Source organism: Anolis sagrei, chromosome 12, assembly GCF_037176765.1.
Source record: "Anolis sagrei isolate rAnoSag1 chromosome 12, rAnoSag1.mat, whole genome shotgun sequence".
NCBI classification, from domain to species: domain Eukaryota; kingdom Metazoa; phylum Chordata; class Lepidosauria; order Squamata; family Dactyloidae; genus Anolis; species Anolis sagrei.
Window position 1 is genome coordinate 17,929,462 of NC_090032.1, and position 72,089 is coordinate 18,001,550.

Below are 72,089 nucleotides of genomic sequence, written 5' to 3' on the forward strand. Positions count from 1 at the left end.
TGAAACTAAATCCAGACAAGACAGAGGTACTCCTGGTCAGTCGTAAGACCGAACAGGGTACGGGGTTACAGCCTGTGCTGGACGGGGTCACACTCCCCCTGAAAGCTCAGGTACGCAGTCTGGGAGTTCTCCTGGATTCATCGCTGAGCCTGGAACCCCAGGTCTCAGCGGTGGTCAGGGGAGCTTTCGCACAATTAAAACTTGTGCGCCAGCTGCATCCGTACCTAGGGAGGGCTGACTTGGCCAAGGTAGTACACACTTTGGTTACATCCCGCTTAGATTACTGCAACGCTCTCTACGTGGGGTTGCCTTTGAAGACTGCCCGGGAAGCTGCAGCAAGTCCAACGCACGGCAGCCAGATTACTAACGGGGGCTGGGTACAGGGAGCACACCACTCCGCTGTTACGCCAGCTCCACTGGCTGCCAATTAGCTTCCGAGCACAATTCAAAGTGCTGGTGTTGACCTATAAAGCCCTAAACGACTCCAGCCCTGTTTACCTCTCCGAACGTATTCTCCCCTACGAACCACCAAGATTACTAAGATCATCTGGAGAGGCCCTGCTCTCGGTCCCACCAGCCTCGCAAGCGCGGCTGGTGGGGACGAGGGACAGGGCCTTCTCGGTGGTGGCCCCACGACTCTGGAACTCTCTCCCTCTGGAGGCCAGAACCGCCCCATCCATCCTAACATTTAGGAAACGGGTGAAGACGTGGCTGTGGAGTCAGGCCTTTGAGGAATGAGACAACACCATAGGACTCTGGATGGAAGTGGATATCGATCCATCTTATTAGGACGACTGACCATTGTAGTTTTATATTTAGTGTTTTTAAAGTTGTTTTGTAATTTGTGATATATGATATTTTAATGAAGGTATATGCTTTTATGGCTGTAAACCAGGCTGAGTCCCTCGACGAGGTTGAGAATCATAGAATCATAGAATCATAGAGTTGGAAGAGACCTCCTGGGCCATCCAGTCCAACCCCATTCTGCCAAGAAGCAGGAATATTGCATTCAAATCACTCCTGACAGATGGCCATCCAGCCTCTGTTTAAAAGCTTCCAAAGAAGGAGCCTCCACCATACTCCGGGGCAGAGAGTTCCACTGCTGAACGGCTCTCACAGTCAGGAAGTTCTTCCTCATGTTCAGATGAAATCTCCTTTCTTGTAGTTTGAAGCCATTGTTCCATTGCGTCCTAGTCTCCAAGTTCGCTCCCTCCTCCCTGTGGCTTCCTCTCACATATTTATACATGGCCCTCATCATATCTCCTCTCAGCCTTCTCTTCTTCAGGCTAAACATGCCTAGCTCTTTAAGCCTCTCTTCATAGGGCTTGTTCTCCAGACCCTTGATTATTTTAGTCACCCTCCTCTGGACACATTCCAGCTTGTCAACATCTCTCTTCAGTTGTGGTGCCCAGAATTAGACACAATATTCCAGGTGTGGTCTAACCAAAGCAGAATAGAGTATGGGGAGCATGACTTCCCTAGATCTAGACACTATGCTATTGACTCCCATTAACTTCTGCACCTGACAAATCATCTTCAGAGAGTTGCTCTGAGAAAGACTGTGAAGGGCCTCTCTCAGGAATGTGACCTTGTGAATCCTCCAGAGACATCTCGGGCGTCTCGTTTGAGCTTAACTCAGACCCATTGGCAACAGACGCAGGCCCACCATCAAGGAAATCATCCCCATTCCCAGCATGAACATCAGACACAATCTCAGGCTGAACTGATATCTTACACAGAGGAAGGGGCAGGCTTGTTTTGTTTCTCTCACAAATATTATTATTGTCCCGTCTCTGAGTCGTCTCTTTGCCTTTTCTTCCCCTCCGGCATCCGGCAGAAAGTGATCACAGTGGCAGGTAGCACTGAAGATGATCCTACCTCCAAATTAGCAGGTAAACAATAGTTTGCACAGAGCCGAAGAGGGGCTGAGCGAGCATAACCAACGGTGGGGCAGTGCCAAAGATTTCAGGGACTTTGGGCATATCTACACAGTAGAATTGATGCAGTTTGATACCCCTTTTGAAAGGGTCTTTGAGTGAAATCTGCAAATGCTAAGCAAGGGGCTTTAAATGAAATTAGCAGCACGGAAGAAAATGTTTTTAAGAAACAAGATGTGACATGTAGAGGTCATACAAAGTTTGAACTTACATAGGAAGCTGTGTTGTGGTTAAGCCAAAGGTTGTTGTTAAGCCAAAGGTTGTGGTTAAGCCAAAGGTTGTGGTTAAGTGCAGAGTCTGCAGATACAAGAAGGTACTTTCCATCAAAAGGTCAAGGGAGGGGGGCTGGAAAGAGAGTACTTTCCATGACCTATTACTTGAGTATAAAGGTCAGCAGAAACAGAGGAGGGGGGCGGCAGTCACTTGAAGGGTAGCATCTGCGTATGCTGCCAGACTGTCCGTCTTGCAAATGCTAAGCAAGGGTCTTTAAATGAAATTAGCAGCACGGAAGAAAATGTTTTTAAGAAACAAGATGTGACATGTAGAGGTCATACAAAGTTTGAACTGACATAGGAAGTTGTGTTGTGGTTAAGTCAAAGGTTGTGGTTAAGCCAAAGGTTGTGGTTAAGCCAAAGGTTGTGGTTAAGTGCAGAGTCTGCAGGTACAAGAAGGTACTTTCCATCAAAAGGTCAAGGGAGGGGGGCTGGAAAGAGAGTACTTTCCATGACCTATTACTTGCGTATAAAGGTCAGCAGAAACAGAGGAGGGGGGCAGCAGTCACTTGAAGGGTAGCATCTGCGTATGCTGCCAGGCTGTCCGCCTTGCAAATGCTAAGCAAGGGTCTTTAAATGAAATTAGCAGCACGGAAGAAAATGTGTTTAAGAAACAAGATGTGACATGTAGAGGTCATACAAAGTTTGAACTTACATAGGAAGTTGTGTTGTGGTTAAGCCAAAGGTTGTTGTTAAGCCAAAGGTTGTGGTTAAGCCAAAGGTTGTGGTTAAGTGCAGAGTCTGCAGGTACAAGAAGGTACTTTCCATCAAAAGGGAGGGGGGCTGGAAAGAGAGTACTTTCCATGACCTATTACTTGAGTATAAAGGTCAGCAGAAACAGAGGAGGGGGGGCGGCAGTCACTTGAAGGGTAGCATCTGCGTATGCTGCCAGGCTGTCCATCTTCTTCATGAAGAAACTAAAATAAACCTTGTTTTTTGATCTTTTTTTGGGACTGTTTCCTTCCTTACGTGCTCCCATGATGTGGACCTAAGAAGACCCAATTCAGGGTCTCTAACACTTTGACTCAACAAAAAGACTCCAAAGGTTTCTGGTCCCGAGCATTTTCAACCAGGGAGGGGTGTTTATGAAATGCACTTTCCCAATAGACCTGCTTGGATTAGTTAAATCTCATATTGTTATATGGCCGTCCATACTTCTTTAAATATGCGACTCAAACGGCAAAGTTTCACAAGTCTTATTTTCCCGCTGCAGCAGAAAAAGCCAAAATGAAAGAGGAAGAGGAGGAAGAGTTCTTCAGGCGGATGGTGATGGAGAAATATGGCAGCCTTGAGCTGGTTGACAAGTAAGAAGGACCAGAGGGTTTTTCGATATTGTGAAAATATTTATCTATTAATGTGTTTATAGTCTGAATATATACCCTTATCCAAAATGCTTGGGGCTAGAAGTACTGTATATACTCGAGTATAAGCCCCTTTTTTAGGCTGAAAAAGCCCCCATCGGCTTATACTCGAGTCAAAGTTATTTATTATTTTACTCTGTTATTACTATTATTTTTATTACATTGATTATTTTACTCTATTATTGGTATTATTACATTTACATTATTTTACTCTATTATTATTTTATTACATTTATTTTACTCTATTTATTATTATTATTGCATTTATTATTTTACTTTATTATTATTATTATTATTATTATTACATTGATTATTTTACTCTATTATTGGCATTATTACATTGACATTATTTTACTCTATTATTATTTTATTACATTTATTATTTTACTTTATTATTGTTGTTATTACATTTATTATTTTACTCTATTATTGGAATTATTACATTTACATTATTTTACTCTATTATTATTTTATTATATTTATTTTACTCCATTTATTATTATTATTACATTTATTATTTTACTTAATTATTATTGTTATTACATTAATTATTTTACTCTATTATTGGCATTATTACATTGACATTATTTTACTCTATTATTTTATTACATTTATTTTACTCTATTTATTATTATTATTATTATTATTATTATTACATTTATTATTTTCCTCGATTATTGGCATTATTACATTTACATTATTTTACTCTATTATTATTTTATTACATTTATTTTACTCTATTTATTATTATTATTGCATTTATTATTTTACTTTATTATTATTATTATTACATTTATTATTTTACTCTATTATTGGCATTATTACATTGACATTATTTTACTCTATTATTATTTTATTACATTTATTATTTTACTTTATTATTACTGTTATTACATTGATTATTTTACTCTATTATTGGCATTATTACATTTACATTATTTTACTCTATTATTATTTTATTACATTTATTTTACTCTATTTATTATTATTATTATTATTATTATTACATTTATTATTTTACTCTATTATTGGCATTATTACATTTACATTATTTTACTCTATTATTATTTTATTACATTTATTTTACTCTATTTATTATTATTATTATTACATTTATTATTTTACTTTATTATTGTTGTTATTTATTATTTTACTCTATTATTGGCATTATTACATTTACATTATTTTACTCTATTATTATTTTATTATATTTATTTTACTCCATTTATTATTATTATTATTATTACATTTATTATTTTACTTTATTATTATTATTATTACATTTATTACTTTACTCTATTATTGGCATTATTACATTTACATTATTTTACTCTATTATTATTTTATTACATTTATTTTACTCTATTATTAGCATAGTACAATATCAGTATTGAATATTACTATATTGTACTATACCGTTATATTGTAATATTATTAGCAATATTACTAGTAATATAAATATATAATTATAATGTCATATTATTATTATTAGTATTGATTATTATTAGTATTAATTATTATTAGTATGTGAACCACCGCCTCCTCCTGAGAAAAATGTATAATATCACAAAGGACGACCACCTCACCCGCCTCATAGGAAACCTGCTACCAAACAGGAGCTTTTTTGTTGAGTTCCAGGGCCAGAGAAGCAGATGGCGGAAACAGAAGAACGGCCTGCCTCAGGGGAGCGTGCTTGCTCCATCCATGTTCAACATCTACACAAATGACCAGCCACTGCCAGAAGGGACAGAGAGCTTCATCTATGCTGATGATCATGCCATCACCGCTCAAGCAGGGAGCTTTGAGATGGTAGAACAGAAGCTCTCCGAAGCTCTAGGTGCTCTTACTGCCTATTTCAGGGAAAACCAGCTGATTCCTAATCCATCTAAAACACAGACATGTGCCTTTCACCTTAAGAACAGACAAGCATCCCGAGCTCTGAGGATGATCTTGCTTGTTTGCATGCTGCAAGTCGTCTCTGGTTGCTTCTGGATCGAGAGAATCGGCCATCTCCGAAGACGTTGCCCAGGGGACACCCGGATGTCTTGCAATCCTGCGAGGAGGCTTCTCTCATGTCCCCCAGTTCATGATATTTATTTATTATTTATTTGGTTTACTTTTACCCCGCCCTTCTCAGGGCAGCTTACACAACCAAGGCACAATTCGATGCCCGTAACATACAACAGCAGTAAAACAAATAACGCAAATCAACAGTCAGCAACAATACATTACATCTATACTCGGTAAAACCAATAAAACCAATAAAAATTTCATACAAACCAATATAAACCAATTACTCCTTATTGCTGGTCAATGTTCGCTATCTCTTAGTACAGAGTTTCCTTATTTATTTATTTATTTATTTACTATTCTTGTATACCGCTTCTATCTCAAGCCCGAGGGCAACTCACAGCGGTTTCCAGAAAGCAAACAACAAAGTCAGTAAAAACAGCAGTAATCAATATATCATAACAGTTAAACTACATAATTCCATTTCTAGCAATAAACAAACATCAATACACAGTTATCACAAAAAACCCACCCCGGATCGCCTCATCATCCAAACGTGATCCAAATTCGTCGTCCATTGTTCCGTTCCTATGTTCAAATTGCCAGAATTGCACTGAATTACTCAAACGCCTGCACAAACATCCAGGTCTTCAACTTTCTACGGAATGTCATGAGAGATGGTGCCAGCCTAACATCTACAGGAAGGGCGTTCCACAGCCGAGGAGCCACCACCGAGAAGGCCCTATCTCTCGTCCCCGCCAACCGTGCTTGAGAGGCTGGCGGGATCGAGAGCAGGGCCTCCCCGGAAGATCTCAAAGTTCGGGTGGGTTCATAGGCCGAGATGCGGTCAGATAGGTATCTTGGGCCGGAACCGTTTAGGGCTTTATAGGCCAGTACCAACACCTTGAATTGAGCCCGGTAGCAAATCGGCAGCCAGTGGAGCTGGTGCAACAGGGGGGTTGCGTGCTCCCTGCGCTCCGCTCCCGTTAGAATCATGGCTGCCGCACGTTGGACTAGTTGTAGCTTCCGGGCCGTCTTCAGGGGCAGCCCCACGTAGAGAGCGTTGCAGTAGTCTAGGCGGGATGTGACAAGAGCGTGTACCACCTTGGCCAAGTCAGACTTCCCAAGATACGGGCACAGCTGGCGCACGAGCCTGAGCTGTGCAAATGCTCCCCTGGTCACCGCTGAAACCTGGGGCTCCAGGCTCAGCGACGAGTCCAGGGTCACACCCAAGCTGCGAACCTGTGTCTTCAGAGGGAGTGCGACCCCATCCAACACAGGCTGAAACCCTATGCCCTGTTCGGCCTTGCGACTGACCAGGAGTACCTCTGTCTTGTCTGGATTCAACTTCAATTTGTTCGCCCTCATCCAGACCGTCACAGCAGCCAGGCACCGGTTCAGGACCTGGACAGCCTCCTTAGTAGCAGGTGGGAAGGAGTGACAGAGTTGGACATCATCTGCGTACAGGTGACACCGTACCCCGAAACTCCGGATGATCTCACCCAGCGGCTTCATGTAGATGTTAAACAGCATGGGAGACAGGATAGAACCCTTCCACATTTATCCTTCCACATTTATCAGTCCTACCGGTCCTATTTGTCTGGTTGTCCTTACCTAGTTAGCAGATTGCCCAAAAGGTTGGTCCCACAACCACGTCTTTACCTTCCTCCTGAAGGACAGGAGTGATGTCGACAGCCTGATATCCGCCGCATTATCACGGGGTGTCTGCGCCCAACACCACTGGAGAAATTACACTGCTTAGCCGGTATTGCACCACCTGACATCCGCCGGGAAGTTGCAGCCAATAGTGAAAGGACCAAGGCAGAGACATCTCCAGCCCATCCCCTGTTTGGGTATCAGCCAGCACGTCAATGACTTAAATCTAGAAATAGTTTTCTAAGATGTTCAAAGTTTCTTATACGTATAGCCATGATACTTGTCTGTTCTTAAGTTGAAAAGCACATGTCTGCCTTTTAGATAGATTAGGAATCAGCTGGTTTTCCCTATAATAAGCAGTGAGAGCACTGAAAGCTTCAGAGAGTTTCTGTTTAACTATTTCAAAGCTCTCTGCTTGAGTGGTGATGGCGTGATCGTCCGCATAGATGAAAGTCTCTGTCCCTTTTGGCAGTGGCTGGTGGAGACAAAATGATCAAGGTGTTGTGGCTCAGTCTGAGACTGAACTGTTTGGGCCTGTTGGGCCTTCTGATCCTGACTTTCTGCAGGATGACAAGGAGGCTGATGGGTTACAAATTCCTGTACATGTTCCAGACGGGGCTGATAGTGTGGCTTATGAGGAAGAAACAGAAACAGAGAAAGGCATGAGCCTTTTGACAGAGACAGTGAAATCCCACAAGTGCAGGTGGAGACTCCTTTCAGTTCCCAGAGTGATCCGGCCCAGCTGGGCCGAGATAAGGAGTTGTATAGCCTTGAAGATAGTGGTGAATTAATGAGCAGACAGGATCGTTTGCAATTAAGCGTTCGCAGAAGCACACGCCTCGCTAGCAAGAAGGAAGCCAAAGGTCAACGCAATGCTTTCATGTCAGGGAAACTTATTTAATGATGTAGCTGACAGGCATTTCTTGTCAGTCCAATGTTGCTTCCTACCCGTTAACTTCGGTGGAATTACCTTGGCTTTTGTGGAACGCTTCTGGCTTCTTGAAGACTGTGATTTTGACCCTGATTTTACCTGTTTCCCATGGACTCTTGTTTGACCATTGCTAAGGGATTATGCTTCATGTTATTTGCCAGTGGATCTTGGGAACCTTGCCTTTGCATTTAAGACTCTGTTTTGCCTATACATATATTAAGCCTGGGTAACAACGGAAAAATTTGTTTCTAAAATCGATTTGTATTTGGGGGTTTTTTTTTGTTTCGATATTTAAAATAATTACAAAATTTTCCTTTTAAAAAGTTCGATATTTATGAAATTTCGTAAATGTGAAAAAAATTACAAAACATTAACGAATCGATTTCCGAAACAATAACGAATCGATTCGTTAATGGCGGATGCGACCGCGAAATACGCTAAAAAAACCTCCAAAAACTTCTGAAGCTTCCCTCTCCCTCTGTTGTTGACTGTTGGTGTGATATTATAATTTTTTTTCACTAATTAAACAAAAAACTTGCCCCAGACATGCGGAAATAATAACGAAACGACCTCAGAACAATAACGAAACGAATACAATAACGAAATACGAAGCATTTACAAAACGTGTTTAAAAATTCGTTTTTAAAAAAAATTGCTCCAGAATGGTTCGTTATCGTTTTGTAATTGAAAAAATTAACGAATTATTAACGAATTACGAATTAACGAAACGAAACCGCCCAGCCCTAACATATATACATAGCCTGAAGGTAAATACATGCACATTACTTCTTATGGAGGAGAACCAAGGCAGGCAACAGAAAGATACTAGGGCTGGGCGGTTTCGTTTCGTAATTTCGTAATTCGTTAAAAATTCGTTATTTTTTTTTTGATAACGAAGCAATATTGAACCATTCAGGAGCAACTAAAAAACGAAACTAATTTTTCCAATTCGTTTCGTAATTGTTTCGGAATTGTTTCGTTATTGTTTCGTTATTGATTCGTAAATGTTTCGTTATTATTTCCGCATGTCTGGTGCAAGTTTTAGGGTTGCTGTTTGTTTTCTCAGTGAAAAAATATATAATTATCACACCAACAGTCAACAACAGAGGGAGAAGGAAGCTTCAGAAGTTTTTTTAGCGTATTGCATGATCGCGGCTGCCATTAACGAATTGATTCGTAATCGATTCGTAATCGATTCGTAATTGTTTTATGATTTCCGAAATTTCGTAAATATCGAACTTTTTTAAAGGAAAATTTCGGAATTCTTTTAAATAACGAAACGCAAAAAAAACCCTAAAAACGAATCGAGTTTAGAAACAAATTTTTCCGTGTTTGGACAGCCCTAAAAGATACACACAGAAGTCAGATGTCAAAACCCTCGATCCATATTTCCCTTTTTTCCCTTTCAGAGAATGGCAGCTCCTCTACAGCTACTTCCAGTTGATGACCGCCATTGAGACCAACCAGCAGCAGTTCAGGTCTCAGGCGTGTACAACTGACAAGATCCTGGACACTTTCTTTGAGGTAATTCATCCTCTATTGAATTATTAATGTGAAGAAAGCCTCAAATGCCTCGTTAATTTGTAGGCATGGGCAATCCATGGTTCTAAATGGTTCTAAAGGACTTACAAAACTAAAGTTCCAGTGGTGAAAACTAGGGGGCGCTTGTGCTTTGTTTCTACAGTGTTGCTAAAGTTCTGGTGGTGAAAATTTCAGAACTCTAACAAAACTTTCAAAATTTAATTATTATTTCGCTATCGGCGAATTTTAAGACAGAACCAATTAGGAACTGCCATTTACAACAAAATTTTGAAAGTTTTGTTAGAGTTCTGAAATTTTCACCACCATAACTTTTGCAACACTGTAGAAGCAAAGCCTCAGCGCCCCCTAGTTTTCACCACCAGAACTTTACTTTTGAACAAGCAGGATTACTTTTAATATATGTGTTATGGCGACAATTTTTATGCTTATATTTTGTTTTAATAATCTTATGGTTATGTTGTTTTTACTTTACCTGGGAAGCGCTCTGAGTCCCCTCGGGGAGATGGAGCGGTATATAAATAAAGTTTTAATTTTTATTATTATTTTATTAAGTACTTTAGAAACATTTAGAACCATGGATCGCCCATGCCTATTAATTTGGTCTAAAAAAGCTTCCAAAGGACATCCATGAAAGAGAAAAATAAAACACCAAATTGATTTGGGTCATCTACATTGAATCCAGGGCCACTTAAATGTCCCACGTCATTGCGGATATTTGGTGAGAATATGCGAAAACAATATTCTGTCCCTTATGTTTAAATTTTCTTGTGGGTGAAAAGTCTTTTCTAAATTATTTTTTCCATTAAAAATGGACTTATCTATTAAAGTAATAATTGTGTTTTGGATTTTTCTCACAGATTTCTTGCTGCATTCCTATGCAGAACAAAAAGACATTTATATATATATATATATATATATATATATATTAGGCCTGGGCGGTTTCGTTTCGTTAATTCGTAATTCGTTAATAATTCGTTAATTTTTCCAATTACAAAACGATAATGAACCATTCTGGAGCAATTATTAAAAAAAACAAATTTTTAAATACGTTTTGTAAATGCTTCGTATTTCGTTATTGTGTTCGTTTCGTTATTGTTTTGAGGTCGTTTCGTTATTATTTCCGCATGTCTGGGCCAGTTTTATGGTTTAATTAGTGAAAAAAAATTATAATATCACACCAACAGTCAAGAACAGAGGGAGAGGGAAGCTTCAGAAGTTTTTGGAGGTTTTTTAGCGTATTTCGCGGTCGCGTCCGCCATTAACGAATCGATTCGTTATTGTTTCGGAAATCGATTCGTTAATTTTTTACCATTTACGAAATTTCGTAAATATCGAACTTTTTAAAAGGAAAATTTTGTAATTATTTTAAATATCGAAACAAAAAAAAACCCCAAATACAAATCGATTTTAGAAACAAATTTTTCCGTTGTTACCCAGGCCTAATATATATATATATAATAGGGCTGGGCAACCACGGAAAAATTTGTTTCTAAACTTGATTCGTTTTTTGGGGTTTTTTGCGTTTCGATATTTAAAAGAATTCTGAAATTTTTCTTTAAAAAAGTTCGATATTTACGAAATTTCGTAAAATTACGAAACAATACGAAACGAATACGAATCGATTCGTTAATAGCGGACGCGACCGCACAATACGCTAAAAAACCTCCAAATGGGACAGGGGGAACTTTTGAAGCTTCCCTCTCCCTCTGTTGTTGACTGTTGGTGTGATATTTATTTATTTTTTTCACTGATTAAACAAACAACAGCTATAAAACTTGCCCCAGACATGCGGAAATAATAACGAAACGATTTCGAAACGATTTCGAAACGAATACGAAGCAATTACGAAACGAATTGAAAAATTCGTTTCGTTTTTAAGATGCTCCTGAATGGTTAAATATCGCTTCATTATCAAAAAAAATAACGAATTTTTAACGAATTACGAAAATACGAAACCGCCCAGCCCTAATATATATATATATATATATATATATACACACACATACTAGCTTGGGGACCCAGGGGTGCACGGGTTATTTGAGAAAGTCATTATTTGCCTGTGCTCCAAGTGTAGTCTAGGTCCATTGTCAGCTGGGTTCAGTGGGTGCAGGTGAACTACAGGTTCCATACACAAGTGCCACTGTCCATGGTCCATCCTCCTCCAAATTGCACCAGGACGTAGAGTGGGTCATGGGGGCTCTGTGTGCCAAGTGCGGTCCTGATCCGTCATTACTGTGGGTCACAGTGGTCTCAGGAAGTGAGTGAAGGTACTGCATCTCCCATCATCCATTGCCCATCCTCCCCCTAACTGCACTAGGACATAAAGCGAGTCATCAGGGGTCTGTGTGCCAAGTTTGGTCCAGGTCTATGATTTGTCGGAGCCACAGTGTTCTGTGGGAAGTGTATCGGGTAAAGGTACTGTAAATCCCATCGTCCATGGTCCATCCTCTCCCAAACCGCACCAGGATGTAAAGTGGGTCATGTGGACTCTGTGTGCCAAGTTTGTTCTTGTTCCGTCATTGGTGTAGGTTGCAGCGGTCTCCGGAAGTAAGTAAAGGTGCTGAAAGTCCCATCATCCATGATCCATTCTCCTTCAGACTGCACCAGGATGTAGAGTGGCTCATGGGAGCTCCGTGTGCCAAGTTTGTTTAAGCTTGGGGACCCGGCATTTTTTATTGTGTGAAGTTTGGTAATATTGTAATGCTATTTATTAAAAAAATGATGAACTATGACTCCCATAAATCAAGGTCCATTTCCCCCAAATGCCTCCTGTATGTTCTCTTGATCATGGGGAGTCTGTGTGCCAAGTTTGGTCCAGGTCCTTCATTTGTGCTGGTCGCAGTGTTCTCTGGAAGTGGGTGAAGGTACTGCAAATCCCATTGTCCATAGTTCACCCCTCTGAAAGAAGGCCAAATAAATAAGAATGAGACTAACCTGTTGCATTTATTTTTCTCTCTCTGCTTACAGACATCCGAAGATGATTTCATTCCTAGGTGAAGAACGGAAAGACATTTTCATCAGGCTTGACTGCTGCTTCTCTCCTTCCTCCCAAACACTGCTGCACAACATTTAATTCGTTGCTTTCATATTGTTATGTAGAATGTTATTTATTTTTTAATTAAATAAGGTACGTTTTCCCAACACAGTTTGTCAGCTGGGTTTAGCTCTGTCGGGGCCACTACAAATGGGTTTTGAATGCATGCAGGTGATGTTCAGCTCTATAACTCTTTTCCACCTGCTACTATGGTCTTGAACTGGTGCTTGGCAGCTGCGATGGTCTGGATGAGGGTGAACAAATTGAAATCGAATCCAGACAAGACAGAGGTCCTCCTGGTCAGTCGCAAGGCCGAAGAGGGCATAGGGTTACAGCTTGTGTGCCAGGCATGTAGCCGGGGGGGGGGGGGCCTTTGGGGGCTTCAGCCCCCCCCCCCCGAAATTCTCATGATGGTCTGCGAAAAGGCCTTACTGGTACATTATTTAAACTGTTATGTTTATTCATATCATGATCTGATCACCATGCTCAATATACAGAGGCGGCCCTATTATTTTTTTATTATTTATTTTATTTGCTTTACTTCTATACCGCCTTTCTCAGCCGAAATGGCGACTCAAGGCGGTTTACATAGTAAAGGTCAACACAACAACAACAAGAAGGCAGTTAAAACACATTATACAAAACATCAGGTCAAAAACAATCATAATCCTAGATATATGCCTCAGCAAACAAATCAGAATCAGAATCCGTAATCATAATCCTTTATACCAATTCCTGTGATCAATTGAACCGTATTACTGTATTTCATTGCATTTTTTAGCCAAACGCTTGTTCGTAAAGCCAAGTCTTGACTTTCCTCCGGAATGCCAGAAGTGAAGGGGCCTGTCTGATGTCCACAGGTAGGGCGTTCCATAGCCGAGGGGCCACCACCGAGAAGGCCCTGTCTCTCGTCCCCGCCAACCGCACCTGCGATGCAGGCGGGACCGAGAGCAGGGCCTCCCCAGACGATCTTAATGTCCTGGGTAATTTTCAACAGTAAGCAAACAGTATTTTGGCACCCCCCCCCCCCCCCCGCCAACCAATCATTGATATATATTTTCTATTTGTCGTGGGAGTTCTGTGTGTCATATTTGGTTCAATTCCATCATTGGTGGAGTTCAGAATGCTCTTTGATTGTAGGTGAACTATACATCCCAGTAACTACACTTGCCACACTTGCTCCCTTGCCTGGCCCGCTTTGGGTCCGGAGGTGTGCCTGAAGACTCCGGCGTGTGCACCAAAAGTCACCTCTTCTCCTGACTTTCTCCTCAGCCATTGGAACCGAGAGAGAGAGAGAGAGAGAGAGAGGTGGAGATGCCCACCTTTCCTAAAGATGCAAAAACAAAGGAGGGAGCGGAGGTGGGAGATACCTCCAGCCGGAGGGGCTCGCTCTCTCTCTCTCTCTCTCTCTTGGTCCCAATGCACGCTGGGGTCTTCAGACACGCCTCCGGACCTGAAGCGGGCCAGGTGCAGCGGCTCCGCCCCTTGGCCCACCCACGGATTGGGAAGAGGAGAGGAAGCGGGTGGAGCGCCGGGGGATCGGGAAAGAGGGCCGGTCATGGGGAAGGGATCAAACGCGGAGAATGACTGAGCGCCGGTTCTGTTCGCGCACCGAGTGGCCGGGTGGAGCAGGAACAAGAGGGATAGGCGAGGCTCAAGGGCCCAGCCCCTTTGGGAAGAGGATCGCCCAGCAGTGAGGCAAGAAAGCCAAGGCTCCCCCAGACTGCTAGGGCTGTTGTGAGCTGAAGGGGCGCTCCTCAAGTGGCAGTCGAGGGGCACTTACAGAGGTGCCTCTGCGCCCCTGGCAAAAAAAAGTGTTCTGCGACCGCTTACTTCGCGTAATGGACGAGCCGCCCCTGCCAATATATCTCATATGCATGGGGGTATTGGGGTAACGATACAAAAGGTTTGCTAGGGTAGACCCTCTTTCACTCAGACCCCCCCCCCCCAATCAAACTCAGCCCCCCCCCCAATCAAAATCCTGGCTACGGGCCTGTTGTGTGCGATACAAGAAGCTCGGCCTGTCATTGAACATCGAGAAAATCAAAGTGCTTTTCCAGCAGTCACCAGGCAATCCCTCTCCAATGCCAGAGATACAGCTTAATGGTGTAACATTAGAAAATGTGGACCATTTCCGCTACCTTGGCAGCCACCCCTCCACAGAGGGCCTTTTCAGTGGTGGTTCCTCGACTCTGGAACTCACTCCTTAAAGACATCAGACAGGCTCCAACTTTGGCAATCTTCAGGAGGAACTTGAAGACGTGACTGTTCCAGTGTGCCTTCCCGGAATAATGATCCCATAGCACTTTGTCCTCCAAAGCACTTTACATTTTCTAAGTCTGCTCGTATGCCCTTTCATAAACACCAGTATCACCTTCCGTTCATGTCCCAGCATATTTCCAATTTTAACTTTACATTTGGCTTCCCCTCTGTTTTTAATTGTGTGTTGTTTTATTGATAATGTTGTTTATTTTATTGTCTATGTTTTTAAATTGCTTTATTGTTGTTTTATTGCTTGTATTGTTGTGTTTGGGCTCGGCCTCATGTAAGTCGCACCGAGTCCCTTGGGGAGATGGTAGCGGGGTACAAATAAAGTTAATAAATAAAAAATAATAAATAAAAAAGCCAATAGGATTTTGACCTGCATCAATAGTATAGTGTTTAGAACCAGGGAAGTCATGTTCCTCATGCTCTATTCTGCCTTGCTTAGACCACACCTGGAATATTGTGTCCAATTCTGGGCACCACAATTGAAGAGAGATGTTGACAAGCTGGAATGTGTCCAGAGGGTGACTCAAATGATCAGGGGTCTGGAGAACAAGCCCTATGAGGAGCGGCTTGAAGGCTGGGCATGTTTAGGCTGAACAAGAGAAGGCAGAAAGGAGACATGATAGCGATATATAGATATGTGAGAGGAAGTCATAGGGAGGAGGGAGCAAACTTGTTTTCTGCTTCCTTGGAGACTAGGACGAGGAACAATGGCTTCAAACTACAAGAAAGGAGATTCCATCTGAACATTAGGAAGAACTTCCTGTGAGAGCCGTTCAACAGTGGAACTCTCTGCCCCGGAGTGTGGTGGAGGCTCCTTCTTTGGAAGCTTTTAAACAGAGGCTGGATGGCCATCTGTCAGGGGTGATTTGAATGCAATATTCCTGCTTCTTGGCAGGGGGTTGGACTGGATGGCCCATGAGGTCTCTTCCAACATGAGGAAGAACTTCCTGACTGTGAGCGCCGTTCAGCAGTGGAACTCTCTGCCCCGGAGTGTGGTGGAGGCTCCTTCTTTGGAAGCTTTTAAACAGAGGCTGGATGGCTATCTGTCAGGGGTGATTTGAATGCAATATTCCTGCTTCTTGGCAGAATGGGGTTGGACTGGATGGCCCATGAGGTCTCTTCCAACATGAGGAAGAACTTCCTGACTGTGAGCGCCGTTCAGCAGTGGAACTCTCTGCCCCGGAGTGTGGTGGCTCCTTCTTTGGAAGCTTTGAAACAGAGGCTGGATGGCCATCTGTCAGGGGTGATTTGAATGCAATATTCCTGCTTCTTGGCAGAATGGGGTTGGACTGGATGGCCCATGAGGTCTCTTCCAACATGAGGAAGAACTTCCTGACTGTGAGCGCCGTTCAGCAGTGGAACTCTCTGCCCCGGAGTGTGGTGGCGGCTCCTTCTTTGGAAGCTTTTAAGCAGAGGTTGGATGGCCATCTGTCAGGGGTGCTTTGTCCTCCTGTTCAAGCAGCTGAGGGGGAAAAGGATGAGGTCTGAGGCTGTTAGGAATGATGGGAGTTGAAGTCCAAAACACTTGGAGGGCCCAACTTGGCCCAGGCCTGGTATAGGCCTAGACCTACTCCTAGGCCCCAATCCTTGATCTTTCCCTGCCCTTCTTTTTCTCCCAACCCCAATTCGACTTTGTTATTCCATTGCAATCCTATCCCAAAATCCCAAAGACCAACACACCCTAAGGCAGCTTCCCTCAACTTCTGTTTACCTATTAGTCTCTACTGCGCATGCGCAGAGTTGAGTTTCCCTCCCCACGGTTTACAAACTCCTCCCGCTCCGTCATTGGCTACGCGGGTTTTGACGTTGTGGCTCCTGATTGGTTCAGAGGAGCGCATCGCGTCATTCTACGGTGGCCGCGCGGTCTCAAGCGGGGAAGGAAAAGCAAGATGGCGTCGGAGGTGCACTCTGAGCCTCCCAAGGCCGGGGAGCTCCCGTTGCCAGGCTACGCGGCTTGGTCGCCCAACGAGCTGCAGGCCAAGCTGGCTGAGATCGGGGCGCCGACGCAGGGTGAGAGGGAGGGCTTTCGGTTGGGCCTCGGGGACTGGAGAGCGGGCGGTGGGGGGTGTAGGCCTTGAATGAGGCCTAGCAGCAGGGGCTTTGGTTGATTTAGTTGTCGTGTCAGGGCAACCAGTCCATTAATTCACCATTATCTTCAAGGCTATACAACTCCTTATCTCGGCCCAGCTGGGCCGGATCAGTCTGGGAACCGAAAGGAGTCTCCACCAGCCACTGCCAAAAGGGACAGAGAGTTTCATCTATGCGGACGATCATGCCATCACCGCTCAAGCAGGGAGCTTTGAAATAGTTAATCAGAAGCTCTCTGAAGCTTTCAGTGCTCTCACTGCTTATTATAGGGAAAACCAGCTGATTCCTAATCTATCTAAAAGGCAGATGTGCTTTTCAACTTAAGAACAGACAAGCATCTCGGCTATATGTATAACTTAACAACTTATACGCATGTTTAGACTTCAGCCCCATTTCCAGTATATTTTATTACGCATATATATGCTGCAACAGGTAGACCAAAATCGTAAAAATATACAAAATACTTCTTATCTCAGCATTTTGAATAAGGTATTGGCAAACTGAATCTATTATATAAGATAATGTATTAATATAATATAATGTATATACATGTCATATTTATAATATTATAATGTAATGCAATATAAGACTAATAATTTATTTATTTGTCGTGTCAGGGCAAACAGACGAAATACAAAATTTGCGGGTTTGGTAGTTGATTAAATGTCCTTTGAGCAGTATCTGGCCCCTTGGAGTGCCTCTGGTGTTGCTGCAAGAAGGTCCTCCATTGTGCATGTGGCAGGGCTCACATTGCATTGCAGCAGGTGGTCAGTGGTTTGCTCCTCTCCACACTCGCATGTCGAGGATTCCACTTTGTGGCCCCATTTCTTGAGGTTGGCTCTGCATCTGGTGGTGCCAGAGCGCAGACTGTTCAGCGCCTTCCAAGACGCCCAGTCTTCTGTGTGCCCGGGGGGGAGTCTCTCATTTGGTATCAGCCATTGGTTTGAGCCTGCCACTTTTGGACTCTCGCTTGCTGAGGTGTTCCAGCGAGTGTCTCTGTAGATCTAAGAAAACTATTTCTTGATTTAAGACGTTGAAGTGTTGGCTGATACCCAAACAAGGGATGAGCTGGAGATGTCACTGCCTTGGTCTTTTCACTATTGGCTGCTACTTCAGGTGGTGCAATACCAGCTAAGCAGTGTAATTTCTCCAGTGGTGTAGGGCGCAGACACCCCGTGATAATGCAGCATGTCTCATTAAGAGCCACATCCACTGTTTTAGTATGGTGAGATGTGTTCCACACTGGGCATGCATAGTCAGCAGCAGAGCAGCACAGCGTAAGGGCAGATGTCTTCACTGTATCTGGTTGTGATCCCCAGGTCGTGCCAGTCAGCTTTCGTATGATGTTGTTTCTAGCACCCACTTTTTGCTTGATGTTCAGGCAGTGCTTCTTGTAGGTCAGAGCACGGTCCAGAGTGACTCCCAGGTATTTGGGTGCGCTGCAATGCTCCAGTGGGATTCCTTCCCAGGTGATCTTCAGAGCTCGGGATGCTTCTCTGTTCTTGAGATGAAAGGCACATGTCTATGTTTTGGATGGGTTGGGGATCAGCTGGTTTTCCCTGTAATAGGCAGTAAGGGCACCTAGAGCTTCGGAAAGCTTCTGTTCTACCATCCCAAAGCTCCCTGCTTAAGCAGTAATGGCATGATCATCAGCATAGATGAAGCTCTCTGTCCCTTCTGGCAGTGGCTGATCATTTGTGTAGATGTTGAACATGGATGGAGCAAGCACGCTCCCCTGAGGCAGGCCGTTCTTCTGTTTCCACCATCTGCTTCTCTGGCCCTGGAACTCAACAAAGAAGCTCCTGTTTTGTAGCAGGTTTCCTATGAGGCGGGAGAGGTGGTCATCCTTTGTGATATTATACATTTTTCTCAGGAGGAGTCAGTGGTGGTTCACAGTATCATAAGCTGCTGACAGGTCTATGAAGACAGCTCCTTTGATCTGCTGCCTTTCAAAGCCATCTTCGATGTGCTGAGTCAAGTTCAGCACTTGCGATGTGCAACTTGCTGAGGTGTTCCTGCAAATATCTCTTTAGATCTTAGGAAGCTATTTCTTGATTTAGGCCTTGCCATGCTGATAGTATGGTATGGGGGTAGTGCAGTCCCTGGGTCCAGCACCTGCCATGCAGGAATGCACACTCCTGGGAGGAAGCCATTGATCCTCAGTTTAGATGAGCCAGATGACTTCTTTGTTTTCTTCTAGGGAGTCGTGAGGAGTTGCTGGATCGGCTGAAGACATACACGCTTCAAGTAAGTCCTTATTTGTTATGGCCAAAAAATTGATGCCTTAGACCTTATTATAATTCTTAATTTGCCCACCATTGTGCTTGGGAATAAGAAAGAGTTACACAATTGATAATATAATGTAATACAATATGTTACTAATAATATTACAGTATAATGTTATAGTACAATGTAATATATAATAATTATATAATATATAATGTAATATAATAATAATAATAACAATATGATATTATAATTATATATTTATATTACAAGTAATATTACTAATAATATTACGATATATTGATATGGTACAATATAGCAGTGTTTAATGCTTATATTGTACTATGCTAATAATGTAATATAATGTATGTAATATATACCTTGTAAGCCGCTCTGAGTCCCCTTTGGGGTAAGAAAGGCGGCTTATAAATGTCATAAATAAATAAATAAATGCACTGACCTTTTTTGAGGTGAGATGGAATCTCCTTGTCTCCTGTGCTATTCTAATAATATAATATATATATACATATAATATTTATAATATTGTAATGTAATGCAATATAATACTAATATGATATTATAAGTATATTACAAATAATATTACAGTATAATGTTATAGTACAATGTAATATATAATAATTATATAATATATAATGCAATATAATAATAATAATAATAATAACAAGAATATAAGTATATATTTCTATTACATGTAATTTTACTAACGAGAGAGAAACGTGCCAGGAGGAAGGCGCGTCAAGCCAACCCCGACCGGGACCGCCTTCCACCTGGAAACCAATGCCCTCACTGCGGAAGAAGATGCAGAGCAAGAATAGGGCTCCACAGCCACATACGGACCCACAAGGAAACCCACGATGGAAGACCATCTTACTCGTCCAACGAGGGATCACCTAAGAAGAAAGAAAGAAGAAGAATTTTACTAATAATATGACAATATATGTTGAACATATATTACATTATTTTTTGAACGTTATTTTACTAATAATATGACAATATAAGGGAGCCCCCAGTGGCGCAGTGGGTTAAAGCACTGAGCTGCTGAGCTTGTTGATCGAAAGGTCGCAGGTTCGATTCTGGGGAGCAGCGTGAGCTTCCGCTGTCAGCCCTAGCTTCTGCCAACCTAGCAGTTCGAAAACATGCAAATGTGAGTAGATCAATAGGTACCGCTCCGGCGGGAAGGTAAGGGCGCTCCATGCAGTCATGCTGGCCACATGACCTTGGAGGTGTCTACGGACAACGCTGGCTCTTCGGCTTAGAAATGGAGATGAGCACCACACCCCAGAGTTAGACATGACTGGACTTAATGTCAGGAGACTACCTTTACCTTTACCTATGACAATATAATGGTATAGTACAATATAGTAATATAGTAATATTTAATACTGTATTTATATCAGGTAAGCCGCTCTGAGTCCCCTTCGGGGTGAGAAGGGCAGCATATAAATGTCGTAAATAAATAAATAAAATCTATAAGCTCTGTGTAACATAGATGGTCCATGTTCAGTAGGTCCAATTCTGGGTACCACAATTGAAGAGAGATATTGACAAGCTGGAATGTGTCCAGAGGAGGGCGACTAAAATGATCAAGGGTCTGGAAAACAAGTCCTATGAGGAGCGGCTTAAAGAGCTGGGCATGTTTAGCTTGATGAAGAGAAGGCTGAGAAGAGACATGATAGCCATGTATAAATACGTGAGAGGGGGGAGCAAGCTTGTTTTCTTTTGCCCTGGAGACTAGGATGTGGAAAAATGGCTTCAAACTACAAGAAAGGAGATTCCACCTCAACATGAGGAAGAACTTCCTGACTGTGAGAGCCATTCAGCAGTGGAACTCTCTGCCCTGTAGTGTAGTGGCGACTCCTTCTTTGGATGCTTTTAAACAGAGGCTGGATGGCCATCTGTTGGGGGTGCTTTGAATGCAATTTTCCTGCTTCTTGGCAGAATGGGGTTGGACTGGATGGCCCAGGAGGTCTCTTCCAACTCTAGGATTCTATGAAATTTAGCTGTTCACCTAGTAATGTATCATGTGCTGATGTTCACTTCCACTTGAACTATATACCAACATACATAGTGCCTTTTATTTCAGACTGGGATAGTGCTCAACAGGCCAGTTTTGCGGGGAGATGATGGAGACAAGCCGGTCCCTCCTCCTATGCCAGTACAGGTGAGTAACTAGTACCCGAAGGGCTCTTTTACCCCAATTGTATGACTAAATGTCTTTGGGATAGACCATAGTTGCATTGGGAAAGTGCCAGTGTCAGACTCCCGCAGTTCTTTTATGTCAGGCATGGGCAAACTTGGTCTCTCCCGGTGTTTTGGACTTCATCTCCCACAAGTCCTAGCAGCGGCTGTTAGGAATTGTGGGAGTTGAAGTCCAAAACACCTAGAGAGCCGAAGTTTGCCCAGACCTGTTTAAAACATTGCAGTTTTTCTGCCTGCATTGCAGTTGCTTCCAGAGTGAAGAAAGGGGACCAGGAAAACAGTTCCATCTTGTTTCCTATGTTATGCTAATAATATAATGTAATGTAATGTAATCTACATAAATAAAAATGTGATGTTCGTTTGTGGGATTGACATAACTCAGAAACCACTGGGTGAATTGACACCAGATTTGGACACAAGACACCTACCAGGCCAACGAGTGACCATCACCCCTAAAAACACAAAAAACCCCAGCAGAACGGACTTTAAACCCCCAAAATAAACCATATATACATATGCATTCATATACACATATACACAGAAATACACACATATATATACACACAAACACACATATATACACATTCATATACTCATACATATAGATACAAACTTATATATATGCAAGCACACACAAATATACACATATACACACCTACATATACACCTACACACATATATACATACATACACACTTATATGCATATACACAAGCACACACATATGCACAATATATACACATATAAACACAGAAATATACATACACATATGCACATATATATACACTAGGCTTGGGCGGTTTCGTTCGTTAATTTCGTAATTCGTTATTAATTCGTATTTAAATTAGCTTACAATCCGATATTGAGCCATGCAGAAATAGTGTGAGGAGTTAATTAGATTCGAAACAATTTTTTCAATTTATTTCGTAATTATTTCGTTATTATTTCGAAATTGTTTCGTAATTTTTTCGAAATTGTTTCGTAATTATTTTCGCATGTCTGGTGCAAGTTTTATAGTTGTTGTTTGTTTTATCACACCAACAGTCAACAACAGAGGGAGAGGGAAGCTTCAGACGTTCTCCCTGTCCCTTTTGGAGGGTTTTTTTAGCATATTGCGCAATCGCATCCGCCATTAACGGATCAATTCGAAATTTACGAAATTTCATAAATTTCGAAATTTTTTAAAGAAAAAATTCGGAATTCTTTAAAAAAACAAAACACAATGGACCCCTAAAAACGAAACGAGTTTAGAAACAAATTTTTCCGTTGTTACCCAAGCCTAATATACACATATATGTACGCAAGCACACACAAATATACACATATATATACACACTTATATGCAAACACACATATACACAATATATATATACACTTATAAACACAGAAATACACAAATAGATGCACACAGAAATACACACACACATATATATATACACACAAACACACATATATACACATATACACAAATATATACACAGATATAAACACATATATGCACACACAAAACACATATACACAGACTGGGCCACAGCAACATGTGGTAGGGGACGGCTAGTATATTGTATATACATATAATATTATAATGTAATACAATATAATAATAATAATATATTATAATTATATATTTTATATTATATGTAATATTACTAATAATATTACAGTACAATGGTATAGTACAATATTGTAATATATAATACTGTCGTGGGCTGGTCCACGAGGCCACGAAGAGTCTGAACGAATGAACAGCAACAAATACTGATATTGTGCTATGCTAATAATATATATTGCATGTATATGTATCTTGTGAGCCGCTCTGAGTCGCCTTCGGGGTGAGAAGGGCGGCATATAAATGCCATAAATAAATAATGTCTTAAGTGAAGTTTTCCTGAGATGCGTCTCTCATCTGCTGCCTTTTCTGCCTTCCCTTTCGCAGCACCCTGGCATGCCTATGCCGCCGCCTCCAATGGGCATGCCACCCCCACCACCCCCTCCCCCTGGCATGGCCCTCAACTTCCCCATGGGAGTGGGGCCCCCTCCTCCGCTTCCTGGCATGCCCCCTCCCCTCCGTATGCAGGCGGTGGATCCCTCTGCGCTGCCCGAGGAAGAGCGACTGAAGCTGGCCCAGCAGCAAGCGGCCATGTTGATACAACAGGAAGAGCGCGTCAAGCAGGTAAGGGCTGATTTCATTCTGAGAAATAGTTCGTATTATTATTATTATTATTGACACAAAAACACAGTATGTCACAGCAAACGAGATCTCTTTCATTTGTGTTCATTTTCCACTACCTTTGCAGTTTTATGATCCCACCAATTCTTTACTACTGGTCCTTGTGACATAAGTTCCAGTGAATCATTCGAAAATACATCACATAGTCCTAGACGCTTGGGAAGGGTTCGACTTGTGATTTTGTGATACGAAATCCAGCATATAGATCTCGTTTGCTGTGACATACTGTGCTTTTGTGTCAATAATAATAATAATAATAATACATCACACAGTCCTAGCTCTGCTATGGCTGACTTCTCTGGTTGAAGTAGTCTGCAGTGCCTTCCATGTTCCTTGATTCGTGTCTGGGCAATGCTGCTGCGTTTGGTGGTCCCTCTGTAGACTTGTCCACAGCTGCATGGTACACGGTAGACTCCTGCAGAGGTGAGAGGGTCCCTCTTGTCCTTTGCTGAACGGAGCATTTGTTGGATTTTCTTGGTGGGTTTGTAGATTGTTTGTATGTTGTGTTTCCTCATCAGCTTCCCTCTGTGGTCAGTGGTTCCCTTGATGTATGGCAGGCACACTTTTCCTCTGGGTGGGTCTTCATCTTTAAAAGTGTTCCTGCCATACATCAAGAGAAGTCAGCCATAGCAGAGCACCTGATGAACCAGCCTGGACACAGCATATTATTTGAGAACACAGAAATGCTGGACCACGCCAACAACCACCATGTCAGACTACACAGAGAAGCCATTGAAATCCACAAGAAGCATGTGGACAATTTCAACAGAAAGGAAGAGACCATGAAAATGAACAAAATCTGGCTACCAGTATTAAAAAACTCTAAAATTACAACAGCAAAACAGCAGAGAGGAAACAACCAGGCACATCTTAACACCTCTCAACAAAAGATTTTCCCAGGCTCAGCCAGGCCTTCAAATGCTAATGAAGGTGGTCAGTTGAAACATTCACACCTAGCTCCAGCAGGGAAGAGCTCTTTGCCCCACCCCAGCCATTCCACAGATATATAAACCCATTTTTCCTACTTCCAACAGACCTCACTACCTCTGAGGATGCTTGCCATAGATGCAGGCGAAACGTCAGGAGAAATGCCTCTAGAACATGGCCATATAGCCCAAAAAAACCCACAAGAACCTAATCTAAGTCTGGTTTCTTCAGCAGGGGAGAGACCACCGCCTCTTTTAAACCCTCTGGAAAAACTCCTTGCTCAAGGGAGCCGTTTATAATCTTCAACAGAGGGTCACGTAATCCCTCCAGGCAGGATTTCACCAACCAAGAGGGACACGGATCGAGGGAGCAAGTGGTCGATCTAGCTGCAGCTAAGAGCCTATTGACAGCCTCTGCGTCCAGCAGGGTGACGGGCCCAGCAAGTGGCCGTGGAGTCTCTTGTTGCCACAATATAGCAACAAACAAGCAAGCAAATAAAACAATATAAATAATACAGTTGAACATATAAACAATAACACACTAAAGATTTGTAAACATGGTCGGGCCAGATGTAGATTAAAATTTTAAAACCCTGGGCGTGTACAGAGTAGGGTATGTCTAGGCATGGAGGTTTTAAATAGTGATACGGGGGGATCAATTCCAAAGTCTGATCTGGCCACGGTGGTCCACGCTCTTGTTACATCCCGAATAGACTACTGCAATGCGCTCTACGTGGGGTTGCCCTTGAAGACTGTTCGGAAACTTCAACTAGTCCAGCGAGCGGCAGCCAGATTGCTTACCGGAGCGACATACAGGGAGCATACCACCTCCCTGCTGTGCCAGCTCCACTGGCTGCCGATTCAGTTCCGAGCACAATTCAAGGTGCTGGTTTTGACCTACAAAACCCTGTACGGTTCCGGTCCAGTGTATCTGTCCGAACGTATCTCCCTCTACGTCCCACCTCGGAGTCTGAGATCATCTGGGGAGGCCTTGCTATCGACCTCACCACTGTCACAAGTGAGGCTGGTGGGGACGAGGAGCAGGGCTTTCTCAGTGGTGGCCCCTCACCTGTGGAACTCACTCCCGGGGGAAATCAGGGCATCATCATCCCTCCTCGCCTTTAGGAGAAGGGTGAAGACTTGGTTATGGGACCAGGCCTTTGGGCACTCCGGCAATTAAATCAGACAACCAGGCGAGTAAGACCATCAGGATTGATGAAGTGGAACGTAAAACTAGATCTATGAGTGGCGAACGCTGACCATATAAGAGGAGAAACTGGGTTTGTATTTGGTTTTTTATTGATTTTATTGATTTTATGGTTATAATGTATAATTGGTGTATTGATGTAATTTTGTGTTTGATTGTTTTTATGATGCAGGCATCAAATTGTGCCTTGCTTTTGTAAGCCGCCCTGAGTCCCCTTCGGGGTGAGAAGGGCGGGGTAAAAGAACCCCAAATAAATAAATAAATTCGGCCCTGATATCATCAGGTTGGGATGGCAAGATTCCTGTCTAATTTTCTCCCTCCAGATCCACTACCCCTAAGTTAAAAGCAGCAGAGTCCTGACCCCGTGGGTGAGGGCTTTCCTCTTACTTTGCCACCCCCTTTTGTTTACTGGGGTTAGTGACTCGTGAAAATGGGGAAAATGGGAAGTGTTCTGGAATCCGTGTTGTTTCTCTTCCTTCTCAGGCTGCTGCTCTAATGGAACAGGAGCGTCAAGAGATGTCCAAGATGTCCCCTTCAGTTCCAAGAGCTACTCCAGACTTGGGGCCCAGGCCTCCGGGGCTAACAAGAGGTATTTATTTATCGTGTCAGGAGCAATCCAAACCAGTTGTATTGCATTAAAAAACAGACAAACAAACAAACAAAACACAAAATTTGCACACTTGGTATTCTACTAAATGTCCTTTGACCAGTATCTGGCCACTTGGAGTGCCTCTGGTGTTGCCGCAAGAAGGTCCTCCATTGTGCATGTGGCAGGGATCAGGGTGCATTGCAGTAGGTGGTCAGTGGTTTGCTCTTCTCCACACTCGTATGTTGTGGATTCCACTTTGTGGCCCCATTTCCGAGGGTTTGCTCTGCATCTCGTGGTGCCAGTGCGTAGTCTGTTCAACGCCTTCCAAGTCGCCCAGTCTTCTGTGTGCCCAGGGGCAGTCTCCCATTTGGTATCAGCCATTGGTTAAGGTTCTGGATTTGAGCCTGCCACTTTTGGACTCTTGCTTGCTGAGGTGTTCCAGCTAGTGTCTCTGTAGATCAGTGGTTCTCAACCTTCCTATTGCCGCGACCCCTTAATCCAGTTCCTCATGTTGTGGTGACCCCCAACCATAACATTATTTTTGTTGCTACTTCACATCTATAATCTTGCTCCTGTTACGAATTCTAATGTAAATACCTGATATGCAGGATATTACAGTTACAGAAAATGAATATGGCAAACCACTCTGGCACAAATACACAATACGTCCAAATTTGAATACTGGTGGAGTTGGATGGGGGATTGATTTTGTCATTGGGAAGTTGAGGTTGCTGGGATTTATAGTTCACTTATAATCAAAGAACATTCTGAACTCCACCAATGATGGAATTGAACCAATCTTGGCACACTGAACTCCCAGCAGAAAATACTGGAAGGGTTTGGTGGGCACTGACCTTGAGTTTTGGAGTTGTAGTTCACCTACATCCAGAGAGCACTGTGGACTCAAACAATGATGGATCTGGACCAAACTCTACACGAATACTCAATATGCCCAAATAAGAACACTGGTGGAGTTTGGGTAAAATAGATCTTGACATTTGGGAGTTGTAGTTACTGGGATTTATAGTTCACCTACAATCAAAGAGCATTCTAAATCGCACGATAGAATTGGGCCAAACTTCCCAAACAGAACCCTCATGACCAACATAAAATACAGTGTTTTTTTATGGTCTTTGGCGACCCCCCCTGACACCTGCTCGCGACCCCCCTAGGGGTCCCGACCCCCAGGTTGAGAAACACTGCTGTAGATCTCAGGAAACTATTTCTTGATTTAAGTCGTTGACGTGCTGGCTGATACCCAAACAGTGAATGGGCTGGAGATGTCTCTACCTTGGTCCTTTCAGTATTGGCTGCTACTTCAGGTGGTGCAATACCGGCTAAACAGTGTAATTTCTCTAGTGGTGTAGGGCGCAGACACCCCGTGATAATGCGGCATGTCTCATTAAGAGCCACATCCACTGTTTTAGTGTGGTGAGATGTGTTCCACACTGGGCATGTGTACTCAGCAGCAGAGTAGCAAAGCGCAAGGGCAGATGTCTTCACTGTGTCTAGTTGTGATCCCCAGGTTGTGCCAGTCAGTTTTCGTATGGTATTATTTCTAGCGCCCAGGTATTTGGGTGTGCTCCAGTGGTAAGTCTCCTTGAACTGGTGAAAAGGAGGCAGGGATTGTCAGACAGTGCTGCAAACATTGTGTTCTTTGCTGCTTTAAAAGGCCAGCTGTCAGTTCAGCTAGTAAGAAGCAAACTTAATTTGGAAGAACCTCAGAGTCATAGAATCATCATAGTGTTAGAAAGCAATGCAATGGCCATTTTGTCTTGCGATGGAAGAATATGCATCTAAAGCATTTCTGAAAAACGATCCATCCAATCTGTTTTCTTTTGGGAATTTTTCTAGGAACGCCTCCCATGAGCTCGCCTATTGGACTGCCGGGCCCAAGACCCCGCGGCCCTCCTCCTCCTCCTGGAGAAGACAGTCGAGAGGTAAGTCTGTTTTTTGGGCACTTTTTTTTTCATATCAGGAGCGACTTTAGAAACTGCAAGTTGCTTCTGGTGTGAGAGAATTGGCCGTCTGCAAGTAGGTTGCCCAGAGGACGCTCAGATCTGTTATCATGCTGTGGGAGGCTTCTCTCATGTCCCCACAAGGGAAGCTGAAGCTGTCAGATGGAAGCTCACCCCACTCCCCAGATTCGAATCGCCATCCTTTCGGTCAGCAGTCCTGCCGGCACAAGGGTTTAACCCATTGTGCCACCAGGGGCTCGTTTTTGTACAGATGATTAATAATCTATATATAAATAAAAATGTAATGTTTGTTTGTGGGATTAACAGAACTCAAAAACCACTGGGGAATTGACACCAAATTTGGACACAAAACACCTAACAATCCAATGTATTGTTATAAAAAACACTGAAAAACACAGCAGAAGGGACTTTAAAAGCCTCAAAAAGCTAAATGACAATACAGAAAAAAGAGAAGAAAGAGGGGAGAAAAAAAGAAAAGAAAGAAGGAAAGGGAGAAGGAAGCATGGAAGCAAAGAGAGAAGGAATGAAAGAGGTAGAAAAGGAAGAAAGGAGAGAAAGAGGGAGGGAAAGAAAAAGGGGGCAGGAAGGAAAATTAGAGAAGGAAGGAAGGGGGGAAGATGTAGAGAAAGGGAGGGAAGGAAAGAAGGAAAGAGAAGGAAGAAAAGAGATAGCAGAAGAGAAAGAAAAGGAAGGAAAGAGATAAGGAAGGAAGAAAAGAGGGAGTGAAGGAAGGAAGGAAAGAAGGAGAAAGAGGGAAGGTTGGCCACAGCAACGTGTACAGCTAATAATAATAATAATAATAATAATAATAATAATAATAATAATGGCTAATAATAATACTATAATAATAATCTGTATATACATATACTATTTATAATATTATAATGTAATACAATATAATACCAAAAAATAATACTATATATATATATATAGGTAAGGTAAAGGTAGTCCCCTGACATTAAGTCCAGTCGTGTCCGACTCTGGAGTGTGGTGCTCATCTCCATTCCTAAGCCAAAGAGCCGGCTTGTCCGTAGACACCTCCAAGGTCATGTGGCCGGCATGACTGCATGGAGCACCTTTACCTTCCTGCCGGAGCAGTATCTATTGATCTACTCACATATGTATGTTTTCGAACTGCTAGGTTGGCAGAAGCTGGGGCTGACAGCGGAAGCTCACGCCGCTCCCCGGAATCAAACCTGCAACCTTTCGGTCAGCAGCTCAGTGCTTTAACCCACTGTGCCACCGGGGCCTCCATTTATAATATTATAATGTAATAAAATATAATAATAATACTGTATTATTAGTAGTGGTATAATGTGTTATGTGTTCAATGTTTTGATACGACCGATAGGCCAATCAATAAAACGTATCTATCTATCTAGTAGTGGTATACAATATAATATGAATAATACAATATTATAATTATATTATGATCTATGTATATATAATATAAATATTACATGTAATACTACTAATATTACAAAATAATGGTATAGTACAATATAGTAGTATTTAATACTGATATTGTACTATGCTAATAATTTAATATATTGTATGAATATATATATATATATATATATATATATATATATATATATATATTTGTTAGGGGCATCCAACGAGGAAACAAAACTCAAAAACCCCCCAACGAAACTTAACCAAAATTCCCATGCCCATAACACAACCCACAAGGTACAAACATATCTACTCAAAATGAAAAACAACACAACAACACACTCACAAAACGGCAAAACAACAAAACTCAAAAATCCCCCAACAAAACTTAACCAAAATCCCCGTGCCCATAACACAACCCACAAGGTACAAACATATCTACTCAAAATGAAAAACAACACAACAACACACTTACAAAACGGCAAAACAACTGAGCATGCGCATTGGCGCCCAGCCGCAAGTTCCCTGGCACGCGCACATGGCCTTCCGGCCAAAGTTCCCTCTGCGGAAACCATGCCCACTCCAAGCCCCGCCGCGCCGCTTCCCACACACACACACTCCCTGCCGCACACACACACGCAACCCCACTCCCCCCGCCGCCACACACACACACGCAACCCCACGCTCCATCACTCCCCCCACCGCCGCACACACACGCAACCCCACTCCCCCCGCCGCCGCACACACACACGGAACCCCACGCTCCATGACTCCCCTCGCTGCCGCACACACACACGCAACCCCACGCTCCATCACTCCCCTGCCCCAATCTTACCTTCTTTTACTTCACGCCACCTCCAAACCCCACCCCGCCCCTTCCCGCCCTGTCAAAATCTAGGAAAGACAGGAAGGAAGGAAAGAAGGAAGAAAGAGAAAGGGAGGTAAAGAAAAAGGGGGAAGGAAGGAAAGTTAGAGGAAGAAGAAAAGGAAAGAAAAGGAAAGATGGAAGGAAAGAAAAGAGAGACAGCAGAAGAGAACGAAAAAAGGGGAAGGAAGGAAGGAAAGAGATAGAGAAAGAAGAGGAGAAGGAAAGATGGGAAGGAAGGAAGGAAGGAAGGAAGGAGGGAGGGAGGGAAAGAAGGAGGGAAAGAGGGAAGATTGGCCACAGCAATGCGTGGCGGGTAAAGGTTGTTATTTCTATGATTATTATGATGCTATTCTTCCTCTGAGACCCTTTGAGGGGGAATGGGAGAGGTGTCAGGTCCCAGAGGCAATGCATTGCATTATTGTTATTGTTATGATGGTGGTGAAATAAAAGGAAATAAAAAGAGAAAGAAGGAAGCAAACAGGGAGGGAAGAAAGGCAAAGGAAGAAAGGGGGAGGGGATGAAGGAAAGAGAGAAGGATGAAACCAAGTAGTGAAAGAAGGAAAGAAAGAAAGAAAGAAAGAGGGAGAGAAGGAAGAAAGGAGAGAAAGGGGGAGGAAAAGGGGGAAGGAATAGGTAGGGACCTCTCTTTCATAATAGTCCAGATATCTACCTCAACTTTGCTAAGTTTTACTATAGGCCACAGCAACGCGTGGCAGGGCACAGCTAGTATATATATATATCTTGTAAGCCGCTCTGAGTCCCCTTCGGGTGAGAAGGGAGGCATATAAATGTCGTAAATAAATAAATAGACAGATAAATAAACTCCACCCACTGGTGTGGAGGGCCATTGTATTGGCATAAATAAATAAAAATCCAAGCCAGAATGCTTTGTGTAGTAAAAACAACTGTCTATTACTGATCTGGGCCTCTCTTGAAGCCAGCAGATCAATAATACTGGACGGATGAACTACGTTTTCCGCTACAATTCCTTTGCTATACCCTCACCTCCGTTGACTCCCTATAGTTTTGCTGACTGTTGTTTTGTGCTCCAGATGGATGACTCCGGGGTAGGACCCAAAATCCCTCAAGCCCTGGAGAAGATCCTTCAGCTCAAGGAGATCCGCCAGGAGGAGCTGACCGCAGTGCCCAGCGCCACAGGTAAGCATGGACATCTGGCAAGGCAGGATATATATGTGCCGTATATACCTGAGTATAAGCCGATCCGAATATAAGCCAAGGCATTTATGTTTACCACGAAAAAACTGGGAAAACGTATTGTTGTGGGTATAAGCCAAAGGTGGGAATCGCAGCAGCTACTGGTCAATTTCAAAATAAAAATAGATACCAATAAAATGACATTAATTGAGGGATCAGGAGGTTCAGTGTTTTTGAATATTTACCGTATTTCAAAGAAAAACAGGAGACTAGCTCTGCAAGTGAAAATGGAAGGTCAACAAAAACAATATGGTATAAACAATAACTTTATTATTGTTGTTATTATTATTATTATTATTATTATAAGGAAGGAGGGAGAGAAGGAGGGAAGGAAAGAAAGGTAGAGAAGGAGGGAGAGAATAAGGGAAAGAAGGAGAGAAGGAAGGAAAAAAGAAGGGTAGAGAAGGAAGGAAAGAGAAGGGTAGAGAAGGAAGGAAGGAGGGAAGGAAAGAAAGATGGGTAGAGAAGAAAGGAAGGAGAAGAGGAGGGAGAGAAAGAGGGAAGGAGAGAAGGAAAGAAAGAAAGGTAGAGAAGGAAGGAAGGGGAGAAGGAGGGAGAGAAAGAGGGAAAGAAGGAGAGAAGGAAGGAAAAAAGGGCAGAGAAGGAAGGAGGGAAAGAAGGAGGGAAGGAGATAAAGAAGGGTAGAGAAGGAAGGAAGGAGAGAACGAGGGAGGGAAAGAGGGAGAGAAGGAAGGAAAAAAGAAGGGTAGAGAAGGAAGGAGGGAGGGAAAGAGAGACGGAGAGAAGGAAAGAAAGAAGGGTAGAGAAGGAAGGAAGGAGAGAAGGAGGGAGAAAAATAGGGAGAGAAAGGGAAGAGGAGAAGGAAAGAAAGAAAGGGAGAGAAGGAAGGAAGGGGAGAAGGAGGGAGAGGAAGAAGGGAAAGAAGGAGAGAAGGAAGGAGGGAAAGAAGGAGAGAAGGAGATAAAGAAGGGTAGAGAAGGAAGGAAGGAGGGAGAAAAAGAGGGAAAGAAAGGGAAGGAGAGAAGGAAAGAAAGGCAGAGAAGGAGGGAGAGAACGAGGAAAGAAGAAGGGAAAGAAGGAAGGAAGGAGATAAAGAAGGAAAGAAAGAAGGGTAGAGAAGAAGGGAGAGGAAGAGGGAAAAGAAAGGGAAGGAAAGAAGGAAGGAAGGAAAGAAAGGTAGAGAAGGAGGGAGAGGAAGAAGGGAAAGAAGGAGAGAAGGAAGGAAAGAAAGAAGGGTAGAGAAGGAAGGAAGGAGGGAAAGAAAGAGAGAAGGAGATAAAGAAGGAAAGGAGAGAAGGAAGGAAGGAGAGAAGGGGGAGAAAAAGAGGGAAAGAAAGGGAAGGAGAGAAGGAAAGAACGAAAGGTAGAGAAGGAAGGAAGGAGAGAAAGAGGGAAAGAAGAAGGAAAAGAAGGAAGGAAAGAAGGAGGGAGAGAAGGAAATAAAAAAGTGAAAGAAGGAAGGAAGAAGAGAAGGAACGAAAGAGAGATGGAGGGAAGGAAGGAAAGAGACAAGGAAGGATGGAACCAAAGAGCAAAGGAAGCAAGGAAAGAATCAGGTAGAGAAGGAAGGAAGAAGAAGGGAAAGAAAAAGAGGGAAGGAAGGAAAGAAGGAGAGGAAGAGGGAGGGAAGGTTGGCCACAGCAACGTGTGGCAGGTACAGCTAGTAGATCTGTAATTATATATACTGATTTCACATATGCATTTCCCCCTGAGATGTTTGCAAATCCTCTCTCTCTTTCTATGTGCATTTCCCTCCTGCAATATTTGCAAGTCTTCCTCTTCCTCTTTCCTGTAGATGACGACATGGAGACGGAATTGAGGGCATTAGCCGGCATCACTGCGTCGGACACGGAGGAGGACTCTTTGGGTCTCTCAAAGAAGGAGGTGAGACGGCAGGGATTTCAACCTCCAACACTGTGTCCTTTGGGCTCCTTACAACTATTATCCTGCCATTGTTGCATGTTAAGAGAGACTGAAACTTACTGGTGGAAATTGCTCTGAATTTGGCTTTCCCTGATTGTGTCGAATTGCAAATCCATTCCTGGCCACGGTCAGTACATCCGTAGGTTAAATATTTTTTAGATATTTACATGAAACTGTAATTTAAGATAAGTCTGTCCAACTCTGATCAAACCATTATCCTAACCTTCTTCAATGTAAATGTGCGTATGCATCCTTCCGATAATAATAGAGAAAAATAATAAATGTAATAATAATAGTAATAGATAATAATATATGTAACAATAATAATAAATGTAATATAATAATATTATATATTATATAATAAATGTAACAAAATAATAAATGTAACAATAATAACTAATGTAAAATAATAATAGTAATAGAATAAAATAATGTAAATATAATAATAATAAAAATAGAGTAAAATAATACATGTGATAAAAATAATAATAGATTAAAATAATGTAATAATAACAATAAAATAGAGTAAAATAATACATGTAATAATAATAATAAATAGAGTAAAATAATGAATGTAATAACAATAATACTAGTAAAATAATACATGTAATAATAGTTGAGTAGAGTAAAATAGTTGAGTAGAGTAAAATAATAAATGTAATAATAATAATAGAGTAAAATAACCAATGTAATAATAATAATAATAGTAAAATAGTACATTGTAATAATAGTTGAGTAAAGTAAAATAATAAATGAAATAATAATAATAAATAGAGTAAAATAACCAATGTAATAACAATAATAATAGTAAAATAGTACATGTAAAATACTATGAGTAGAGTAAAATAATAAATGTAATAATAATAATAAATAGAGTAAAATAACCAGTGTAATAACAATAACTCGTAATAGTAAAATAGTACATGTAATAATAGTTGAGTAGAGTAAAATAGTTGAGTAGAGTAAAATAATAAATGTAACAATAATAAATAGAGTAAAATAATAATAGTAATAGAATAAAATAATGTAAATATAATAATAAAAATAAAGTAAAATAATAAATGTGATAAAAATAATAATAGATTAAAATAATGTAATAACAACAATAAAATAGAGTAAAATAATAAATGTAACAATAATAAATAATGTAAAATAATAAATGTAATAGTAATAGAATAAAATAATGTAAATGTAATAATAATAATAGAGTAAAATAAGAAATGTAATAATAACAATAATAGTAAAGTAATACATGTAATAATAATTGAGTAAAGTAGTTGAATAGAGTAAAATAATAATAATAATAGAGTAAAATAAGAAATGTAATAATAACAATAATAATAGTAAAATAATACATGTAATAATAGTTGAGTAGAGTAAAATAATAAATGTAATAATAATAATAAATAAAGTAACCAGTGTAATAACAATAATAATAGTACATGTAATAATAGTTGAGTAGAGTAAAATAGTTGAGTAGAGTAGAGTAAAATAATAAATGTAATAATAATAATAAATAGAGTAAAATAACCAGTGTAATAATAATAGAGTAAAAGAATACATGTAATAATAATAAATGGATTAAAATAATAAATGTAATAATAACAATAATAGAGTAAAATCGAGTAAAATAATAAATGGAATAAAAATAATAAATAAGTAAAACAATACATGTCAGAAAAATTACAATAGAGTAAAATAATTTAAATATAATAATAAATAAGGAAAATAATACATGTAAGAAAAATTACAATAGAGTACAATATTTTGACTATAATAGTAATAATAATAATAATAATAAATTCAGTAAAATAATAAATGTAATGATAACAATAATAGAGGAAAATCGAGTAAAATAATAAATGGAATAAAAATAATAAATAAGTAAAACAATACATGTCAGAAAAATTCTAATAGAGTAAAATAATTTAAATATAATAATAAATAAGGAAAATAATACATGTAAGAAAAATTACAGTAGAGTACAATAATTTGAATATAATAATAATAATCATAAATTCAGTAAAATAATAAATGTAATAATAATAATAGTAATAAAACAGTAAAATAATAAATAACCTTGACTTGAGTATAAGCTGAAGAGGGCTTTTTCAGCCCAAAAAACTCCGCTTATACTCGTGTATATACGGATATCTTTTTGGCCTAGGGTTTCAAGACTAGATCTCTGGAATGTGAGATCCTTTAAGCATTTGGAATTGTAATTCCCATCATTCCTTGTTAGTGTTTGTGGCAACAAAGGCTCATGGGAGTTGTAGTTCAAATCAACTTGGGAGAGGGCCATTCTGCTTCCCTGTAAATACTTCCATTAATAAAACACGTGGTTATTGAAATTCTTTTTTTTTAATCACTGGACAGAAAAACCGCAAGCGGCGGAATCGGAAGAAGAAGAAGAAGCCGCAAAACGCATCGGCCCCGAAAGGGAGCCCGGCTACCAAGGATGCCAAGGGACACGGGGACGAGTCCGGAAGTGACGCCGCTGTGGAAATCGAGTACGTCACGGAGGAGCCGGAGATCTATGACCCCAATTTCATTTTCTTCAAGAGGATCTTTGAGGCGTTCAAGGTACGACAGAACTTTGTGGACTTGGCTTTACTTTGGACGAATGGGAGGCCAGAATGTTTCACTGAATGGGTTGGAAATCTTCCTGTTTATTTATTTCTTGTCAGAAATAAATAAATAAGTATGCATAAATAAATAAGTATAAAACTGATTTTAAAAAGCAGCGAAATATTATCATAATGTTATAATGTAATACAATATAATACTAATAATAATACAATATAATAATTGTATATTATATATTACATATGATAGCTATATACATAAAAATGTAATGTTCGTTTGTGGGATTAATCGAACTCAAAAACCACTGGACGAATAGACGCCAAATTTGGACACAAGACACCTAACAACCCAATGTATGTCCTTCACTCAAAAAAAATGATGTTGTCATTTGGGAGTTGTAGTTGCTGGGATTTATAGTTCACCTCCAATCAAAGAGCATTCTGAACCCCACCAATGATGGAATTGAATGAAACTTGGCACACAGAACTCTCACAACCAACAGAAAATGCTGGAAGGGTTTGGTGGGCATTGACCTTGAGTTTTGGAGTTGTAGTTCACCTACATCCAGAGAGCACTGTGGACTCAAACAATGGTGGATCTGGACCAAACTCTACACGAAGACTCAATATGCCCAAATGTGAACACTGATGGAGTTTGGGGAAAATAGAATCATGACATTTGGGAGTTGTAGTTGCTGGGATTTATAGTTTACCTACAATCAAAGAGCATTCTGAACCCTACCAACGATAGAATTGGGCCAAACCTCCCACACAAAACACACAACCAACAGAAAATACTGAGTTTTCTGATGGTCAAGGTCTATTTTCCCCAAAGTCCACCAGTATTCACATTTGGGTATATTGAGTATCAGTGCCAAATTTGGTCCAGATCCATCATTGTTTCAGTTTGGATGTAGGTGAACTACAACTCCCAAACTCAAGGACAAGGCCCACCAAACCCTTCCAGTATTTTCTGTTAGTTCATGAGAGTTCTGTGTACCAAGTTTGGCCCAATTCCATTGTTGGTGGAGTTCAGAATGCTCTTTGATTGTAGCTGAACTATATATCCCAGCAACTACGACTCCCAAATGACAAAAATCAACCCCACCAGGATTCAAATTTGGGCGTATTGGGTGTCAATTTGTGTCAAATTTGGTCCAGTGAATGAAAATACATCCTGTATATCAGATATTTACATGACAATTCAGAACCTTAGCAAAATGACAGTTGTGAAGTAGCAACAGAAATGATGTTATGGTTGGGGATCACCACAACATGAGGAGGTGTATTAAAGGGTCGCGGCATTAGGAAAGGTGAGAACCACTGTTCTAGGGAGTGCCATTTCGCCAGGTTGTCTTTTTGATCTTGGCCTGGAATAGGAATAGACAACCAATGATGAGATCTTTTGACCTCCTTCTCTGCAGCTGACCGACGATGTCAAAAAGGACAAAGAGAAGGAACCGGAAAAGGCAGACAAAGTGGCCAGTTCGGCCGTTCCCAAGAAGAAAGGCTTTGAGGAAGAGCGGAAGGACAGCGATGATGACAGCTCAGATGACGAACAGGTGAGGGTTTGTAGGGAGGCATGGAGCATTGTTTTGGAAATGGGCATATTATTATTATTATTATTATTATTATTATTATTATTTTACTGACACAAAAGCACAGTATGTCACAGCAAACGAGGTCTGTATGCTCGATTTCGTATCATAAAATCACAAGTCGAACCCTTCCCAAGCGTCTACTAGGACTGTGATGTATTATTATTATTATTATTATTGACACAAAAACACAGTATGTCACAGCAAACGAGATCTATATGCTGGATTTCATATCACAGAATCACAAATCGAACACTTCCCAACCATCTAGGAGTGTACGATGTTGTATTATTATTATTATTATTATTATTATTATTATTATTATTATTATTATGATTTTACTGACACAAAAGTACACGACTATGTGATTTATTATTATTATTATTATTATTATTGGCACAAAAGCACAGTATGTCACAGCAAACGGGATCTCTATGCTGGATTTCATATCACAAAATCACAAGTCGAACACTTCCCAAGCGTCTAGGACTGTGTGATGTATTATTATTATTATTATTATTATTATTATTGACACAAAACCACAGTATGTCACAGCAAATGAGATCTATATGCTGGATTTCGTATCACAAAATCACAAATCGAACACTTCCCAAGCGTCTAGGACTGTGTGATGTATTATTATTATTATTATTATTATTATTTTACTGACACAAAAGCACAGTATGTCACAGAAAACGAGACCTATATGCTGGATTTCGTATCACAAAATCACAAGTCGAACACTTCCCAAGTGTCTAGGACTGTGTGATGTATTATTATTATTATTATTATTATTATTATTATTATTATTTTACTGACTCAACAACACAGTATGTCACAGCAAACGAGATCTATATGCTGGATTTCGTATCACAAAATCACAAATCGAACACTTCCCAAGCGTCTAGGACTGTGTGATGTATTATTATTATTATTATTATTATTATTATTATTATTATTTTACTGACATCAAAGCCAACCTAGCAGTTAGAAAACATTCAAATGTGAGTAGATCAATAGGTACTGCTCCGGTGGGAAGGTAACGGTGTTCCATACAGTCATGCCGTCCATATGACCTTGGAGGTGTCTACGGACAATGCCAGCTCTTCGGATTATTTATTTATTTACTGTATTTATATACCGCCCTTCTCAGCCCAAAGGCAACTCAAGGAGGTTTACAGTAGACACAATTTGATGCCCCCACAAGATAAATACAATTAAAAGCATCTAACATATAATATAATAACCATACAAGCCAGTAAAACACAATAAAAACAGAAATGGAGATGAGCACCAACCCCCAGAGTCAAACACAACTGGACTTACCTTTGCCTTACCGATCTCCCAGAACAATATAACAGGGATTGTGCTTTCTGGCATCTTTTCAGGAGAAGAAACCAGAAGTTCCCAAACTCTCCAAGAAGAAACTGAGGCGAATGAACCGCTTTACTGTGGCTGAGCTCAAACAGGTACTATTGATCTCTTGGTGGAGATGTATAGGGAGCAGACTTTCAATTAATGGATTTAATTACAATGTCTGGACTTTGTTTTATTTTATACTATCTTGCGTCCCCGGCGTTGCCCTGGTTATTAGAAGAAGTCAAATTTTAATTGTACAAAATGCATAAGCTTGGGGGTCAACTACAACTCCCATCATGCGAGGTTAACCTCGAGAAACTCCACCAGTAGTTAAAGTTTGTCATGTTGGGCAAGTTTGCTCTAGGTTCATCATTGGTGGGGTTCAGTGTAATCTCTGGCTGGTGGATAAACTACAGCTCTCATCATGGTGGGTCAGTCCCCTCAAATTCCTCCAGTAGGTTCAGGTAGTCATGGGGTTCTGTGTGCCAAGTCCGTCATTGGTGATGACGGACTTGGCACACAGAACCCCATGACCACCTGAACCTACTGGAGGTTCAGGTGATGGTCACAGTGTCTCTGGATGTAAGTGAACTACAACTTCCAGAAATGAAGGTCATTCCCCCCACCAACGTTGGATAACTTGAATTTGGAAGATAGCTTCTATGTGGAAGAGTTGGATGTCTTGAATTTGGAAGGGTTGGATAATTTGAATGTGGAAGGGTTGGATATCTTGTATTTGGAAGAGTTTAACATCTTGCATTTGGACGAGTTGGATAGCTTGAATTTGGAAGATATCTTGTATTGGTTAGGTTGAATTTGGAAGAGTTGGCTATCTTTTATATGGAAGAGTTTGATATCTTGCATTTGGACGAGTTGGATAACGTGAATTTGGAAGAGTTGGATAGCTTGAATGTGGAAGAATTGGTGGATATCTTGAATTTGGAAGAATTTGAGGTCTTGAATTTGGAAGAGTTGGATAGCTTGAATGGGGAAGATATATTGTATGTGGAAGTGTTGGATAGCTTGAATTTGGAAGAGTTGGATAGCTTAAATGTGGAAGAGTTGGAGAGCTTGAATTTGAACAGGTGGGATATCTTGAATTTGGAAGAGTTGGGTAACTTGAGTGTGGAAGAGTTGGAGAGCTTGAATTTGGAAGAATTGGAGAGCTTGAATGGAAGAGTTGGAGAGCTTGAATTTGGAAGAATTGGAGAGCTTGAATGGAAGAGTTGGAGAGCTTGAATTTGGAAGAATTGGAGAGCTTGAATGGAAGAGTTGGAGAGCTTGAATTTGGAAGAATTGGAGAGCTTGAATGGAAGAGTTGGAGAGCTTGAATTTGAACAGGTGGGATATCTTGAATTTGGAAGAGTTGGATGGCTTGAATGTGGAAGAGTTGGAGAGCTTCAATTTGGAAGAGTTGGATAGGTTGAATCTGGAAAATGGAAGAGTTGGATAGCTTAAATGTGCAAGAGTTGGAGATCTTGAATTTGAACAGGTGGGATATCTTGAATTTGGAAGAGTTGGATAGCTTGAATGTGGAAGAGTTGGAGAACTTGAATTTGGAAGAGTTGGAGAACTTGAATGTGGAAGAGTTGGAGAGCTTGAATTTGGAAGAGTTGGAGAGCTTTAATTTGGATGATGAAAGAGTTGAATAGCTTAAATGTGGAAGTGTTGGGTAGCTTGAATTTGAACAGGTGGGATGTCTTGAATTTGGAAGAGTTGGATGGCTTGAATGTTGGAGAGCTTGAATTTGGAAGAGTTGGATAGGTTGAATTTGGAAGATGGAAGAGTTGGATAGGTTAAATTTGGAAGAGTTGGAGATCTTGAATTTGAACAGGTGGGATATCTTGAATTTGGAAGAGTTGGATAGCTTGAATGTGGAAGAGTTGGATAGCTTGAACATGGAAGAGTTGGAGAGCTTGAATTTGGAAGAGTTGGATAGGTTGAATTTGGAAGAGTTGGAGAGCTTGAATTTGGAAGATGAAAGAGTTGGATAGCTTAAATGTGGAAGAGTTGGAGAGCTTGAATTTGGAAGATATCTTGAATGTGGAAGAGTTTGATATCTTGCATTTGGGAAGGTTGGATATCAAATGTGGAAGAGTTGGATGGCTTGAATGTGGAAGAGTTGGATGGCTTGAATGTGGAAGAGCTGGATAGCTTGAATTTGGAAGATATCTTCGATGTCTTGTATTTGGAAGAGTTGGATATCTTTGAGTTTGGAAGAGTTGGATGTCTTGCGTTTGGAAGAGCTGGACATCTTGAATGTGAAAGGGTTGGATATCTTGAATGTGGAAGAGTTGGATAACTTGAATTTGGAAATTATCTTATATGTGGAAGAGTTGGATAGCTTGAATTTGGAAGATATTGTACTTTTGGAAGAGTTGGATATCTTGAACGTGGAAGTGGTAGATACCTTGGATTTTGGAAGAGTTGGATAGCTTGAATTTGGATACAAAGCGGATTAGAGTAGAGCGGAAGAACCCCCTCCATGTTGTAGGCAGAACCGACCCAGTTCCATCCCTCTGTTTTCCTTGCAGCTGGTGGCCCGTCCGGACGTGGTGGAGATGCACGACGTGACCGCCCAGGACCCCAAGCTCTTGGTCCACTTGAAGGCCACTCGCAATTCGGTCCCGGTCCCTCGGCACTGGTGCTTCAAGCGCAAATACCTGCAGGGCAAGCGGGGCATTGAGAAGCCGCCCTTCGAGCTCCCGGAGTTCATCAAGCGGACGGGGATCCAGGAGATGCGGGAGGCCCTGCAGGAAAAGGTGAGATGGGTGTTGATGCTCAAAAGTAAAATAAAACAAGCTTCTTGATTATCCTTCCGGTGCATTGAAGGATCCCTTCTGGCTTCGATCCCAGAATCAGTTTTGAAACACTTTGTAGAACAGGCTTGGGCAAGCTTTAGTCCTCCATGTTTTTTGGACTTCAACTCCCACAATTCCTAACAATCCAAGTTTGTATTGTGGCTCAGGCTGAGCCTGAGTCTGAGACTGAACTGTGGGCCTTATGCTGGACCTGCTGGACCTTCTGAGCCTGACTTTCTGCAGGATGACGATGAGGCTGATGGGTTACAGATTTCTGTACATGTTCCAAAAGGGGCTGATGGTGTGGCTTCTGAGGAAGAAACAGAGAAAGGAATGTGCCTTTAGATAAAGATAGTGAAACTCCACAACTGCAGGTGGAGACTCCTTTTGGTTCCCAGGGTGATCAGGCCCAGCTGGGCCGAGATAATGAGTTGTCTAGCTTTGAAGATAATTAATTAATGAGTAGACAGGATCGTTTACAGTTAAGAGTTCGCAGAAACACACGCCTTGCCAGCAAACGTGAAGCCAAAGGTCAACGCAATGCGTTCATGTCAGGGAAACTTATTTCATGATGAAACCGACAGGCATTTTTCTGTCAGTCCAATGTTGCTCTTTCCTGGTTAACTTCTGTGGAATCACCTTGGCTTTTGCGGAACGCTTCTGGCTTCTTTGAGACTTGGATATTGATCCTGATGTTACCTGTCTACCATGGACTCTTGTTTGACCATTGCTAAAGGATTATGCTTCATGTTATTTGCCTGTGGATCTTGGGAACTTTGCCTTTGCATTTAAGACTATTGAACTTTTGCATCTTTATTTTTCTGTTTTGATTTTGCTTTTTCTCAATAAACTACAAAACCTACAGCCTTGGTATGTGGTGGTGTCTTGGGCAAGGTGAAAACTACCTTGAGTTGCGACAGTTTGCCCTAGACTGTGTATAGCATCATGAGGGCATCTTTGAAGTGGCTATTGTATCTTTCCCGTTTCTAGGAAGAGCAGAAGACGATGAAGTCCAAGATGAGGGAGAAGGTCCGCCCCAAGATGGGCAAAATCGACATCGACTACCAGAAGCTGCACGACGCCTTCTTCAAATGGCAGACGAAGCCCAAGCTGACCATACATGGGGACTTGTACTACGAGGTAACATGGAGGCACCTGACCTGACCCGGGAGGGGTGGAAGCGATCTCGCGGTCGCTTTGCTGATTCCTTTCCCTTCCTCTCTCTTTCCTTCAGGGGAAGGAGTTTGAAACGCGGCTGAAGGAGAAAAAGCCCGGTGACCTCTCGGACGAGTTGCGCATCGCACTGGGCATGCCGGTGGGGCCGGTGAGTGGTGCTGGTTTTCGTAGTAACACTTGAAAGTCATTCAGGAACACATCTCCTGACATTTTTTTTTTATTTAATGATTTTTATTAGAGGATTTTTTTCCATAATTACACACTTACAAACATTCAAGTCAGGTATTGTTTACAATAAGTTGATGTTAGTTACTCATTCCGTAAACAGGGGGGGGGGAGGACAACGGGGTAGGGAAAGGGGAGTGTGAGGGGTAGTGAGGGGAAAGATGATTGTGAGAACATTAAATCAGACATACCTACATACATTTAGACTTCCCAACAATAATTCAGGTGGTAATTACATCCTTGTTCATTCGGTATTGCTAGTCTTATTGCAGTCGACAATAATCCAAAAAAAAACTCATACATATAAATTTTTCTTTTCTTTAAGAAATCTTCTAAGTGGATACCAATCTATTTTTCTCTTTACGCTTATATCATCTAACATATTAGATAATGTGTCTAGCTCCATAAGATCCCTTATTTTAAGTAGCCAAACGTCCAATGATGGCAATTCTTTCAGTTTCCATTTGCTCGCCATTGCTATTCGCGCTGCAGCTGAGAGATGAAATAATAAACTCTCGTTATTTTTCCCCATTTCAAAGTCCAGTAGATGTAAAAGATAATATTCTGCCTTCATTTCAAACTTTATTTGCAGGATCCCCTGCACATTTCAATGGACTTCCTTCCAGAATTCTTTTACTTTTTTGCAATCCCACCAACAGTGTAAAAATGTACCCACTTTTATACCGCATTTCCAGCATAAGTTACTACCACCATGGCGGAATTTTGCTACCCTTACCGGTGTTAGGTACCATCGTGTATACATCTTGTACCAGCTTTCTTTGATAAGTACAGATTTTGTAAGCCTTATTTTGTGTTTCCAAATTGCTTCCCAGTCCCTCAACAAGATGGTGTGTTTCACATCCAATGCCCATGCAATCATGTTTTCTTTAATAAGTTCCTTTTCCGTCCTCCATTCCAACAGTTTTTGGTAAAGAGTTTTTATCACCTTCCTCTCCTTCTCCATAACTCTATCCCAAAAGGAGTCTGTTGTTGCAAAACCTACTCTATTGTCCTCCTTAAAGCTGTCCCTAGCCTGATGATAGTGGAACCAGGAAAAATTGACATCTAGGGACTTCATTTCTTCTCTTGACTTCATTCTATACTGGTTTTGTTCCTTTTTCAGTAGTACTTTATATGTGTGCCAGCTACTGCTAGGTATTTCCCTTTTATGAAAGGCCTCCATAGGGGAGAACCATAGTGGCGTTTTAGTGTAGAACATTATTTTGTACCTTTCCCACACCTTCAGGAGCGCGGCTCTGATGATATGGCTGCTAAAACTCTTTTCTATTTTGGCCTTTCCATGCCATAAATAGGCATGCCAGCCTCTCCTTAGCTCGGCACCTTCTAGATTCAGGAGTTTTTTCCTTTTAAGAGTTGCCCACTCCCTTACCCATACCAATGCAGCGGCCTCAAAATATAGCTGGAAATCTGGTAGGGTCAGGCCGCCCCTCTCCCTTGCATCAATCTGCGTCGAATATTTAATCCTGCTATTTTTCCCTTGCCAAATAAATTGCTGCAATTCTCTTTTCCATCTTACAAAGTAATGGTTGGTTCTAAGTATCGGCAGCATTTGGAACATGTAGATCATCTTCGGTAAGATCTTCATCTTTATTAAAGCAACCCTCCCCAGTAAACTTAGCTTGAGTTGCTTCCATTTTTGCAATTTCCTAGAGATCTCTTTCCAAATCTGTTCATAATTATTCTTAACTAGCTGTATATTACTTGCTGTTAGAGTAATCCCTAGGTATTTCACTTTACTGGTTAAAGTAAAATGTGTAGACTTCTCTAGTTCTAACAGCTTCTCCTGACATTTTTAAAGGAGAGAAGGTGGGCCTTTAGGACGGAGAGAAGCATTGAAGATCTCGAGCCTATGGAGCTAATGGTGACGGCTCTTCTTCTTTTCCCAGAATGCACACAAAGTTCCTCCGCCTTGGCTGATCGCTATGCAGCGTTATGGGCCCCCGCCTTCTTATCCCAACCTCAAGATTCCAGGCTTGAATTCTCCCATTCCAGAGGTGAGTAGCAGCCGTGTTTTGCATTATTCCGAATCAGTCTGCACAAAGCACCTGTTTCCCAAATGTTTCCGACTTCTTGCTCAATGCAGTAGTAACTCATTCCTGGATTTATTTATAACTAGCTTGCGTTGAAAAAGTCAGTTTTTTAATTGTACAAAATGCATAAGGTTGTATAATCTATATAAATAAAAATGTAATATCAGTTTGTGGGATTAGCATAACTCAAAAACCACTGGACGAATTGACACCCAATTTAGACACAAGGCACCTTTCAGGCCAGCGAGTGACCATCACTCATAAAAACACTGAAAAACACAGCAGAAAGGACTTAAAAGCCAAAAAATAAAAAATACATTACAACACATGCGCAAAACCACATATATTCACAAACACACATATATACACATATACACACACATATACGCATATATACACACACAAAACACATATACATAGAATATATACACACATATATACTCATATACACAAATATATACACACATATATGCATATATAAACACACAAAACACGTACACAAAATATACACAAACACATATATACACAAATATATACACAAACACATATTCACAAATATATACACGCACATATACACACACAAAACGCATACACAGAATATACACAAACACACATATATACTCATATACACAAATATATACGTACACATATATGCATATATAAACACAAAACACATACACAGAATATACACAAACACACATATATTCACAAATATATACACACATATACACACTCAAAACAAACGCATATATACACAAATATATAAGCGCACATACGCATATATACACACACAAAACACACATACACAGAATATACACGAACACACATATATACTCATACACAAGTATACATACACACATATGCATATATCAACACACAAAACATGTACACAGAATATACACAAACACATAGATACACAAATATATACATGCACATATACGCATATATACACACACAAAACACATATACACAAATATACACAAACACACATATATACTCATACACAAATATATACACACACATATATGCATATATAAACACACAAATCACATAGAATATACACAAACACATATATATTCACAAATATATACACACACATATACACACACAAAACACAAACACATATATACACAAATATATACACGCATATATACACACACAGAATATACACAAACACACATATATTCACAAATATATACACACACATACACACACACAAAACACAAGTGATCTCTGGATGTAGGTGAACTACAACTCCAAAACCAATGTCACTGCCCACCAAACCCTTCCAGTATTTTCTGTTGGTCATGGGAGAACTGTGTGCCAAGTTTGGTTCAATTCCATCGTTGGTGGGGTTCGGAATGCTCTTTGATTGTAGGTGAACTATAAATCCCAGCAACTACAACTCCCAAATGACAAAATCAATTTTTTTGAGTGAAGGACATACATTGGGTTGTTAGGTGTCTTGTGTCCAAATTTGGTGTCAATTCGTCCAGTGGGTTTTGAGTTCTGTGAATACCACAAACCAACATTACATTTTTATTTATATCGATAATATAATAATAATAACAATAGTCTATATAAATAGAAATGTAATGTTGGTTTGTGGGATTAACATAACTCACTGGGCGAATTGACACCAAATTTGGACACAAGACACCTAACAACCTAATGTATGTCCTCCACTCAAAAAAATTGATTTTGTCATTTGGGAATTGGCGATGCTGGGATTTATAGTTTACCTACAATCAAAGAGCATTCTGAACTCCACCAATGATGGAATTGGGCGAAACTTAGCACACAGGGCTCCCATGACCAACAGAAAAAACTGGAAAGGTTTGGTGGACATTGACCTTGGTTTGGAAATTATAGTTCACCCACATCCAGAGAGCACTGTGGACTCAAACAATGATGGATCTGGACCAAACTTGGCCAACATTACATTTTTATTTATATCGATAATATAATAATAATAATAACAATAGTCTATATAAATAAAAATGTAATGTTGGTTTGTGGGATTAACATAACTCAAAAACCACTGGGCGAATTGACACCAAATTTGGACACAATACATCTTATCAGGCCAAAGAGTGACCATAACTCATAAAAACACTAGAAAACACAGCAAAAGAGACTTAAAATGCCAATTTAAAAAAAAACAAACACATTACAACACATGCGCAAAACCACATATATATACATAACACAAAACACATATACACAGACTGGGCCACAGCAACGTGTGGCAGGGGACGACTAGTAATAATAATAATAATAATAATAATCTCATTACCCACCTCTCCTTTTCCTCCAGGGATGTTCATTCGGGTACCATGCTGGCGGATGGGGCAAACCCCCAGTCGATGAGACTGGGAAGCCTCTCTACGGCGATGTCTTTGGGACCAACGCTGCTGAATTTCAGGTATGTGTTATATTTCCATCTATCCTGCATCGTCAGGTCCTCCGTGTTGCTCAGAAGTGGTGCTTTCTCTGTCTAAGTGCCTTGTTTTTCTCGTTTAGACCAAAACGGAGGAGGAAGAGATCGACCGGACCCCTTGGGGGGAGCTGGAGCCCTCGGACGAGGAATCATCCGAGGAGGAAGAGGATGAAGACAGCGATGAAGACAAACCGGACGAGACAGGGTTCATCACCCCGGCAGACAGGTTGGTTACGCACCTGCTCTTTATTTGTGGGAAGAAGCCCCTTACTTACTTACTTAGACGATCCCTCATAGTCCGAGGATGATGGTCCTCCAAGTGTGGTGTCTGTAGGTGACTGTGGAGCCCTATTCTTGATCTGCATCTTCTCCCACAGTGAGGGCATCAGTTTCTAGGTAGAAGTCAGTCCTGGTCGGGGTTGGCTTGGTGCGCCTTCCTCTTGGCACGTTTCTCTCTTTCGCCCTCCATTCGTGCCTCTTCAAATTCTACAACACTGCTGGTCACAGCTGACCTCCAGCTGGGTCGCTCAAGGGCCAGGGCTTCCCAGTTCTCAGTGTCTATGCCAGAATTTTGAACCCATCTTTCAATCTCTTTTTCTGCCCACCAACATTCCGTTTTCCATTCTTGAGTTCGGAGTAGAGACGGTGGTCGGGCATCCGGACAACATGGCCAGTCCAACGGAGTTGGTGGCGGAGTACCATCGCTTCGATGCTGGTGGTCTTTGCTTCTTCCAGCACGCTGACATTTGTCCGCATGTCTTCCCAAGAGTATTTTTTGGAGGCAGCGCTGATGGAATCGTTCCAGGAGTTGCATGCGACGTCTGTAGACAGACCACGTCTCACAGGCATAGAGCAGGGTTGGGAGGACAATAGCTTTATAAACAAGCACCTTGGTGTCCCTACGGATGTCCATGTCCTCAAACACTCTCTGCTTCATTTGGAAAAATGCTGCACTCGCAGAGCTCAGGCGGTGTTGCATTTCAGTGTCAATGTTGACGTCTGGCCTCGGCTCCAAGCTTCCTTATCAGTGAAGACAGCAGATACCTTGCCTCCCCTATGGCATATTTAACATACTTAGAGGTTCCTATTCATCGAAGGGCTTTCACCCTGGCCCGATGCCACGCTCTCCCATCAGCTGTACTCGAAGGCTGCTACCGGAAGATCCCTTTCCCAGAGAGGCTCTGCCCCTGTGACTCGGGTCATGTAGAAATAATAGAACATGTGCTCCTCCAGTGCCCGTTCTACAGGGATATCCGTGCCAGGCTTATCTTACCTCTGATAGACAAGCACCCAGGCCATTCAGGACAATTTTATACCTCCCTGCTACTTGCAGATACTAATTCAGCTACAACCTACAATGTCGCAAAGTTCTGTGCAGCAGCATACAAAATCCGCCAGGGAATGACTAGTTCCAAAAGTCAACTGTGTGTCCAGTAATCTTCTTCCCTGAATCTACAATTTGGTGATGGATCTGGGCATTGTATGTTTTTACCCTGTTCCCCCTTCTGCTCCCTCACCCATATTGTGTTTTTAGTAGTTATATTTTTATTTTTAATGTACCAAACATGCTAGGTTTGTCTGGAAATGTGACACTATTTCCTGTGCTGGTCAATGACCGAAATAAATATTTTGACGTCTGTAGACAGTCCACATTTCGCAGGCGTAGAGCAGGGTTGGGAGGACAATAGCTGTATAAACAAGCACCTTGATATCCCTACGGATGTCCAGTCCTCAAACATTATCTGCTTCATTCGGAAAAATGCTGCACTCACAGAGCTCAGGTGGTGTTGTATTTCAGTCTCAGTGTTAACATCTGTAGACAGTCCACGTCTTGCAGGCGTTTAGCTGGGTTGGGAGGACAATAGCTTTATAGACAAGCACCTTGGTATCCCTACGGATGTCCCGTTCCTCAAACACTCTCTGCTTCATTTGGAAAAATGCTACACTCGCAGAGCTCAGACGGTCTTGTTTTTCAGCATCAATGTTGACATCTGTAGACAGTCCACGTTTCGCAGGCTTAGAGCAGGGCTGGGAGGACATTAGCTTTATAGACAAGGACCTTGGTATCCCTATGGATGCCCCGTTCCTCAAACACTCTCTGCTTCATTCGAGAAAATGCTGCACTTGCAGAGCTCAGGAGGTGTGGAATTTCAGTGTCAGTGTTGACTTTTGTGGAGAGGTTGCTGCCAAGGGAGCGGAAATGGTCAACATTTTCAAATGTTTACACCATTAAGCTGTATTTCTGGCATTGGAGAGGGATTGAAGCCCCATTGGCGCTCAGCTTGACCTTGACGTCCCTCTCTTCCGTTGCCTTCCCAGCGGCCTGATCACTCCAGGAGGCTTCTCTTCGGTTCCCGCTGGAATGGAGACACCAGAACTGATCGAACTGCGTAAGAAGAAGATTGAAGAGGCCATGGATGGGTGAGTGGGGCACTTATCCTCTTTTTTTAGCAGTCCCTGTTCGGGCGCCAAAAATGTCAAGACTCAGTGAATCCTCAGCGAATCGATTCCAAATCTGACATTGGAAACAGATTCAATTACAATCCTTTTGTGAAAAGGAAGTCAATTTGGTCAGTGGCAAGAAATTATTATTATTATTATTATTACTATTATTATTATTATTAGAAACACAAGATGAATCCACAACAAACAAGATCACTGCTGGCTGTGCAGTGGCAAGAAATTATTATTATTATTATTATTATTATTATTATTAGTAGTAGTAGTAGTAGTAGTAGTATTTGAAACACAACAAGATGAGTCCACAGCAGACACTCTGCTGGCTGTTGAATTGGATCACACGTCGGACACTTCCAAAGTGTCTAGGACTGTGTGATGTATCGGTGAATAATGCATGTAGATCCCAGTAAGGTGGCCTTCTGCAGCTGGCAGATGGTAATTTTGTCAAGCCCGATTGTCTTTAAGTGCAGGCCAAGGTCTTTGGGCACTGCACCCAGTGTGCCGAGCACCACAGGGACCAACTTTACTGGCTTGTAATATATATTACTATTATAATTCTAAATAAAATAAATATATATATACAATATGTGTGTGTGTGTGTGTGTATATATACATACATACATACATACATACATACATACATACATACTAGCTGTCCTCTGCCATGCGTTGCTGTGGCCCAGTCTGTATATATGTGTTTTGTGTGTGTGTGTGTGTGTGTGTGTGTGTATGGATGTGTATGTATATATATATGCACACACGTGTGTATATTTGTTTATATGTGTGTTTGCGAATATATAGATATGTGGTTTTGCGCTTATGTTGCAATGTATTTTGGGTTTGGTTTTTTTTTTGGTCTTTTAAGTATCTTCCACTGTGTTTTTCACTGTTTTTATGAGTGATATATATATTTACTAGCTGTCCTCTGCCATGCGTTACTGTGGCCCAGTCTGTATATATGTGTTGTGTGTGTGTGTGTGTGTATATATATATATGCGCGTGTGTATATTTGTTTATATGTGTGTTTGCGAATATATAGATATGTGGTTTTGCGCATATGTTGCAATGTATTTTGGGGTTTTTTTTGGCCTTTTAAGTATTTTCCGCTGTGTTTTTCACTGTTTTTATGATTGATGGTCACTTGTTGGCCTGATAGGTGTCTTGTGTCCAAATTTGGTGTCAATGCGCCCAATGGTTTTTTAGTTTTGTTAATCCCACAAACGAACATTACATTTTTATTTATATTGATTATTATAATATAAAAATTATAATATAATATAATTATTATTACTTGAAACACAACAAGATAAGTCCACAGCAGACACTCTGCTGGCTGTTGTATTGAATCACACGTTGGACACTTCCCAAGTGTCTAGGACTGTATTATTATTATTATTATTACTATGGGAGCTATAGCTGTTTGTGGAAACAGGAGCTTGTCTGTGTACATGGACACCCCAGCCAGACACTCACATACATATTTTCACTTTTTTAGGTCTATAGATTAGATGCTTTTCTACTTCTGTGGTTTTTGAATCTGTGGATTCTTAAACTGTATGACCTCTGTATCCACTGAGCCAATATATGTGGTTTGACACATCCACTGTTTCGCGTGTTCAGTTAGGGCCTTGTTTATACATTGCATCCTCTTCTTCACTCTGTCGCTCTGGACCGTGCCCTGACCTACAAGAAGCTCTGCCTGAATATCAAGCAAAAAGTGGGCGCTAGAAACAATATCATATGAAAGCTGACTGGCACAGCCTGGGGATCACAACCAGACACAGTGAAGGCATCCGCCTTGTGCTTTGCTACTCTGCTGTTGAGTACGCATGCCCAATGAAGAACACATCTCACCACACTAAAACAGTGGCTCGAGAGCAGTACGTGTGAAAAAGATCTTGGAGTCCTCGTGGACAACAAGTTAAACACGAGCCAACAATCTGATGTGGCGGCAAAAAAAGCCAATGGGATTTTGGCCTGCATCAATAGGAGCATAGTGTCTAGATCTAAGGAAGTCATGCTACCCCTCTATTCTGCTTTGGTTAGACCACATCTGGAATATTGTGTCCAATTCTGGGCACCACAATTCAAGAGAGATATTGACAAGCTGGAATGTGTCCAGAGGAGGGCGACTAAAATGATCAAGGGTCTGGAGAACAAGCCCTATGAGGAGCGGCTTACGGAACTGGGCATGTTTAGCCTGAAGAAGAGAAGGCTGAGAGGGGATATGATAGCCATGTATAAATATGTGAGAGGAAGCCACAGGGAGGAGGGAGCAAGCTTGTTTTCTGCTTCCCTGAGACTAGGACGCGGAACAATGGCTTCAAACTACAAGAGAGGAGATTCCATCTGAACACGAGGAAGAACTTCCTGACTGTGAGAGCCATTCAGCAGTGGAACTCTCTGCCCCGGAGTGTGGTGGAGGCTCCTTCTTTGGAAGTTTTTAAGCAGAGGCTGGATGGCCATCTGTCAGGGGTGATTTGAATGCAATATTCCTGCTTCTTGGCAGGGGGTTGGACTGGATGGCCCATGAGGTCTCTTCCAACTCTTTGATTCTATGATTCTATGTGGCTCTTAATGAGACATGCCGCATTATCACAGGGTGTCTGCGCCCTACACCACTGGAGAAATTACACTGTCTAGCCGGTATTGCACCACCTGACATCCGCCGGGAAGCAGCAGCCAATAGTGGAAGGACCAAGGCAGAGACATCTCCAGCTCATCCCATGTTTGGGTATCAGCCAGCACGTCAATGACTTAAATCAAGAAATAGTCTTCTAAGATCTACAGAGACACTTTGGACCCCCGGTGGCGCAGTGGGTTAAAGCACTGAGCTGCTGAGCTTGCTGATCGAAAGGTCGCAGGTTCGATTCCGGGGAGCAGCGTGAGCTTCCGCTGTCAGCCCTAGCTTCTGCCAACCTAGCAGTTCGAAAACATGCAAATGTGAGTAGATCAATAGGTACCGCTCCAGCGGGAAGGTAACGGCGCTCCATGCAGTCATGCCGGCCACATGACCTTGGAGGTGTCTACGGACAACGCTGGCTCTTCGGCTTAGAAATGGAGATGAGCACCACACCCCAGAGTCAGACATGACTGGACTCAGAGTCAGACATGACTGGACTTAATGTCAGGGGACTACCTTTACCTTTACAGAGACACTTGCTGGAACACCTCAGCAAGCGAGAGTCCAAAAGTGGCAGGCTCAAACCCAGAACCTCAATCCATGGCTGATACCCAATGAGAGACTCCCCCCTGGGCACACAGAAGATGGGGCGACTTGGAAGGCGCTGAACAGACTGCGCTCTGGCCCCACGAGATGCAGAGCCAACCTTCAGAAATGGGGCCACAAAGTGGAATCCACGACATGCGAGTGTGGAGAAGAGCAAACCACTGACCACCTGCTGCAATGCACCCTGAGCCCTGCCACATGCACAATGGAGGACCTTCTTGCGGCAACACCAGAGGCACTCCAAGTGGCCAGATACTATTCAAAGGACATTTAAACAACTACCAAGCTTGCAAACTTTGTGTTTTGTCTGTTTGTTTAAAAATGCAATACAACGGTTTGGTTTGCTCCTGACACGATAAATAAATAAATCCTCTTTTTGGAAAAAAATAAGAGTTTGCTATTATCTGAGGTTTCACGCAAAGCCCAAGAATTTATCCTTTGTGGAAATGGGGGTCATACTTTTTATTTAAAGCACGCAGGGGGACGGGCTGTAAATCTAAAGTTAGGAGATCTCTCGTGTGTCAACGCGGGTACTGCCGGTACCGCTCTTCCAGATCCTCCATAATGACACTGTTGATGTCGTTCTCTCGTCCACAGCAGCGAGACGCCGCAGCTCTTCACCGTTCTGCCGGAGAAACGGACTGCCACGGTGGGCGGAGCCATGATGGGTTCCACGCACATCTATGACATGGCGACGGTAACAGACAGAGAATTCCATTCTCTTCTAGTGGGACCCGACCCCCTTAACCCTTCTGCGGTTGCCTACTCCGACACTTTCCTCCCCTAGGTGATGAGCCGTAAAGGTCCGGTGCCGGAGATCCAAGGCGTGGAGGTGGCTTTGGCCCCCGAGGAGCTGGAGCTGGACCCCATGGCCATGACGCAGAAGTACGAGGAGCACGTGCGGGAGCAACAGGCCCAGGTGGAGAAGGAGGACTTCAGCGACATGGTGGCCGAGCACGCCGCCAAGCAGAAGGTACAGAGGACCCCAAAACACCGGTCAGGTTTGGGGTGGGAGGTCACAATCTAAAAACGGGGACTCGGGGCAGCTCACATGTGGCCAAGCCCAAACAACAAATTACCAAAAAAAAAAAAATACAAATTACAATAAAATAAACAACATCGCAGCAAAGTACAAAACATATCATCATCATCACCTTTATTTGTACCCCGACATCATCTCCCTCAACGGGGACCCGGGGCGGCTCACATGAGGCCAAGCCCAAACAACAAATTACAAAAAAAAAAAAAATACAAATTACAATAAAATAAACAACGTATTGTCGAAGGCTTTCATGGCCGGAATCACTCAGTTCTTGTGGGTTTTTTCGGGCTATATGGCCATGTTCTAGAGGCATTTCTCCTGACGTTTCGCCTGCATCTATGGCAAGCATCCTCAGAGGTGAGATCTCACCTCTGAGGATGCTTTCCATAGATGCAGGCGAAATGTCAGGAGAAATGCCTCTAGAACATGGCCATATAGCCCGAAAAAACCCACAAGAGCTGAGAAAAATAAACAACATCGCAGTAAAGTACAAAACATATTATCATCATCTTTATTTGTACCCCGACATCATCTCCCTCAACGGGGACTCGGGGCAGCTCATATGAGGCCAAGCCCAAACAACAAATTACAAAAAAAAAAATACAAATTACAATAAAATAAACAACATTATTATTATTTATTATTTACCTTACTTATATACCGCTGCTCTCAGCCTGAAGGCGATTCACAACGGTTCACAACAAATACGAACAGCAAAAATTCAGTGCTACAGTATAGAAACGGTTAACAACCTAACACACATTACACGACCCATTCACTGTCGTCTCATCATCAAAAACATGTTCCAGATTCGTCATCCATTGTTCCATTGCAGTGTTCATTAACCAATCATTGCACTAATTATTCAAACAGCCAGGTCTTCACTTTCCTGCGGAATACCATTAGAGATGGTGCTAGTTTAATGTCCGTGGGAAGGGCGTTCCACAGCCGAGGAGCCACCACCGAGAAGGCCCTATCTCTCGTCCCCGCCAGCCGAGCTTGAGAAGCAGGCGGGATCGAGAGCAGGGTCTCCCCGGAAGATCTCAAAGTCCTGGTGGGTTCATAGGCAGAGATGCGGTCGGATAGGTAGCTTGGGCCGGAACCATTTAGGGCTTTAAAGGCCAACGCCAGCACTTTGAATTGAGCCCGGTAGCAGATCGGTAGCCAGTGGAGTTGGCGCAACAGGGGGGTTGTATGCTCCCTGCACTCCGCTCCTGTTAAGATCATGGCTGCCGAGTGTTGGACTAGTTGGAGCTTCTGAGCCGTCTTCAAGGGCAACCCCACATAGAGAGCGTTGCAGTAGTCTAAATGGGATGTAACCAGAGTGTGGACTACCATGGCCAAGTCAGACTTCCCAAGGTACGGGTGCAGCTGGCGCACAAGTTTTAACTGTGCGAATGCTCCCCTGGTCACCGCTGAAACCTGGGGTTCCAGGCTTAGCGATGAGTCCAGGGTCACACCCAAGCTGCGAACCTGCGTCTTCAGGGGGAGTGCGACCCCATCCAGCACAGGCTGTAACCCTATACCCTGTTCGGCCTTACGACTGACCAGGAGTAAAGTACAAAACATATAATCATCATCATCACCTTTATTTGTACCCCGACATCATCTCCCCCAACGGTGTCTCGGGGAGGCTCACATGAGGCCAAGCCCAAACAACAAATTACAAAAAAAAAATTACAATAAAATAAACAACATTGCAGTAAAGTACAAAAACATATAATAATAATAATAATAATAATAATAATAATAATAATAATAAATAAACTTTATTTGTACCCCAACATCATCTCCCCCAACAGGGTCTCGGGGCGGCTCACATGAGGCCAAGCCTAAACAACAAATTACAAAAAAATAAAATATATAAATTACAATAAAATAAACAACATTCTAGTAAAGTACAAAACATAATAATAATAATAATAATAATAATAATAATAATAATAATAATCTTTAATAAACTTTATTTGTACCCCGCCACCATCTCCCCCAACGGGGACTCGGGGCGGCTCACATGACGCCAAGCCCAAACAATAAATTACAAAAAAAATAAAAAAATACAAACGACAATAAAATAAACAACATTGCAGTAAAGTACAAAACATATAATAATAATAATAATAATAATAATAATAATGGTAATGGTAATTATAATTATAGTATAATCATTTTATTACCTGTCTCATCTTGTGGCTCATGTTTGGGTATCCTTTTCCTAAAAAAACTTTTATGAATTTTATACAACCACTATAAGTCGCCGCAACTGAGTCGCCTTTGGGCTGAAATGGGCGGGATAAAAATGACGTTAATAATAATAATAGTAATAATAATAAAAAAAAAACTTTAATTTGTACCCCGCTACCATCTTCCCAAGGGACTCGGTGCGGCTTACATGAAGCTGGGCCCACAATACAATAATAAACAATAACAACAGTAATACAAAACAATAAATAAACTCATAATAAATAAATAAATAATGACATAAATAAATAATGACATAGATGGATGGATGGATGGATAGTTAGATTGATTAGATTGATTGATAGATAGATAGATTAGATTAGATTAGATTGATAGATAGATTACATTAGATTGATAGATTGATTAGATGGATAGATTGATAAATTGGCTAGATGGATAGATGGCTAGATAGATAGAGATAGATAGGATTGATTGATTGATTGACTGATAAGATTGATAAGATTGATAGATGGATAGATTGATAGATAGGATAGATAGATAGATAGATAGATAAGATTGATTGATAGATTGATTAGATGGATAGATTGATAGATTGGCTAGATAGATAGATGGCTAGATAGATAGATAGATAGATAGATAGATAGATAGATAGATAGAGATAGGATAGATAGATAGGATAGATAGATTGATTGACTGATAAGATTGATTAGATGGATAGATTGGATAGATTGGATAGATTAGATTGATTAGATAGATAGATTAGATAGATTGGATAGATTGATAGATAGATAGATAGATAGATTTGATAGATAGATAGATAGATTAGATAGATAGATAGATAGATAGATAGATTTGATAGATAGATTTGATATATTAGATAGATTAGATAGATTAGATAGATTAGATTAGATAGATAGATAGATAGATTAAATAGATAGATTTGATAGATAGATAGATTAGATTAGATAGATAGATAGATAGATAGATTAGATAGATAGATAGATTAGATAGATTAGATAGATCAGATAGATCAGATAGATAGGTTAGATAGATAGATTAGATTAGATTAGATTAGATTGATAGATAGGAAAGATGACCAGGCCAATTAGATTTGTCGTGGATGACGGGGTGAGAAGGGCGAAATATAAATGTTTATAATAAATAATAAATATAATAATAAGGGGTTGAAAGACATAAATATACACATGTTCGGGGGGATCAGTCAGATTCCCAGACTAGATTGCCATCCAGGTGACCGCTTTCTCTCTTTTTCCCTTCCAGCAAAAGAAGCGGAAAGCTCAGCCGCAGGACACCAGAGCGGGAGCCAAGAAGTACAAGGAGTTCAAGTTCTAGCCCTTCTCTCTTCCTCTCCATTGGTTTGTTCGAAATACTGTCTTTTGGCCCCCGATCCCTATCCCGACCCTTTCCTTCTCTGTCTGTTGCTGCCAGGAAGTCCCTTTTCCTTCGGTCTAGGCTTAAGCTGTGGATTTAATTTTGTAAATAAAGATGGAGTTGTGCTCTACGGGGTTTCGTTTGCAGAGATCTGTAAACCAAAAGGTAATTTTGGGGTTGGGTTTCTTCTCGAATGGTGGGGTTGGTCTTTGTGTGTCTTTACAGGGATCCTTACTTTCCGTTTCGTAGGAGAAAAAAGTGTCTAAAGCAGCACTGGTATGCAGCAGGTACTGGCTTGTTCAGTAGACTCTCCTCTACAGTTCCATTTTGGCAGGAAGCCTTAGCATTGAAAGGTTGTGTTGTTAAAGTGTGAAGTATGGAACCCTGCGCTGATGGTCGGTCAATGCAACTTAAGCAATGTATGTGGCAAGTACTGGCCTGTTCAGTAGACTCTCCTCTACAGTTCCACTTTGGCGGAAGCCTTAGCATTGAATGGTTGTGTTGTTAAAGTGCAAAATATGAAACCCTACGCACATGGTCAGTCAAAGCGACTTAAGCAACATAAGTGGCAGGTACTGGCTTGTTCAGTAGACTCTCCTCTACAGTTCCATTTTGGCAGGAAGCCTTAGTATTGAACGGTTGTGTTGTTAAAGTGCGAAGTATGGAACCCTGCGCAGACGGTCAGTCAAAGCGACTTAAGCAACGTATGCAGCAGGTACTGGTTTGTTCAGTAGACTCTCCTCTACAGTTCCATTTTGGCAGGAAGCCGTAGCATTGAATGGTTGTGTTGTTAAAGTGCCAAGTATGAAACCCTACGCAGATGATCAGTCAAAGCAACTTAAGCAACATAAGCGGCAGGTACTGGCTTGTTCAGTAGACTCTCCTCTACAGTTCCTTAGTATTGAACGGTTGTGTTGTTAAAGTGCGAAGTATGAAACCTTGCGCAGACGGTTGGTCAATGCAACTTAAGCAACATAAGCGGCAGGTACTGGCTTGTTCAGTGGACTCTCCTCTACAGTTCCATTTTGGCAGGAAGCCGTAGCATTGAACGGTTGTGTTGTTAAAGTGCGAAGTATGAAACCCTACACAGATGGTCAGTCAAAGCGACTTAAAGCGGCAGGTACTGGCTTGTTCAGTAGACTCTCCTCTACAGTTCCATTTTATTATTATTATTATTATTATTATTAACTTTATTTGTACCCCGCTAGCATCTCCCGAAGGACTCGATGCGGCTTACAAAGGCCAAGGCCTCAGTAAAACAACAACATAACAAATACACAACTTAAAGCAAATCAAAACATTAAAACAATAACAAAACAATAAAAACAACACACCATTTTGGCGGGAAGCCTTAGCATTGAACGGTTGTGTTGTTAAAGTGCAAAATATGGAACCATGCGCAGATGGTTGGTCAATGCACCTTAAGCAATGTATGAGGCAGGTACTGGCTTGCTCAGTAGACCCTCCTCTACAGTTCCTTAGTATTATTATTATTATTATTATTTGAAACACAACAAGCCAGCAGAGTGTCTGCTGTGGACTCATCTTGTGTTTCAAATAATAATAATAATAATAATAATAATAATAATAATAATAATTTGAAACTCAACAAGATGTGGACTTATTATTATTATTATTATTATTATTATTTGAAACACATCTTGTTTGTGGACTCATCTTGTTGTGTTTCAAATAATAATAATAATATATTGTCGAAGGCTTTCATGGCCGGAATCACTGGGTTGTTGTAGGTTTTTTCGGGCTATATGGCCATGTTCTAGAGGCATTCTCTTCTGACATTTCGCCTGCATCTATGGCAAGCATCCTCAGAGGTTGTGAGGTCTGTTGGAATTAGGAAAAAAGATATATAATCCCATCTTCCTAGTTCTAACAGACCTCACTACCTCTGAGGATGCTTGCCATAGATGCAGGCGAAACGTCAGGAGAGAATGCCTCTAGAACATGGCCATATAGCCTGAAAAAACCTACAACAATCCAATAATAATAATAATTTGAAACACAACAAGATGTGGATTTCTTATTCTTATTCTTATTATTTGAAACACAGCAAGCCAGCAGAGTGTCTGCTGTGGACTCATCTTGTTGTGTTTCAAATAATAATAATAATAATAATAATAATAATAATAATAATTCGTACCCTCCTCTCCTTGTGGGACAAGTGTAAACAAAGGTCTTTTTTTAAAAATTAGTGGGGAAATATATACTTGTGGATAGACCCAGATAAGATTTCCAGACCTGGGAGGAAAACAAGAGCCTCGTAACCTGATCGGGAAGCAGGGCAGAAAGAGAAAGGGAGAAACTCCGCGCCTGATTGACAGATTTTCACATTCCCCAAAGAGGCCCTTTTGTCGTGGCCTCGGGCGTTTGAGATGATGACGCCAGTCGAGTTATTAAAAGATGGATTTACGGATGTGCTAAGAAGCAGCCCCGCTGTGATAGCACCCCCCCCCCCCCCGCCTCCTCAGGAAAAGGGGAGCCATCTACACCCTCCCAACAGATGGCCATCCAGCCTCTGTTCAAAAATCTCCAGAGAAGGAGTCTAATCCCTGGCAGTCTCTCTCTCTCCCTCTCTCTCTCTCCCTCTCTATCTATATATATAAATTTGTTAGGGGCATCCAACGGAGAAACAAAACTCAAAACCCCCCCAACGAAACTTAACCAAAATTCCCATGCCCATAACACAACCCACAAGGTACAAACATATCTACTCAAAATGAAAAACAACACAACAACACACTCACAAAACAGCAAAACAACAAAACTCAAAAATCCCCCAACAAAACTTAACCAAAATCCCCGTGCCCATAACACAACCCACAAGGTACAAACATATCTACTCAAAATGAAAAACAACACAACAACACACTCACAAAACGGCAAAAGAACAAAACTCAAAAAAAAACCCAACGAAACTTAACCAAAATTCCCATGCCCATAACACAACCCACAAGGTACAAACATATCTACTCAAAATGAAAAACAACACAACAACACACTCACAAAACGGCAAAACAACTGAGCATGCGCATTGGCGCCCAGCCGCAAGTTCCCTGGCGCGCGCACATGGCCTTCCGGCCAACGTTCCCTCTGCGGAAACCATGCCCACTCCAAGCCCTGCCGCGCCGCTTCCCGCACACACACACAACCCCTGCCGCACGCACACACGCAACCCCACGCTCCATCACTCCCCCCGCCGCCGCATATACACACGCAATCCCACTCCCCCCGCCGCCACACACACACACGCAACCCCACGCTCCATCACTCCCACCGCCGCACACACACGCAACCCCACTCCCCCCGCCGCCGCACACACACACGCAACCCCACTCCCCCCACCGCCGCACACACACACGCAACCCCACGCTCCATCACTCCCCCCGCCGCCGCACACACACACACAACCCCACGCTCCATCACTCCTCTGCCCCAATCTTACCTCCTTTTACTTCACGCCCCCTCCAAACCCCACCCTGCCCCTTCCCGCCCTGTCAAAATCTAGGAAAGACAGGAAGGAAGGAAAGAAGGAAGAAAGAGAAAGGGAGGTAAAGAAAAAGGGGGAAGGAAGGAAAGTTAGAGGAAGAAGAAAAGGAAAGATGGAAGGAAAGAAAAGAGAGACAGCAGAAAAGAAAGAAAAGGGGGGAAGGAAGGAAAGAGATAGAGAAAGAAGAGGAGAAGGAAAGATGGGAAGGAAGGAAGGAGGGAAAGAAGGAGAGAAAGAGGGAAGGTTGGCCACAGCAACACGTGGCGGGTAAAGGTTGTTATTTCTATGATTATTATGATGCTATTGTTCCTCTGAGACCCTTTTAGGGGGAATGGGAGAGGTGTCAGGTCCCAGAGGCAATGCATTGCATTATTGTTATTGTTATGATGGTGGTGAAATAAAAGGAAATAAAAAGTGAAAGAAGGAAGCAAACAGGGAGGGAAGAAAGGCAAAGGAAGAAAGGGGGAGGGAATGAAGGAAAGAGAGAAGGATGAAACCAAGTAGTGAAAGAAGAAAGAAAGAAAGAGGTAGAGAAGGAAGAAAGGAGAGAAAGGGGGAGGAAAAGGGGGAAGGAATAGGTAGGGACCTCTCTTTCATCATAGTCCAGATATCTACCTCAACTTTGATAAGTTTTACTATAGGCCACAGCAACGCGTGGCAGGGCACAGCTAGTGTGTGTGTGTGTGTGTGTGTATATATATATACACACATACACACACTATCTTGGGTACCCGGCGTTGCCTGGGTCATTTTTTTACAAAATGCATAAGGCTGTGGGTGAACTACAACTCCCATCATGCCAGGTTAACCCCCGATTAAACTCCATCAGTAGTTAAACTTTGTCATGTCGGCCAAGTCTGCTCTCTAGATCAGTGTTTCTCAACCTGGGGGTCGGGACCCCTGAGGGGGTCGTGAGGGGGTGTCAAAGGGGTCGCCAAAGACCATCAGAAAACATAGTATTTTCTGGTGGTCATTGGGATTCTGTGTGAGAAGTTTGACCCAATTCTATTGTTGGTTGAGTTCAGAATGCTCTTTGATTGTAGGTGAACTATAAATCCCAGCAACTACAACTCCCAAATGTCAAGGTCTATTTTCCCCACACTCTACCAGTGTTCACATTTGGGCATACTGAGTATTTGTGCCAAGTTTGGTCCAGATCCATCCTTGTTTGAGTCCACAGTGCTCCTCTGGATATAGGTGAACTACAGCTCCCAAACTCAAGGTCAATGCCCACAAAACCCTTCCAGTGTTTTCTGTTGGTCATGGGAGTTCTTTGTGCCAAGTTTGGTTTAAATCCATCGCTGGTGGAGTTCAGAATGCTTTTTGATTATAGGTGAACTAGAAATCCCAGCAACTACAACTCCCAAATGTCAAGATTCTATTTCCCCCAAACTCCACCAGTGTTCACATTTGGGCATATTGAGTATTTGTGTAGAGTTTGGTCCAGATCCATCATTGTTTGAGTCCACAGTGATCTCTGGATGTAGGTGGCCATCTGTCAGGGGTGATTTGAATGCAACATTCCTGCTTCTTGGCAGAATGGGGTTGGACTGGATGGCCCACGAGGTCTCTTCCAACTCTTTGATTCTATGATTCTATGACACTATGGTCACAGTGTCTCTGGATGTAGGTGAACTACAACTCCCAAAAGTCAAGGTAATCTCTCCCAAACCCCTCCAGTATTCAAATTTGGGCATATTGGGTATGTGTACAAAGTGTGGTCCAGATTCATCGTTGTTTGGGTTCACAGAGGTCTCAGGACGTAAGTAAACTACAACTCCCCCAAATCAAGGTGAATTTTCCCAAAAGGCCTCCATTATTTTTCATTCGTCATGGGGACACTGTGTGCCAAATGTGGTCCAGGTCCGTCATCGGTGGTGGTCACAATGCCTCTGGATGTAGGTGAACTACAACTCCCAGAAATGAAGATCAGCTCTCCCCAAACCCCTCTGTTATTTTGTATTGGTCACAGTGGCTCTTTGTGTCAGGTTTGATCCAGGTCCATTGTCGATGGGGTTCACAGTTTCTCTAGTGGTAGGTGAACTACAACTCCCAAAAGTCAAGGTCAATCTCTCCCAAACCCTTCCAGTATTCAAGTTTGGCATATTGGGTATGTGTGCCAAGTGTGGTCCAGATCCATCCAAACCCTCCTGACAGATGGTCAGCCATTAAGTTTCAACCACCAATGAATGGAGATGGGTAGGCAATCTCAGATCAGATAGAGTTGTAGAGTTCGAAGGGATCCCCAAGGACCATCCAGGCCAACCCCTTTCTGCCAGACAGAGGTACCATCCAAACCCTCCCGACAGATGGCCAGCCGTTAAGTTTCAACCGCCAATGAATGGAGGTGGGTACCCAATCTCAGATCGGATAGAGTTGTAGAGTTGGAAGGGATCCCCAAGGACCATCCAGTCCAACCCCTTTGGTATCAGACAGAGGTATCATCCAAACCCTCCCGACAGAGGTATCATCCAAACCCTCCCGACAGATGGCCAGCCATTAAGTTTCAACCACCAATGATTGGAAATGGGTACCCAATCTCAGATTGGATAGAGTTGTAGAGTTGGAAAGGATCGCCAAGGACCATCCAGGCCAACCCCTTTCTGCCAGACAGAGGTACCATCCAAACCCTCCCGACAGATGGCCAGCCATTAAGTTTCAACCACTAATGAATGGAGATGGGTAGCCAATCTCAGATCAGATAGAGTTGTAGAGTTGGAAGGGATCGCCAAGGACCATCCAGTCCAACCCCTTTCTGCCAGACAGAGGTACCATCCAAACCCTCCTGACAGATGGCCAGCCATTAAGTTTCAACCACCAATGAATGGAAATGGGTACCCAATCTCAGATCGGATAGAGTTGTAGAGTTGGAAGGGATCCCCAAGGACCATCCAGTCCAACCCCTTTCTGCCAGACAGAGGTACCATCCAAACCCTCCCGACAGATGGCCAGCCATTAAGTTTCAACTGCCAATTAATGGAAATGGGTACCCAATCTCAGATTGGATAGAGTTGTAGAGTTGGAAGGGATCCCCAAGGACCACCCAGTCCAACCCCTTTCTGCCAGACAGAGGTACCATCCAAACCCTCCTGACAGATGGCCAGCCATTAAGTTTCAACCACCAATGAATGGAAATGGGTACCCAGTCTCAGATCGGATAGAGTTGTAGAGTTGGAAGGGATCCCCAAGGACCATCCAGTCCAACCCCTTTGGTATCAGATAGAGGTATCATCCAAACCCTCCCGACAGAGGTATCATCCAAACCCTCCCGACAGATGGCCAGCCATTAAGTTTCAACCGCCAATGAATGGAGATGGGTATCCAATCTCAGATCGGATAGAGTTGTAGAGTTGGAAAGGATCCCCAAAGACCATCCAGTCCAACCTCTTTCTGCCAGACAGAGGTACCATCCAAACCCTCCTGACAGATGGCCAGCCATTAAGTTTCAACCGCCAATTAATGGAAATTGGTACCCAATCTCAGATCGGATAGAGTTGTAGAGTTGGAAGGGATCCCCAAGGACCATCCAGTCCAACCCCTTTCTGCCAGACAGAGGTACCATCCAAACCCTCCTGACAGATGGCCAGCCGTTAAGTTTCAACCGTCAATGAATGGAGATTGGTACCCAATCTCAGATCGGATAGAGTTGTAGAGTTGGAAGGGATCCCCAAGGACCATCCAGTCCAACCCCTTTCTGCCAGATAGAGGTGCCATCCAAACCCTCCTGACAGATGGCCAGCCATTAAGTTTCAACCGCCAATTAATGGAAATTGGTACCCAATCTCAGATCGGATAGAGTTGTAGAGTTGGAAGGGATCCCCAAGGACCATCCAGTCCAACCCCTTTCTGCCAGACAGAGGTACCATCCAAACCCTCCCGACAGATGGCCAGCCATTAAGTTTCAACCACTAATGAATGGAGATGGGTACCCAATCTCAGATTGGATAGAGTTGTAGAGTTGGAAGGGATCCCCAAGGACCATCCAGTCCAACCCCTTTGGTATCAGACAGAGGTATCATCCAAACCCTCCCGACAGAGGTATCATCCAAACCCTCCCGACAGATGGCCAGCCATTAAGTTTCAACCGCCAATGAATGGAGATGGGTACCCAGTCTCAGATCGGATAGAGTTGTAGAGTTGGAAGGGATCCCCAAGGACCATCCAGTCCAACCCCTTTCTGCCAGACAGAGGTACCATCCAAACCCTCCCGACAGATGGCCAGCCATTAAGTTTCAACCGCCAATTAATGGAAATGGGTACCCAATCTCAGATCGGATAGAGTTGTAGAGTTGGAAGGGATCCCCAAGGACCATCCAGTCCAACCCCTTTGGTATCAGATAGAGGTATCATCCAAACCCTCCCGACAGAGGTATCATCCAAACCCTCCCGACAGATGGCCAGCCATTAAGTTTCAACCGCCAATTAATGGAAATGGGTACCCAGTCTCAGATCAGATAGAGTTGTAAAGTTCGAAGGGATCCCCAAGGACCATCCAGGCCAACCCCTTTCTGCCAGACAGAGGTACCATCCAAACCCTCCCGACAGATGGCCAGCCATTAAGTTTCAACCACCAACGAATGGAGATGGGTACCCAGTCTCAGATTTAAAACGTTTCATCCCCTCTTCCTTGCAAAAAAAGTGCAATCTCTTTGGTTTGAAGCTGAGGCTCGATGGCCATCTGTCGGGAGGGCTTTGATAGTGCCTTCCTTTGAGACGGCTATGTCCTACTCTAGTGTGTAGACTTACCTGGGAATCCTCCTCTTCTGGAGGCGTTTCTGCAGAGGCCGAGTGGCCATCTGTTGAGAGGGTTTTGGTTGTGTTTCCCTTGCATGGCCCCAAGCTGTTCCTCCAAAGCTGGCATCTGTTTCTCTCTCTCGGCTCCCTTGGGATCCTTCCCACAATCGTGGCTTTGTGGCAGGGAGGGAGGAGGAAACCCGAAGGAACAAGGGGGCCTCTCACGTTCCCCCCATGCCAGCCCTTTGCCCCCTTCCGTGGCACTCAATGGGGGTCCGGCCCCGGGAACAAAGCCCTGCCGGAAGAGAGAGGAAAGCCGGAGCTATTCAATTCCCCCGGCACAGCATTCATTCAGAAGAGAAGCCTGGCAACCCTAGAGTCGGAAGGGACCCCCTTCTGCTATAAAGACACAATCCAATCCCTCCCGACAGATGGCCATCCAGCCTCTGCTTTTATTTTGCAAGGAGGGGGGGGTGAAAGTTTTGGAAATGTGTATACAAAGTTTTGGAAACTGCATACAAATCCGAGTAATAATAATATTTATTTATTTGATCCGAGTATATTTATTGATGGTTGCAATTTGCAAAGGCAAGAGTCTATGTTTGTTCTTTATAGAGTAGACTCTCAGTTAACCGGGACCGACGCTATCCAAGCTGTAGAATCGTCTATTTGTTATGCTATTATTTAATTCTGGTTAATCTCTGGTTACTTTGCTGGTCACAAGGGCTCTGAGTGCCAAGTTTGGTCCAATTCCATCTTTGGTGGAGTTTAGAGTGCAGGTGAACTATACATCCCAGGATCTACAACTCCAAAATCTCCAGGCCAATGTGCACCAGTATTCAACTGTGGGCATATCGGGTATGCGTACCAAGTTTGGTCCAGGTTCCATCTTTGGTGGAGTTTAGATTGCTTGTTGATTGCAGGTGAACTATACATCCCAGGATCTACAACTCCAAAATCTCCAGGCCAATGCCCTCCAAACCCACCAGTATTCAACTGTGGGCATATCGGGTATGCGTACCAGGTTTGGTCCAGGTTCCATCTTTGGTGGAGTTTAGAGTGCAGGTGAACTATACATCCCAGGATCTACAACTCCAAAATGCCCAGGCCAATTCCCCTCCAAACGCACCAGTATTCAACTGTAGGCGTATCGGGTATGCGTACCAAGTTTGGTCCAGGTTCCATCTTTGGTGGAGTTTAGAGTGCAGGTGAACTATACATCCCAGGATCTACAACTCCAAAATCTCCAGGCCAATGCCCTCCAAACGCACCAGTATTCAACTGTGGGCATATCGGGTATGCGTACCAAGTTTGGTCCAGGTTCTATCTTTGGTGGAGTTTAGAGTGCAGGTGAACTATACATTCCAGGATCTACAACTCCAAAATCTCCAGGCCAATGCCCTCCAAACGCGCCAGTATCTAAATGTGGGCATATCGGGTATGCGTACCAAGTTTGGTCCAGGTTCCATCTTTCGTGGAGTTTAGAGTGCAGGTGAACTATACATCCCAGGATCTACAACTCCAAAATCTCCAGGCCAATGCCCTCCAAACGCACCAGTATTCAACTGTGGGCATATCGGGTATGCGTACCAAGTTTGGTCCAGGTTCCATCTTTGGTGGAGTTTAGAGTTCTCGCTGATTGCAGGTGAACTATACATCCCAGGATCTACAACTCCAAAATCTCCAGGCCAATGCCCTCCAAACGCGCCAGTATTCAACTGTGGGCATATCGGGTATGCGTACCAAGTTTGGTCCAGGTTCCATCTTTGGTGGAGTTTAGAGTGCAGGTGAACTATACATCCCAGGATCTACAACTCCAAAATGCCCAGGCCAATTCCCCTCCAAACGCACCAGTATTCAACTGTGGGCGTATCGGGTATGCGTACCAAGTTTGGTCCAGGTTCCATCTTTGGTGGAGTTTAGAGTGCAGGTGAACTATACATCCCAGGATCTACAACTCCAAAATCTCCAGGCCAATGTGCACCAGTATTCAACTGTGGGCATATCGGGTATGCGTACCAAGTTTGGTCCAGGTTCCATCTTTGGTGGAGTTTAGATTGTTTGTTGATTGCAGGTGAACTATACATTCCAGGATCTACAACTCTAAAATTTCTAGGCCAATGCCCTCCAAACGCACCAGTATTCAACTGTGGGCGTATCGGGTATGCGTACCAAGTTTGGTCCAGGTTCCATCTTTGGTGGAGTTTAGATTGCTTGTTGATTGCAGGTGAACTATACATCCCAGGACCTACAACTCCAAAATGTCCAGGCCAATGCCCTCCAAACATGCCAGTATTCAACTGTGGGCATATCGGGTATGCGTACCAAGTTTGGTCCAGGTTCCATCTTTGGTGGAGTTTAGAGTGCAGGTGAACTATACATCCCAGGATCTACAACTCCAAAATCTCCAGGCCAATGCCCTCCAAACGCACCAGTATTCAACTGTGGGCATATCGGGTATGCGTACCAAGTTTGGTCCAGGTTCTATCTTTGGTGGAGTTTAGAGTGCAGGTGAACTATACATCCCAGGACCTACAACTCCAAAATCTCCAGGCCAATGCCCTCCAAACATGCCAGTATTCAACTGTGGGCATATCGGGTATGCGTACCAAGTTTGGTCCAGGTTCTATCTTTGGTAGAGTTTAGAGTGCAGGTGAACTATACATCCCAGGATCTACAACTCCAAAATCTCCAGGCCAATGCCCTCCAAACGCACCAGTATTCAACTGTGGGCATATCGGGTATGCGTACCACGTTTGGTCCAGGTTCCATCTTTGGTGGAGTTTAGAGTGCAGGTGAACTATACATCCCAGGATCTACAACTCCAAAATCTCCAGGCCAATGCCCTCCAAATGCACCAGTATTCAACTGTGGGCGTATCGGGTATGCGTACCAAGTTTGGTCCAGGTTCCATCTTTGGTGGAGTTTAGAGTGCAGGTGAACTATACATCCCAGGATCTACAACTCCAAAATCTCCAGGCCAATGCCCTCCAAATGCACCAGTATTCAACTGTGGGCGTATCGGGTATGCGTACCAAGTTTGATCCAGGTTCCATCTTTGGTGGAGTTTAGAGTGCAGGTGAACTATACATCCCAGGATCTACAACTCCAAAATCTCCAGGTCAATGCCCTCCAAACGCACCAGCATTCAACTGTGGGCGTATTGGGTATGCGTACCAAGTTTGGTCCAGGTTCCATCTTTGGTGGAGTTCAGAGTGCAGGTGAACTATACATCCCAGGATCTACAACTCCAAAATCTCCAGGCCAATGCCCTCCAAACGCACCAGCATTCAACTGTGGGCGTATTGGGTATGCGTACCAAGTTTGGTCCAGGTTCCATCTTTGGTGGAGTTCAGAGTGCAGGTGAACTATACATCCCAGGATCTACAACTCCAAAATCTCCAGGCCAATGCCCTCCAAACGCACCAGCATTCAACTGTGGGCGTATTGGGTATGCGTACCAAGTTTGGTCCAGGTTCCATCTTTGGTGGAGTTCAGAGTGCAGGTGAACTATACATCCCAGGATCTACAACTCCAAAATCTCCAGGTCAATGCCCTCCAAACGCACCAGCATTCAACTGTGGGCGTATTGGGTATGCGTACCAAGTTTGGTCCAGGTTCCATCTTTGGTGGAGTTCAGAGTGCAGGTGAACTATACATCCCAGGATCTACAACTCCAAAATCTCCAGGCCAATGCCCTCCAAACGCACCAGTATTCAACTGTGGGCGTATCGGGTATGCGTACCAAGTTTGGTCCAGGTTCCATCTTTGGCGGAGTTTAGAGTGCAGGTGAACTATACATCCCAGGATCTACAACTCCAAAATCTCCAGGCCAATGCCCTCCAAACGCACCTGTATTCAACTCTGGGCAAATCGGGTATGCGTACCAAGTTTGGTCCAGGTTCCATCTTTGGTGGAGTTTAGAGTGCAGGTGAACTATACATCCCAGGATCTACAACTCCAAAATCTCCAGGCCAATGCCCTCCAAACGCACCAGTATTTAAATGTGGGCATATCAGGTATGTGTACCAAGTTTGGTCCAGATCCATTGTTGTTTGGGTTCACAGTGCTCTCTGTATGTAGGTGAACTACAACACCCCCAAATCAAGGTGAATTCTCCCCAAAGACCTCCAGTATTTTATGCTGGTCATGGATGCTCTGTGTGCCAAGTTTGGTCCAATTCCATCTTTGTTGGAGTTTAGAGTGCTCGTTGATTACAGGTGAACTATACATCCCAGGATCTACAACTCCAAAACGTACAGGCCAATTCCCCTCAAAACCCACCAGTATTCACATTTGGGCGTATCGAATATGTGTACCAAGTTTGGTCCAGATCCATCGGTGTTTGGGTTCACAGTGCTCTCTGGATGTAAGTGCACTACAACTCCCTTCAATCAAGGTCATTTTCTCCCAAAGACCTCCAGTACTTTTTGCTAGTCACAAGGGCTCTGTGTGCCAAGTTTGGTCCAATTCTATCTTTGGTGGAGTTTAGAGTGCTCATTGATTGCAGGTGAACTATACATCCCAGGACCTACAACTCCAAAATGTCCAGGCCAATGCCCTCCAAACCCACCAGTATTCACATTTGGGAGTATCGGGTTTGTGTACCAAGCTTGGTCCAGATCCATCAGTGTTTGGGTTCACAGTGCTTTCTGGATGTAAGTGCACTACAACTCCCTCCAATCAAGGTGAATTCTCCCCAAAGACCTCCAGTATTTTATGCTGGTCATGGACGCTCTGTGTACCAAGTTTGGTCCAATTGCATCTTTGGTGGAGTTTAGAGTGCTTGTTGATTGCAGGTGAACTATACATCCCAGGACTTGCAACTCCAAAATGTCCTGGTCAATGCCCTCCAAATGCACCAGTATTCAAATGTGGGCATATCAGGTATGCGTACCAAGTTTGGTCCAAGTTCCATCAGTGTTTGAGTTCACAGTGCACTCTGGATGTAGGTGCACTACAACTCCCTCCAAATCAAGGTGAATTTTCCCCAAAGACCTCCAGTATTTTTCTACAGTTCCAAAATGTCCTGCCCAATGTCCTCCAAACTCACCAGTATTCACATTTGGGTGTATTGGATATGTGTACCAAGTTTGGTCCAGATCCATCGGTGATTGGGTTCACAATGCTATCTGGCTGTAGGTGAACTACAACTCCCTCCAATCAAGGTGAATTTCCCACAAAGACCTCCAGTATTTTTTGCTGGTCATGGGGGGTCTGTGTGCCAAGTTTAGTCCAATTCCATCTTTGGTGGAGTCTAGAGTGCTCGTTGATTGCAGGTGAACTATACATCCCAGGACCTACAACTCCAAAATGTCCAGGCCAATTCCCCTCAAAACCCACAAGTATTCACATTTGGGCGTATCGGGTATGCGTACCAAGTTTGGAAGGTCAGTCTCCCCCCCCCCTCCAGACCCATCATTCTTTGAGTCCACAGTGCTCTCTGGATG

General features: G+C 42.5%; 1 protein-coding gene across 1 annotated transcript; it reads left to right on the plus strand.

Moving 5' to 3' along the window:
- The first annotated feature begins 16,864 nt into the window (after nt 1-16,864).
- Nucleotides 16,865-58,530, plus strand: SF3B2 (splicing factor 3b subunit 2). Its single transcript, XM_060758368.2, has 21 exons — nt 16,865-17,024; nt 19,303-19,349; nt 21,433-21,510; nt 23,484-23,720; nt 26,394-26,499; nt 28,354-28,439; nt 31,794-31,899; nt 33,713-33,801; nt 36,217-36,423; nt 37,850-37,987; nt 39,412-39,492; nt 41,917-42,144; nt 43,174-43,323; nt 43,418-43,507; nt 45,492-45,599; nt 47,953-48,060; nt 48,159-48,301; nt 50,395-50,496; nt 54,362-54,461; nt 54,552-54,737; nt 58,290-58,530. Exons 1-21 carry the CDS (start codon nt 16,904-16,906, stop codon nt 58,359-58,361), a joined length of 2,583 nt encoding a protein of 860 aa, XP_060614351.1. The 5' UTR covers nt 16,865-16,903; the 3' UTR covers nt 58,362-58,530.
- Nucleotides 58,531-72,089: the final 13,559 nt, after the last annotated feature.

What these genes read in the sequence shown, in the direction of transcription:
- SF3B2 (XM_060758368.2), top strand. Translation starts at nt 16,904, where the DNA reads ATGGCGTCGGAGGTGCACTCTGAGCCTCCCAAGGCCGGGGAGCTCCCG. An exon ending in TGAAGACATACACGCTTCAA is followed by an intron (nt 19,350 to 21,432) that starts GTAAGTCCTTAT and finishes CTTTTATTTCAG; the next exon opens with ACTGGGATAGTGCTCAACAG. An exon ending in TTCATCACCCCGGCAGACAG is followed by an intron (nt 48,302 to 50,394) that starts GTTGGTTACGCA and finishes TTGCCTTCCCAG; the next exon opens with CGGCCTGATCACTCCAGGAG.